At 39.3% G+C, this 71,485-nt stretch overlaps 3 protein-coding genes across 3 annotated transcripts in view; all 3 read left to right on the top strand.

Moving 5' to 3' along the window:
* The window catches only part of notch1b (notch receptor 1b), a 53,061-nt gene extending 25,107 nt beyond the window's left edge, over positions 1-27,954 (top strand). The window contains exons 7-34 of the mRNA XM_015043680.1: positions 45-200; positions 504-689; positions 1,468-1,581; positions 5,335-5,448; positions 6,121-6,354; positions 6,457-6,567; positions 8,733-8,925; positions 9,561-9,706; positions 9,784-9,897; positions 10,602-10,721; positions 11,605-11,757; positions 11,834-12,062; positions 12,378-12,579; positions 12,701-12,854; positions 12,931-13,115; positions 14,129-14,261; positions 15,400-15,657; positions 16,101-16,213; positions 17,071-17,642; positions 18,555-18,989; positions 19,804-19,952; positions 22,224-22,437; positions 22,638-22,728; positions 23,157-23,319; positions 24,350-24,648; positions 24,847-24,994; positions 25,577-25,674; positions 26,512-27,954. Coding sequence (XP_014899166.1) covers positions 45-200; positions 504-689; positions 1,468-1,581; positions 5,335-5,448; positions 6,121-6,354; positions 6,457-6,567; positions 8,733-8,925; positions 9,561-9,706; positions 9,784-9,897; positions 10,602-10,721; positions 11,605-11,757; positions 11,834-12,062; positions 12,378-12,579; positions 12,701-12,854; positions 12,931-13,115; positions 14,129-14,261; positions 15,400-15,657; positions 16,101-16,213; positions 17,071-17,642; positions 18,555-18,989; positions 19,804-19,952; positions 22,224-22,437; positions 22,638-22,728; positions 23,157-23,319; positions 24,350-24,648; positions 24,847-24,994; positions 25,577-25,674; positions 26,512-27,804 — 6,377 coding nt within the window. The 3' untranslated portion in view covers positions 27,805-27,954. The remainder of the gene's footprint in view (positions 1-44; positions 201-503; positions 690-1,467; positions 1,582-5,334; positions 5,449-6,120; positions 6,355-6,456; positions 6,568-8,732; positions 8,926-9,560; positions 9,707-9,783; positions 9,898-10,601; positions 10,722-11,604; positions 11,758-11,833; positions 12,063-12,377; positions 12,580-12,700; positions 12,855-12,930; positions 13,116-14,128; positions 14,262-15,399; positions 15,658-16,100; positions 16,214-17,070; positions 17,643-18,554; positions 18,990-19,803; positions 19,953-22,223; positions 22,438-22,637; positions 22,729-23,156; positions 23,320-24,349; positions 24,649-24,846; positions 24,995-25,576; positions 25,675-26,511) is intronic.
* Positions 27,955-30,802: 2,848 nt separating this feature from the next.
* ubac1 (UBA domain containing 1) lies at positions 30,803-39,362 on the top strand. The gene is made up of 10 exons (XM_015043679.1): positions 30,803-31,317; positions 34,735-34,855; positions 34,943-35,016; positions 35,093-35,200; positions 35,288-35,390; positions 36,081-36,189; positions 36,905-37,172; positions 37,359-37,445; positions 38,387-38,525; positions 38,809-39,362. The coding sequence occupies exons 1-10, from the start codon at positions 31,180-31,182 to the stop codon at positions 38,922-38,924; spliced, it is 1,263 nt and encodes a 420-aa protein (XP_014899165.1). The 5' UTR covers positions 30,803-31,179; the 3' UTR covers positions 38,925-39,362.
* A 4,233-nt stretch (positions 39,363-43,595) lies between these two features.
* camsap1b (calmodulin regulated spectrin-associated protein 1b) lies at positions 43,596-71,479 on the top strand (the record flags this gene model as incomplete). Its single annotated transcript, XM_015043695.1, is given in 18 exon segments — positions 43,596-44,046; positions 45,964-46,130; positions 52,510-52,772; positions 57,795-57,956; positions 58,372-58,452; positions 59,285-59,344; positions 63,708-63,849; positions 64,223-64,362; positions 64,491-64,587; positions 64,745-64,901; positions 65,686-65,771; positions 65,852-65,939; positions 66,416-67,029; positions 67,032-68,617; positions 70,051-70,187; positions 70,262-70,476; positions 71,148-71,250; positions 71,368-71,479. Coding segments are annotated over 17 exon segments (4,209 nt in total), but the record flags the coding sequence as incomplete, so codon positions are not given.
* Positions 71,480-71,485: the final 6 nt, after the last annotated feature.

Below are 71,485 nucleotides of genomic sequence, written 5' to 3'. Positions count from 1 at the left end.
GCTAATGGAAATCATTAAAATTCTTCTTTTTGATGCTGCTGCAGGTCTGCTGTGCCAGCTGAAGGACGCCTGTATTAGCAACCCATGTAAAAAGGACTCCAACTGCGACACCAACCCCGTCACAGGAAATCATATTTGTACCTGCCCTTCAGGATTCATCGGTCCTTCCTGTGATCAGGACGTAAACGAATGCTCACTGGGTAAAAACCAACTCCAGAGCCATTTATTTCCCAGTAACAAAACCAGAGTTACCAACAACATACGAGCTCAGGCTCTCCTGTTATTATGGGTGTAATGGTACCCCAAATTGCAGCAAATGACACCCTCCAGGGTATTATTCCTGTAATCACACTAATGATTTTAGCTTTTTTTTTTTTTTTTTTTACATTAAACCACCAAAATGATGTAATCTCAAAGACATTGCGCTGGCTTTACCATTAAATTGCTGCTTGTTAGCAATCACCTAAAGGAAGTGAAATGAAAACATGGATGTGTTTTAACAGGTTCCAACCCGTGTGAGCACGCTGGGAAGTGCATGAACACCAAGGGCTCGTTCCAGTGCAAGTGCCAGCGGGGCTACATGGGAACGCGCTGCGAGCTGGACATCAACGAGTGCAAGTCCAACCCGTGTAAGAACGAAGCCACCTGCTTGGACCAAATAGGAGACTTCCAGTGCATCTGCATGCCAGGTGAGAAGCTACATTAGAAATCTGATTGGCCAATCCAAACTTTATCAGAATGATAGCTGCTTTTTTTTTACATGCAAAGAAATAGAGTTTTTATTTTGTATCTGAAATTGGAAGTACAGTATTTTGATTGTAATGTAACATTTTAATGAATCAAATTAATCAAATGCAAAAAAGATATAAAATGACATAAAATATGTCTATTAATGATGAATAGAAGAACTAATTTGTCTTGTGGAAGGCAAAAATCTAATTTATTTGAGCTGAAGTAACCTCCGGATACTGCTTTAAGTGTTTTTGTAGATGTTTAATGTTTACATGAAATACATAGCTGCTAATACATGTTAAGACATGTCAGTAGTTCATAGAATAAAAGAACAGTGTTCATTTTCCTCAAACATATCCCTATAAAAAGTAAAATCAGAGAAACTGATCATTTTAAGTGGTCTCTCTCTTAATTTTTCCCAGATCTGTATATCTTCATTTTTGTTAATTGACTTAATATGATATAAATAAATCAGGAAAGACATTAAAGTGATCTAATGATAGACATTTCTGATGATTTTTGGTGCTTTTTGTGCAACATTTTTAATATTAAGTAACGCAAATAGCTCCATGTATTTATTATTATAAGCTTTTGTGTAAGTTAATCTCAGCTCTTTCCGTATTTCTACTAGGATTTTCATAATGAATGCTTATTTAGGTAGAAAATTGCTGCGTTTGGCGTCATGCTTCTCTCTTTGCATCTCCCCCTCCCGTTCCTCGCTTGCTAATTGGCCAGGCTACACGGGAGAGTTCTGCGAGATCGATACGAACGAGTGCGCCAGCAGCCCCTGCCTCAACAGCGGCATGTGCATCGACAAGATCAACGCTTTCGTCTGCCAGTGCCCCACAGGTGAGGCTGCCGTAGCGCCGCAGAGGGGGAGGAGACGGGAGAAAGGAGGGCGTAAGGCCAGGGGGCGCAGAGGTCGATCTTTCTCTTTCTCCGTGTGTTTCTCTCTCTCTTTGTGTTTCTTCCCTGCTCCCTCTTTTCCACTCTCAAACACAAACACACACAAACACCTCTCCGGACGGGCACTAATCCCAGCCCTGAGGCAGGCTTACGCAGGCCCGGGCAGCCGAGCAAGACGATGCAGTTGAGGAGGAGAGGTTAGAAAAATCTATAGGGAGAATCTCTAGGAAGTGTGAACTTTTTTAAGCAAGTTTCTTATTCCTTTCGTCAAGACTAATGATTGAGAAAAAAACTTAGGTCTGTGGTTCACTGGGTCTGCTGATGATTAATACGGCTGGTTTGGGCTCTTCTAAAGAGCCATAAGGACTGCAAAAACATAACATATTGCTAAGTTTTCTATAGAAAATGTCTCACCACACCTGAAATAAGACAAAACTAACCTACAAGTAACTTTTCTAAAGGATATCTGAGCTTGTTTTAAGTAAATAATTCCTTAATGTTGATGAAAAAGTGATAGTTAATAAAAACAGACATTTTTCAATGTTATAAGTGAAATAATCTGCTAGTGGAACTAGTGCTTTTTCATCAATATTGAATGATTATTTACTTAAAACTAGCTCTTATATCTTGCAGAAAAGTTATGTTTTAGTTAGTTTTGTCTTATTTTAGGAGTACTAAGATATTTGCACAAGAAACTAGAGGAAAAATACGTAGTAGGAGTTTGTGTTTTTGTACCGGAGCCTTTTTCATATAAACGCCATTTGAGATGCAAAGATTTCACAAAATCTTACCATAAGAAAAAACTAATTTACAAGTAAGTTTTCAGCAAGAAATAGGAGCTTTTTTTTAAAATCAAACTACTAGCTAAAAATGAAATAATCTGCCTTTAGAACAAGACATTTTCCCATATTGTAAGTTGAGATGTTTTGTTCCACTTATAACTAGAACTTTTTCATCAATATTAAGCAATTATTGACTTAAAACAAGCTCCTAATTCCTTCTGAAAAGTTAGTTTTGTCTTATTTCAGATGTTTGCACTAGAAACTAGGCCAAAATACTCTTGTTTTTGCGGAGTTTGTTCAGAAATGGAAGAATGCAGCAAGTTCATTCAAGGTAAAATAGAGCTAGAAAAAGGACGATATTTTTTCTTTAAATTCTTTTGTTGGGATCAGCGAGGTGGAAGTGATTTTTCTCTCTCCCTTTTTTCAAAGAGGAAAATTGTAAAATTGGGTGGATCAAAGGCAGAGAAGCAGGATTCCTCCTAGTGGTAGAAAAAGAAATGAAAAGGGAATGACAGAAAAAAACTCATCCCAACAAGAAAGCTTTTGATTTAAATGAAAAGAGCCAACAGAAGAGCTTAACACCTAAAAAAAACTGTTCAACACGGAGAGAGGGTTATGCAAGGAAGCAGGTCAAACATTGGTGGTGAAAGTGTTTTTCTATCTGTGTGTGTTGGGATGCACAGACCGTTATGCTGAAGCAGAAGGGGTGCAACAAGGGGAGGGATTTTAACCGCCCTGCTTGAGATGTAAATTTGTCCCTGTTGCGAGGCCCGAGGCGAGGTCCCCCTTTTCATTCCTGTACATAAAATAGCCATGGAAACCCCGCTGAGAGCCATTGAAATGTCTCGGGATAAATCCCTCTGCAGTGCTTGTGTGTTTCAGTGCACGGCTGCACCACCTTTTGTGTGTGTAAAAAAAAAACAGAGAGGAAGAAAAGTCCTGCAGCCGATTTTTCGTTCTTGAAGCCTTTATCATTTTAGACAGATCAGCATAGGGGGCGCTGTTGAAAAAACTTTACATTTGATTCTACATGCAAGGTATGTCTCAACTTAACTTTAATTAATGAAGTACTAATATTATCCTTTTTATTTGTCACATATTTACTGCTTTCAGTCTGCTGATATGAATTCAGTGATGCACTTATTTGTTGGTGAGATATTGAAATTGGCAAAAAAAAAAAAAAATCCTAAACTAGTTTCAGCTGGTGATCAAACCTAAAAAAAATCAGATATTATTGAGTGTCAGTGCATCTTTAAAAAGGCTTAAATTAATTTAGCTAAAATTAAGGCCTTAAAATATCTTACATTAATCAGAAAAAAGTAAGTTGCCCTTAAAGTATCTTAAATTTTGGGTTGGCAGGACAGTTTAATTTCATATTCTATGTAGTTTATTTTTCTTGTGGGGCTTTTCTGTCAGGCAAATGATTGAGCTGCACACAGACATCTTCATTGCTTCTCCTAACTAGTTGCTAGCATACCTTTGTTAGCTAGCTAGCTAGCTTTTAGTGTAAATTGATCACTGCATTCATTCTCTGCAACACATCTTGACATTACAACAATAAAAGATACGAAATTTACATTTCTGTCATGATACAGGTCTTAAATTTCAAGTCAGCGTTGCAACAGGAAGAGTACTTTGCTTTCTCTTATTTGTGCTGTAAATCTTCCTTGACGCTGCAGGGTAACCAGACCCACTATGCTGTTTGATTAAGTTTACAAACACGAACCACAGGTAACTAAAAATAATATGATTTAGCGCTTTGGCCAAATAAATTTTTATATCTCATGTTGTTTAGGTTTTTAAAAACATAATCAGAGAAGAGAAATGGTAGCTCTTGATGTAAATGCTTTGGAAAGTGATTTCTAATCAACATTTGTTCTTTACTTTGTCAAGACATGTATTTATTTATTTTTTTACTTCATTTATCACTTTTCACATCTTTAAACCTAAAAGAAGAAATAGAAACTAAAGTTTAAATTTATTATAATATATCTGTTTACAAATTAGATGAGAAAAATCTCTTGAGCTCTTTTTAAAGATTGATTAAATTTGCAATCAAATTTTAGATTTTATGTTGCAAAATTCCTCTGTATTTTAATGTTTGAAAAGTTTAATTCCACTTCATGGATGTAAGTTCACTGTCTGCTTGTAGCTTTAAAAAAAACAGCGCCTCCAGGGAGTAATCAGCTCGGTATCCGCCACACAAATACTTCCTCTCCGGATTATCTTATCGCACCTGTGGGTTTCTGTGATCTTGTGGTTCAGTGGGGGGAACTGAGCACAATATCTCTTCATCAGACAACATCCTCGGACCGGGACTGAGGGGAGACGGGAATATCTGAGACGACAATAACTCCAGGAAAAAAGGAGGAAGCCTGCTGCTAGATTTTGAATGAACGAGGAGTTTGAAAAGTTCGGTGTCAGAGGTCAAGCTGGCTCTTTTCGGAGGCGGGCGGGGAGCGGAGGGAGTGGCGACTAAGACAGGAGAGTTCACATTGTGATGGAAAAGTTTTGGGGGACAAAGAAGGCAACGCGCTCAGTTTGTCGCTGTGTTGAGCAGACAGGCCCTCCTTTGTCTCTCAGACTTTAGTCAGGAGGCCTTACAACTTTCATTCTTCCCTCCGATCTTCCCCTCCCTCCCGTCCTCCCCCACTTTTAACCAAACTTGTCCCCCAGCTCTTGCCTCTCCCTGTTTTTAGCTTTGCTGAAAGGAACAGCGAAGGATAAGGGAGTGGTTGTAGTGTTGCACAGTTGCTCATTAATATGCAGATTTTGTAATGAGTTGAGAGCTCTTTAGGATGAATCCAGGATTATTTGTCGATCTGGTTTTGAACAAATTAGCCATGTTTGCACACACACTTCTTCACAAGCACAATAACAGCCTCTTGTTTTGGTTTTTTTATTTTGTTTTCAGGCTTTACTGGGAATCTTTGCCAGATAGACATCGATGAATGTGCCAGCACACCATGCAAAAATGGCGCCAAGTGCACAGACGGGCCCAACAAGTACACTTGCGAGTGCACTGAAGGTAAACAAGCTTCAACCAAAAGTTTTTCAGGGTGACCATGCATCCTTATAAAGTCTTAAATCTGTGTGGCTAAAATTAAGGACTTAAAAGGTCTTAAATTAAAAATTTAAGTTTTCCTTAAGTACGTGTGTCACAGGTCTTACGTTTTGCCGTGGAATGAGTATTTAATCTTATATATGTAGTTTTTTTGTTCTTAAGGGACTTTTTATGTTAGACAAAAGTTTGAGTCAAACAGTTGAGGCTACCGCTAGCTAGCTGCTAATATACCCTTTTTAGCTAGATAGCTTTTTCCGTTTTCAGTGCAAATTTATTGCCAAACGGCCGAACAACCTTTGTTTTCTCCACCGGCTCACTTTTTTTGCCAGCCCATACGAGGCTAGATGTAAAAAAACGTATTAGTTTGGCGCTGTGTGTGAGAAACACAAATCCTCTGGCAAGAGTTGCAAACAAACCCCAGAAGCTTGATTGTAATTCAGCAAAATCCCCCAATCATTCTCTGTATTTAAAGAGTTTTTGATGTTAAATTTAATTCAAGGTGGCATTAAAAGGAGGTCTTAAAAAGTCTTAAATTTGACTTGCTGAAACCTGCAGATACCCTGATGTCAAAAATACATCTAAAATACATCATCAGTTGAATTCACCGGTTCAAAAGGCAACATGTGTCTCCTTCAGGTTACACTGGGAGGCACTGTGAGATGGACATCAACGAGTGTTACTCGAACCCATGCCACTACGGCTCCTGCATCGACGGCCTGGCTTCGTTCAGCTGCAGCTGCAACCCCGGGTTCACCGGCAGGCTGTGTGAGACCAACATTAACGAGTGTCTGAGCCAGCCGTGCCGGAACGGAGGCACCTGCCTGGACCGGGAGAACGCCTACATCTGCAGCTGCCCCAAGGGAACCACAGGTGGGCACTGGCCTGCACCATGAAATAAAAACAAAACAGAAAAGAACAAGTAAGTCAATCAATCAAAGCTTGAAAATGATTGAAAGTGAATCTTCTCCTCAGGAGTCAACTGTGAAGTCAACATTGACGACTGCAAGGGGAATCTCTGTGACTACGGGACCTGCATCGACAAAATCAATGGCTATGAGTGTGTTTGTGAACCTGGCTACACTGGTGAGTAAAATATAAATATATTAAAAGTTAGCTGTGGGCGAGATGTCTAAAAACTAAAATCTCGAATTTCTGATTTTGATTTTTTTCCTCAATTTCTTTTCTGAAAACAGAAAAGTATTTTCAAAAAGTGGCTTTTCATGTTATTCATATGACGGACTGTTGCTCAATTAGCAGTAAAAGATGCAATTTTACCAGAATTTTTTTTTAATTTCAAGAAAAAGGTTGATTTAATGAGGAAAAAAAGCTTCTAGAGTTATCAGTTTCTGACATGTCCAGCCCAACCTGTGGACTGAGTTTCCCTGCATGAGTTTGTCCTCAGAGGCAGAAATGCAACATGCAGAAAATTCAACCTTAAAATGTCTTAAGTTTGTGTGTCTAAAATCAAAGCCTTAAAATGTCAGTTGGCCTTAAATAAATTAATCACAGGTCTTAAATTTTGTCCTGGCAGGACTGTTTAATGTAGTGTTTTTTTCTCATGGGATTTTTTTGTCAGGAAAAACCTTCGATGGCACGCAAACGCCTTCATTGCATTCTGTGACTTGATGCGGTTGAGGATACCCTCGCTAGGTAGCGAGCTAGCTTTTTTGCCTGTATCATAGTAAAAAAAATCCAGATTCACAGATTTTCCTGTGCTTGATTGCTATGCATTAAGTTTCCCCAACTATCTCCTATGTTTATAGGTTTTTTTGGTCTTACGTTTCATTGAAGGTGGCATTAAAAAGGTCTTAAGTTTGAGTTACTGAAACCTGAAACCCTAAAGCCAGTCTTAGCTACACACAGAAGTTTATTTAAATGTTTACAGCCAGGTCTAGCCTTGAAAATTGTATTGCTGTTACTATAGCTGCAAACAGTGACAGATGCTAACGATTTATGTTTGCATGTTCTTAAAAGACAAAGTATTGTATATACTATGCTGTCATGGCTGCCGGCCAATGAATACCTTAAGATTTCTGTTGTTTTATGTCATTACGTCTGATTTGCAGTCAGTAGAAGAGATTCAGCATTGTTCAGTTACCTTTGCTCACCATACCTGTTTACAGTTGAGTTTCTTTTCCTCAAATCTTCTGTTTCTGTTACAGTTTCTGATTTTTGTTTTCTTTTTTCATGTGACAGTATAGGTATGTAAATAAAGCAGCGGTTTAAGATACAGGAATGGAGGGTTGAAGGAACGGGCAGAGGAGCTTGATTGTGGCAGAAAGTGGGGGTGACAGATGGCGAGCGAGTGAGCGCATGCTCCTCTGAGGTTTGCCCGGTGTCGCTTTGCAGCTCCACCCTGTCCCCAACCTGCTGCTGTTAGGACATGCTAGCTGCCCGCCCCACAAAGAAAAGACACACATACACACACACATACTGGCACACCGAGTCGCCGGGGATTTGTGCAGGAGAAAAGATTCCCTGAAAGATTCCTGAAAGTTGAGCTTTTAAAAGCTTGGAAGCTGCTCCGTGCTTTAAAGCTCAATGGGCTGCCTTTATGTTATGCGTGGCACCGGCCTGAATGGCGTCAACGCTTCAAGTGGCCGTCAAAGGCAGACGTCGGATCTCTTATGCTTCTGAAAATTGATACAATCATTGCAGTGCCGTATTAGCGGCATTGTGTGGAGGCCCTGTGTGCGACTTCACTGGCTGCTGCTGTGGATTCTCAGATATGTGACCACAAAGGTCACAGAAACTGCCATCTTCTTTATTTTCTGTCAGGGTTAAACACTTACTGAATATGAGTGGAAAAATATTTATAACAGTAAAGAACACATGATGGAAAAAATCACAACTATAAATGCATTAACTAAGAAAACATTGATGTTGCCTGAACTCCATAATGCTAGTTGTTCCAAACTCATTTGAAGTGCCACTCTTTCTCTCCTGGATCATGTTTTTAAGGTTTATTTTTATGCATTTCTGGTTGAAAAATGCATACCAACCAACTGACAAGGATGGTTCTGAATATTATTATCATTAATGATTATTACTTCTCCCAGAAATTATTGCAATAAATGATAATATTGTAATTTTGAGACAGTTTTCAACTAATATAATAATACTGTAAATCTTTAACTGTTATATGTTATTTTCTGTCCTTCTTTCACATAAAATCCCAAGAGGTGTAGGTAGGTACTTCTGTGAGTATGTAATGTTGTTTTGACTACAGTTTCTTTTTTTTACTTCAGGTATGATGTGTAACATCAACATCGACGAGTGTGCCATCAATCCCTGCCACAACGGTGGCACCTGCATCGACAAAGTCAACGGTTTCACCTGCGTTTGTCCGGACGGCTACCAGGATCCCACCTGCTTCTCCCAAGTCAACGAGTGCCTCAGCAACCCCTGCATCCACGGTCACTGCGAGGACAAAATTAACGGGTAGGACGCGCATCAACACTGCAAAACCACAAAATTTAGCCGAGGATTTTTGTCTAGTTTTTTTGTGCATGTATCTTTGTTTACTTGAAATAAGACAAAAGTAATTTAGAAGTAACCTTTCTGCAAAATGCTGCCATCAAGGTGACAGAGCAGGAGCATAGATTCAGACAAAGAGACATCTTTTTATTTATTTTCTAGTTTTATGTGTTTGTTTATAAATGCCCTAAGGAGATCTGTGCTATTAATTTAATTGTACAGCTTATAAAGCTAATCTAGTCTAAGATATAGGAGCTTATTTTAAGTCAATAACTCCTTAATAATGATGAAAAAGTACTTGTTCCTTTGGCAGATTGTTTCACTTATAACATGGGAAAAATGTCTTATCTGCTAATGGAACTAGTTCTTTGTCATCAATATTAAGGAGTTATTTACTTAAAACAAGCTCCTGTGTCTTGCTGAAAAATTACTTGTAAGTTTGTTTTCCTTTTTTCAAATGTACTAAGATGTTTGCACTACAAACCAGACCAAAAACACTTGGTAAGGTTTTGTGTTTTTGCAGTGAACAGTGTTAATATTCATGCTAATCAGAGTTTTTCAGCAGACTTTGACTGAGCCTTCTGCTGTTTTCTTGTTAGCTATAAATGCCTGTGTGACTCTGGCTGGAGCGGCAAAAACTGCGACATCAACAACAACGAGTGCGAGTCCAACCCTTGTATGAACGGAGGGACCTGCAAGGACATGACCAGCGGCTACGTTTGCACCTGTCGGATGGGTTTCACGGGTCGGTATCTCAGACCGGTGACCTTCGTCTGAACTTTAAAGAGTGTGGAGGTGATTTATTGTCTTCTCCGACCTCAGGACCAAACTGCCAGACAAACATCAACGAATGCGCCTCCAACCCCTGCCTGAACCAGGGGACCTGCATCGACGACGTCGCCGGGTACAAGTGCAACTGTGTCCTGCCGTACACCGGTATGATGTTATTATTGAAGTTATTTAATAATACATCAATCTGTTACCATGTTATCGTGGAATTTCCTTACTGAGGGGGCAGTTTCCACCCACCTGGGTACTTTAAGTTATTTGCCAAAGAGGAAAAATATGCTGGTGATGAAATAACTGTCGAGTAAAGTTCAGTCACAGGACTTCCTCCGAGCTCAAAGACGCCAAACTTTGGATTGCTCTGTGGGTCATGCTTCTCCCCAAACAGATCTGGGAAATGTTTTAATGTAATCTCTCTTATTTTTTGACCAAACAGATAATGCTGGAAAGGCTAAGGGGCCGGCTGTCTTGTATTTGCAGTGTATTTTTTGGATCCCTCCACAGGATTTTGAATAATAAAAGGCCTCTTGCTGGCGTTGGGGTGGGAACATGGTTCTTGACACACTTCCTGTTTGCCTGCTTCCTGTCTCACAGAAAAGCAAATGGCTTCACAATGGCCGGAAGCCGGAGTCGGCTTCCCGTACGAGCCGAGCGTTTGTGGAAACAGATAGAGGCGTGCGTCCCCAGGCCTCTGATACTGACAGAGCCTGGAGAAAATCCTGGGATAGCACTGATTGAAAGATGATTCTGTGTCCGTTTGGTTTGGGTTATCTCCAAGCCCTGGATGAGATCACGGAGTGAAGTTTAAAAGATCCGACGTAGTTCGCTCAAGAATGTGTTTCCATGTCTTACAGGAGAAAACTGTGAGATCTTGATGGCTCCCTGCAGCTCCAAGCCCTGTAAGCATGGAGGCCAATGTCAGGAGTCAGAGGACTACCTGAGCTTTTCCTGTGTCTGTCCTGAAGGATGGCAAGGTGAGCTCCCAGCATGCAACAGTGTCCTTAAGTTATCGGCAGAGAAGTTACACAGTCCTGGAAACCTTGAAAATGCTTGTTCATTGCTTTTTGAAAGCCTGAATTAACAAAATAAGATGAATCAGATCAGAACAATCTAATTTACAGGTATGGACAGACATTAAAACTAAGACAAAATCATAAAATTAGGAGATTAAAAGTTGTTTCTATATGTAAAAAGATTGTTCCTAATGTTTTCTGTATATTGCGATATATGGTCAAAATCGATAGATAATATGTTTAGTAAAATATCAATAATTTCATTGAACTCCGATTCAGAACCGCACAGCATTCTGGGAGATGTAGGCAGAGGAAAAGACTTTAGCTGCTTAACCTCTAGTTTATGCCACCAGGCAAAGTTGGTGGCATAAACTAACTCACTCTCTCTTTGGTTACCTAGCAACAACCTGTTGAGTAACTCATGGTTACCTAGCAACAGCCTGTTAAGTAACTGTGGAGTGAAAACTATGGATAAAACAGGAAAGGTTGATATTAGTTTGACAGTATTTTATTTAAAACAAAAAAAATCTAATCAATAATTATTGATATCAACTGATATGAAATGTATTTATCATGATAGGTTTTTCAGCCGTCCAGCTCTACGAATATCAAATATGTCAAATATAGCATTCAGAAACTGGTGTTTCTCTAAAACACTAAAATGACTTCACTTTTCCATATACGTTCTGTGATTTTGAAAGCTTAAAAAGAATTAATTCACTGCAAAAAGGCATTTTTTATGTAGTCTTATACATCTATTTGATTAATAATCAGGAGATATGACATTTTCAGTCTTATTTCTGACATTTTACATGTTTCTGTTTTTATTTTTTGCCCCTTTAAGGTCAAGCATGTGAAGTCGACATCAAGGAATGCGTGAAGAATCCTTGTCGTAACGGAGCAACATGCCAGAACACTTTGGGCAGCTACCGCTGCGCCTGCAAACCGGGCTTTTCCGGACGCAACTGTGAGACCGACATTGATGACTGCAATCCCAGTGAGTTAGTCTGAAGTTCTATTTACAGAGTCAAACCTGAAAGCCGCTCTTCTAAGTGGAGCGATTCCTCCCTCAGACCCCTGCAGCAACGGAGGCCTTTGTAAGGACGAGGTCAACAGCTTCCTGTGTTCCTGCCTGCCCGGATTCCGGGGACTGAAGTGCGAGGAAGACATCAACGAATGCGAGAGCAACCCGTGCAGGAATGGAGCCAACTGCACAGACTGCGTGAACAGCTACACCTGCACCTGCCCGCCTGGCTTCAGTGGGATCCACTGTGAAAATAACACACCTGACTGCACAGAGAGGTAGAGCGCTGCCCCAAACTGAAACCGCACAGCTTTGACTTTGATTGATCTGATCAACAGATTTGTTTTCTACATCAGCGTAATCCTGGTTTTCTTGTCCACTGCTGCCCCCTGTGGTGGAATTTTGTTTTGCTACAAAGCTGCACTTATTGCAGCTGCCCTGCTTGTAGAAGTCAGAAATGTTGTTTGTCAAAAAGCTTAAACATAAAGTAGGTCACTGCTGTAAGAACAAAAGTGCAGATTAGTTGTATTCAGACCTGGCAGCTCAGATTAATAAGTTATCGATTCACTTTGCTGGTCCTTTTTCCTTCTCAGCTCCTGTTTTAATGGAGGAACCTGTGTAGACGGCATCAACACCTTCACCTGTTTATGTCCGCCGGGCTTCACTGGCAGCTACTGCCAGCACGACATCAATGAGTGCGACTCCAAACCCTGTCTGAACGGCGGCACATGTCAAGACAGTTACGGCACATACAAGTGCACCTGTCCCCACGGTTACACGGGACACAACTGTCAGGTAGGATGAGGGGGAATTAATATCATTAAAACATGTTTAATATGCAAAAATGAGACAAAATGAAGGTTTTTATTCAGCTTAACGTCTTTCAGCTGAGTTTGTCTTTTTTGTGTGTTTTCAGAACTTGGTTCATTGGTGTGACACGTCTCCCTGTAAAAATGGAGGATCTTGCCGGCAGAGAGGAACCACCTACAGCTGCGATTGTGAGACCGGCTGGACGGGCCTATACTGCGACGTCCCGAGTGTTTCCTGTGAGGTTGCAGCCAAGCAAAGAGGTAAGAGGGAGATAAAACCTCAGCAGTTTCTGTGAAAGGAAGCTAAATTTAACTCCATCTCACCTTTTCTGCTCAGGAGTTGCTGTTTTCCAACTCTGTCAAAACTCGGGCCAGTGTCTGGATGTGGGAAACCGCCACTACTGTCACTGTCAGGTGGGATACACTGGGAGCTACTGCGAGGAGCAGGTGGACGAGTGTACGCCGAACCCCTGCCAGAATGGAGCCACCTGCACTGACTTTCTGGGTGGATACTCCTGCAAGGTGACGACCCTAAAAACAAACACGAACAGCCAGTGATCTGCTCAGATGTTGCCTCGTATGTTGCTTCTTCCTGATTTGGCTCAGCTTATGCATATGTGAATGCAAACTGAACTGGAGATCACTGAGAAAGACAAAAGAGAAATCTTAGAATCTCTAAGATCTGACGCTACTCCACATTTGTTTACATTTTGTGAAGAATTAAGTTGAGCTCAGCGTCTTCCTCTGAGTTTTTTGGGTTTTTCCTTCTGTAGTTCTTGGTGTAGCGCCACCACAGGCGAGCAGGGGAACTGGTTTTTGACTCAGTGTGAAAGTGAACCACAGCAGCTGAAAATCTAAGAACTTTTGTCCCCAATCAAACTGAGTCTACCGGACTGTCAGGTGTGAAAACACCCAACATGTAGGCGTGGATTATCATTTTGTAAAATGATGCCCAATTTTAACTAGGGGTGCACCGATTTTTAATTTTGGGAGATCTGTGATTTGTTGATTTCTACATGTGCAGCCGATCTGATCCCCTGATTTTATTTACCTCGGCAAAGGTCTAAAAATCAACTACTGTCCTCTTCTGCTCTGCAGTGAAAGATATTTGACTGATAGACTGGCCCACATTTACAGTTAACAATAAAAACTGTTGCCACTTTCTTGCTATATTGGGCAACATTTCATATTTAAAATAATTGGTATCGGCCAAAATCGGAATCGGAGGGTCAGGCTTTTTAAAGATCAGTAATCGTCGGCAATCATCCAGAAAACTGCAATCAGTGCAGCCTTAGTTTTAACTGTGTATAGTTTTGATGCCACTGCTAATTTTTGCTGCTTCCCAATAAAGTGTCCAGTTTAATTATAGCAAGTAAATGGCTGAGTTGTGATATTCTTCCCTCGAGAGGAGACTCTGTTGGCCTTGGCAGGAATGAATGAAAACAGAAAACAGCAAAGTAAACAAAACCCATCTTTGTTTCATGTAAGACATTGATCAAACTCGCCTCTCTCTTCTTCCTCTCTCTGTCCCCCAGTGCATGCCAGGATACTTGGGGCCCAACTGTTCTGAGGAGATCAATGAGTGTTTCTCCCAACCGTGCCAGAATGGGGGCACCTGCATTGACCTGATCAATACCTACAAATGCTCCTGTCCCCGAGGAACCCAAGGTCAGCAGACCCCACACACACACACTCCTCCCACATCCTTCTGCCTCCACCCGCCTCCCCTTCTGCCCCCTTCCTGTCTCCACGCTTCATTAATTAGGGCTTAACAGCACCCAGGGCATTAAAACTCCCTCCTTCAAGCCTGCCTCCAACTCTTCCTCCACTTGTCAAATTTGCCATTGATCTCTCTCTCCGACATGAAGGGGATTGTGTGTTGTAGGTCAGCTCAAATTGGCAGCCGAGTTGGGAGCGTCCCAAGGCGGCCAACAGGTTTTTAAAGCTGGCGGAGGGAGTTTGTGATTCAGCTCGGCCTTTTTGCAAACATGTTTCAGTCTGTGCTTTTGTAAGTGAGGGATCTTAGAAATTAGGACAACTTACTTTGTTGTGTCCAGTCCGTAATCAGATATGTTTTTTAAATAGGGCTGCAACTAACGATCGATTAGTCAGATAAAAGGATTGGCACTTTCTGCATATTTTTCATTTTTTGTACAATATTAGAGGTATATTAAAAGATTAAAATAAACAAATAATTACATTTCTTTTTTAAAGGAGAAATTGAATATTTTAGTGCCTAAAATCAAAACACATGGCATTCCTTTAGTGAACATTTGCTCATTTGTAGCAAAGGATGCATCTGCATGAAAAAACTAACATCAAGATGTGAAAAGCTTAGAGCTTCTGCTTGATTTATCATCAATACAGTGCAGGGCTGATCTGTCGTTTAGTTCAGGAATAATTGATTAATAATTGGATGGCAAAAGGAGATTTTTTCCACTGAATTTAAACCCGGTACCAAGGCTAAAGCTGTGTCACTTGACGGGTTTTGGGTAGAGCATATTTATAATCAAAGGTCTATTTTCATCATAAATGCAAAATGTATGGATATTTTGTACAATTTTGACTAAATTACTCCTCTTCTTTCAGCAAATGGCCTTTTATTTGAGTCTGTATACTCCAGTTAACAATTAATCGATTACTAAATTATTTAGACAGGATTAATCCAATTAATTGTTTCAATTTAAAGGTACATTTATGCATTTATCTGGATTCTAATAGTTAACTCTTACAGTAAACACAGAGCAAGAAACACGACAGAACACACACTGAATGGCTGAAACCTCTCCTACTTTCACACCCCTAGGTGTGCACTGCGAGATCAACGTGGACGACTGCAACCCGACCTCCGACCCCGTCACCAAAGAGCCCAAGTGCTTCAACAACGGCAGGTGTGTGGACGGCGTGGGCGGCTACCACTGTATCTGCCCCGCGGGGTACGTGGGCGAGCGATGCGAGGGGGACATCAACGAGTGTCTGTCCAACCCCTGCGACCCGCGGGGCACGCGCAGCTGCACCCAGCTGACCAACAACTACCGCTGCGAGTGTCGCACCGGATACACAGGTACTCACGTCTGGAGGTCAGACACCGCAAAAACACTGGATCTTACCACTTCAAATGAGACAAAACTAGTGACTTAAGTCAGCTGTTTGCTAATATTGATGAAAATGTACAAGTTTCACTGGCATTTTATAAAGGTTTTATATAATCTGCCAGTGGAACTAGTAATTTTTCATTAATTTTAAGGAATGATTGACTTAAAAGAAGCTCATATTTCTTGCTGAAAGTTACTAGTTTTGTCTTAATTCAAGATATTTGCACTACAAACAAGACCAAAATACTTGCAGTGAAAGATTAGTTATGCTTTGTTATACTTTCTTGTATTTTTTGTAGATTAAACACTTCCATCTAGTAGATTTGAACTATCTTGCCCTCATTTTTTCTGGATAAAACCTAACAGAAATTTTTTTTTTGTCTGACTGTGTGTGTGAATGATCTCTCTGCAGGTCAGCGCTGTGACCAAGTGTTTAATGGCTGTAAGGGTAAACCTTGCCGTAATGGAGGCAGCTGTGCTGTAGCCAGTAACACGCCGCATGGCTTCATCTGCAAATGTCCCCCAGTGAGTAAACATATATGTACCGTTAATCTCTAAGGATGTATCTTTGACTTGATATACATGTGTTTAGTTTAAACACTTTAAGTGTCTTCATAGCACAAGAACAAATGTTGATTTTTACCCTGAATTGTTGCTACAGTGTTACTATTTATGTGACTCTTCAAAGTGCAGATAAACCCTTCCTTTGGGTCCCGAAAGCCAGGTATACCTGCGCATCCTAACCACATCTGGGCTGGACGTGAGCGGCCGTGAATGAAATTTTATTCTCAGCCATAAAACCTTTAATGGACACAATGACACAAATTGATTCAATGCAGTGTGAAAGCAAACAGCATCAGCTGAAAATGTAACTAAAACAGTTTTAGTCCCCAAATGAACCAGACTGTCTGGTGTGAAAATGTCCTTAATTATGAACACACTAATGTTTATGCACTTAGTGTGTTCAGATATTGAAGTTCTGGTAAATGTTATACTATGTACACTGCTCAAAAAAATAAAGGGAACACTCAAATAACACATCCTAGATCTGAATGAATGAAATGTTCTCATTGAATACTTTGTTCTGTACAAAGTTGAATGTGCTGACAACAAAATCACACAAAAATCATCAATGGAAATCAAATTTATTAACCAATGGAGGCCTGGATTTGGAGCCACACACAAAATTAAAGTGAAATGTTCCCTTTATTTTTTTGAGCAGTATATTTACTTTTAATTAGTAATTAGGCTTAAAATATGCTTCCGTTGCAGCTTTTTTCCCCCCGAAAAGCTGCTGTACATTCATTACAGACGTTGTAATTTCTCATTTAAAAAATGTAACCTTTAACTCACAATATTAATTTCTGTGTTTTTCAATGAAGGGTTTCACTGGCTCCAGCTGTGAATACGACTCCCAGGCCTGCGGCAGCCTCCATTGTCGCAATGGGGGCACCTGCATCTCTGGCCACAACAGTCCGAAGTGTTTGTGTCTGCCGTCGTTCACCGGGCCCGAGTGTCAGTACCCCACCGACAGCCTTTGCAACTCCAGCCCCTGCTACAATGGCGGCACGTGCGAATACGCCGCCGAGGCTCCGTTCTACCGCTGCGTCTGCCCCTCCAACTTCAACGGCCTCCGCTGCCACATCCTGGACTACGGCTTCCACGGAGGCTTCGGCCAAACCATCCCGCCGCCGACAGACTACGAGATGCCCTGCAGCATCCCAGAGTGCGAGGAGCTCAAGCACAACAAGTTCTGCGACGCGCGCTGCAACAACCACGCGTGCGGCTGGGACAACGGCGACTGCTCGCTCAACTTTGACGACCCGTGGAAGAACTGCTCAGCCGCGCTGCAGTGCTGGCGATACTTCAACAACGGGAAATGTGACTCGCAGTGTGACAATGCCGGATGTCTCTACGACGGCTTTGACTGCCAGACGCTGGAGGGACAGTGCAAGTAAGCCGCTTTTGTAGCCGCTTTTATTATTATTTATTTATTTGTTGTTGTTTTTTTTTAAATAAATAAAATTGAAATGTATTTAACATCGAAGTAGAAAATACAAAGTGTGGTAGATTACACTAATTAAAGAAAAATAAATAAATAAAATCTGTGAAACGTCTCTATGAAACAGATTTTATGATTTTAGATTTTATGGTGAATTTTCTACAAGAAGGTGAAATTTAAGGAAAAACTAGTGTCTTTTAGCAGCTAAACCTACAGCTGCTGATAACGACTATTTTATTTATTTATTTTTATCCGATTAATCAATTATTCTGACAATTAATTGATTAATCAGAAAAAAACAATTTGTACGTTGTGTTGATTTTTTTCTTTTATTTAAGCTTGTTTTATACAATAGGAATGCATTAAAACATTAAAATGTAACTTTTTTTTAAATTAGAGAATAAATATTTATTGCCTAAGATACAATAACAGCATTTCTTGCTCGATCATTTGTAGCAAAGGATGCATCTGCAGCTAGAAAATACTTCTAACATCAACATGTAAAAAGCTCAGACCTTCCTGCTCGACTGACATAATGTGTTGATTATTTTTTAGATTAACTAATCAATAATTGGATAGCAAAATCTGCTTTATCAGAAATTTGAATAGGAGTTCTGAGTAGGACATATTTATAGTCAACGATGTTTTGTTTTCATCTTAAATGCAAAATATATATGTTTTTTGTACAGCTTTGACTTAATTTCTGCTCTGAGTAAGTTGTATTTTCAGAAAACAGCCTTTTTTAGAGTCATATACCAATGATTTAATTACGAAATTAGTTGACGATTACTTCAAAAATCGATTAATCACGATTAATCAACCCAAATGAAATCCTCAATGCTAATGCTGATGCTTGTCCTCCAGTCCTCTGTATGACCAGTACTGTAAGGACCACTACGCTGACGGCCACTGTGACCAGGGCTGCAACAACGCAGAGTGCGAGTGGGACGGCTTGGACTGCGCCAACAACATGCCTGAGAAGCTCGCCGTGGGCCAGCTGGTCGTGGTCGTCCACATCACCCCCGATCATCTCCTCAACAACTCCTTTGGCTTCCTGCGCGAGCTGAGCCGCGTCCTCCGAACCAACGTCATATTCAGGAAGGACACAAAGGGGGAGATGATGGTCTACCCGTACTACGGGAACGAACACGAGCTCAAGAAGTACAACGTCAAGCGTTCGGTGGACTCTTTGTCTGAGATTCCTGACAAGGTGCTGAGTGTGATGAGGAGGAGCCTGTATGACGTGGGAGGCGGCGGCATGAGAGCCAGGAGGGAGCTCGATCATGTGCAAGTCAAAGGGTAAGAAAACAGCTGTTTCTCATTTAGGAGGGCAACTTTTTTCACATTTTGTAACATTTTTGAGTATGAAAAATAATTTTTTATATACTTTAGCCTGTTATTCATCCATTCAATCCACTTTTTTAAAGGGGACCTATTATAAAAAATTCACATTGTGCATGTTTATATGTTACCATTTGGGTCTCTACTATTTCTAAAAACAATACAAGCACCTAGAAAAGCATCAAGCCATTTTTTGGCAATAAATTAATGTTTGTTAATTGTTCAGTCATATTGGACAAGCACTACACCATTACCTATCAAACTAAACCAGCCTGAGTTCCAGCATGTTTGGTCAGCTGGTTTTACCGCTGTACAATGGCTGCTGAAAAAAAAAAAGTATTTTGTTATTGACTTATCATTTGGAAACCACTTGCCGCATTCTTGTTGGTTGTGCAGGAGGCTCCACTTTTGCTTTTCAAAGATGTATGGTTGTACATTTGTGCATCTGTTTGCAGCTAATTTCATCCATGAGTGTAAATGTTGAGTTTGCACTTGTTTACATAGCCAAATAAGCTGCCAGCAGCAGCTTATTTGGATTTAAAGTGACAAGAGGCCTTAAAAAAGCTCATACTGAAAGGAGCTCAAAATAGGCAGAACTGAGCAGACTAAAATCTCATCATTTAAGAATAATTTTGTTCAAAAATTGTAATGAACATGTTGTGTAAAGCCCACTGACCCATCCTAAACTTTTCAAAGAATCATAATAGGTCAACTTTAAGTTAAATTTAGCCCACACAAATTTTATTTCTCTGTTTTCTGTTTTGTCCTGAAGATCAATCGTCCACTTGGAGATGGACAACCGTCAGTGCTTCCAGCAGTCCAACGAATGCTTCCAGAGCTCCGATGACGCCGCTGCGTTCCTCGGAGCTCTGGAGTCCAGCGGCAAACTGGATGTTCCCTTTACTATTGAAGCTGTTTACAGTGAGTATTATTCACTGAAATCTATGATCTATTGGTACAAGATCACACGAATTTTTGTTTAGTAGGTGAAATTTAGGCAAGAAATTGACAAAAATAACAAAAAAACACAACTCTACCCCATCTGCATCAAATCTTTGTCAATGTGCGCTTATGCTACAGCAATAAAGATTGGGCATATTTTAATTACTTTTACACTTTTTTATCAAATGTGCCAATAATGTAAGCAAATAATCAGAAAGACTTTTGCCAAGTATGTTTCCAACACAGTAAAAGAGTATATATATATATAGATATATATATATAATCCTCGTTTTTAATGTGCTGAGTAGAGGTTATAATTATACAGTTTTAGAAGACATATTTGAAATTACATTAAACCCCCCTAAAGTTGCAGAAAATGCTACAAAATATGGAAAGAAACTATAAATTGTACATTTCTCTCAATAATTATTACATTAATTTAGCACAAATACTGCCTCATATCTCCTGATTTTAGTTGGCAATACATTTTGCAGTGGAAAATTTTATCAGGTAATTTATTATAACTATATTAATCTGATGTTGAATATATTACCAGATAAAATTTTCTACTACCATCCCCTATTTTGATGAGGAAAATAAGCAATATTTTTCTATTAATCCCATCAAACTTTATTTAATCTTCACAGTTTAGGTTTGTTGCAGCAGCAGAGCTGCTGGATGGTTCCTTCCTTCAGTCTTTTTCTGGTCAGAAACTTGTCAATTTCTAGACTGAGTAGCAAAGCAACTTGATAAATTTAACTTGCAAATAATGTTTTCCTGAATTTCCTCTCTGTGGGAAAATAAAGGATATTTCTGTCTCCTATCTGTCATTTTAACTTATGTTTTACAATAATTATTGAAACTTCATTAGTAAAAGAAAATGTAGTCCACTGTTTTCACTTTGAAAAACACCAAAGATGTCCTGGATTGTAAGGAAAATAAACCATTTAGTACTATTTTTCTAATTTTTAGTGCAAATCTTAGTACACTTGAAATTAGAGAAAACGAACTTTGCAACAATATATAGAAGCTTGTTTTTAGTAAATAATTAGTTAATATTGATGAAGAAATATTAGTTCCATTGCCACATTACTTCACTTATAATATGGAAAAATAATCTGCCAATGGAACTAGAACTTTTTTATTTATTTTAAGAAATAATTGACTCAAAACAAGCTGCTGTATCTTGCTGAAAAGCTACTTCTGAGTTAGTTTTGTCTTATTTTAAGTGTACTAAGATATTTTCACTACAAACTAGAATAAAAATATTAGGTAAGATTTCGTGTTTTTGCAGCGTGGTGATAATATGATGTGTATTAAGTTAGAAAAAAACCATGAAAAGTGAGTACAATTGTGCATAAAGCAGAAATATATTTAGAAACACAGGCTTTATGCTAACAGGGTCGGCAGCGGCCTGCGGTCGGATCCACAGAACTCTTTGATTGTGTATTTGTTATGCAGTGGTGAACAAATGCAATAGTGAATCTCATGGTCGAATCAATCAATCTCTTCCTCTGTGTGCAAATCCAATGGCTTCAGGCTCCAAAATGGTTAATTGCAGCAAATCAACTCATCCACACCCCCTTCGCTCACTTCATCAGGGCGTCTCTGGCTTCCTCTTTCTCAGACATGTGCACCTATACGTCCTCTGACAGCGAACTCACACACACGCACACACACGCCTTATCCCACATGGCAAGGGGCTGCTGCAACCTTCACCTCGCTGAATGTAATACCAGGACTTAATGTATCTCTGAGGGTTTAGGTTGGGGGAGTTTATCATTTCAAAATCGTTAGTGAAAAAAAAAAGAAGAGGAAAAATTGATCGGGAGTGTGCTAGAAGTTGGGAGTCTTTGTTATCTCGAAAATCCTAATAAATCCTTCGTCTTTACAGCTTAAAGCGCGTGCAGTAATTTGAAGTTCATTAATCCCCTCCCTCTTTTTTTTTCTCTTAAAGAAGAAATGGTAAAGTTGTCTCTTGGTACCCTGAGTTGAAAAGGGAGAGAGGAGGTGGTGATGTTCTTTTCTTCCCTATTTTCTTTTTTATCCCGCCCCATCCCCTTTTTTTTTATTTTTTTTTTTTTGATGAAAAGTGGTTAGCTATTCTGATTATTACTGAATAGATAGAAGCTAGCTTTACAAGCAGCGAGGATCGTCAGTCGGTCCCTGGCTCCGGGTGCGATTTGGAGCGACGAAGAGCTGGACAGTCAGGACCTTCGCTCTTGACGATGTCACCCCGTTTCCTGACAGGCGGCGTTGACCTGCAGCCGTCCGACGGACTCTACACCATGTATTTGGTGCTGGGCGGCGTCGGGATACTGGCCTTCCTGGGAGTGGGGATGGTGGCAGCCCGAAAGCGGCGCCACGAACACGGGCGCCTCTGGCTTCCCGAGGGTTTCAAGACCACGGAGACCAGCAAGAAGAAGAGGCGGGAGCCCGTCGGAGAGGACTCAGTCGGACTGAAGTGAGTTTGTCCTGTTTTGGACGTTCGTATTTGGACAATTTTGAATTTCACAATGATCATAAGTGAGTCTGAGACAACTTAGATGATCATTAGCCTCATCTGATAGAGAGGTGGGGGAGGAATTTAATCAATGGTTTGTTTTTTTGTCTTAAAAGCAGCAGATTAAGTGGATTTAACCTGAATTTTCTGCGTTCACACAGGCCACTGAAAAACACCTCTGATATTTCTCTGATGGACGACAACCCGAACGAATGGGGAGAGGACGAGCCTGCGGATGTGAAACGCTTCAAAGTAAGAAAACATTCATAAACTCTTAAGTTGTTTAATATTTTTTTATTAGAAATAGAATAAAATAGAATAAAATAGAAATAATCAATTGTCCCACAATGGGGAAAATGATAGAATATGAAAACATTAGATCATTTAAAAAATGTACAAAATGTGCATGCCTTTTTGAGCATTAAAATGTTATTTACAGTTAATGAAAGCTAAATAAAGTTGGACAGAAACCACCATGGATGTAAGCAGTTACTGGGTTTGTTACTGGGTTTGTTGGGAGCAGTGGTGGTTATCGTATGCCACAATTTCCCAAAGAAATATCTGGAAATGTTGAAAATAAAATTAATATTATCAAATTTTATCATGTGCTTGTAGGAAAACTTCAACATTTTGCTTCTTTTCTTAATTTTAACTCCTGCTGCGTGATATTTTTTTTGCAGCTTGACGAGCAGGCGGTGCTCGACGCCGACGACCAGACGGACCACCGCCAGTGGACCCAGCAGCACCTGGACGCTGCTGATCTGCGCATCCCCTCCATCGCTCCCACTCCCCCTCAGGGGGAGATCGAAAACGACTGCATGGATGTCAACGTGCGAGGGCCAGGTAATCAACATAATCAGTCTGTCGTATTTGTGATCTGGGAGGAAAAACTTATCAAAACTAGTTAAATAACATCCTCACTACATATTTTTGTTTGGTTATCTTGTAAGATCCAGACATTAAATGTGTGAATTGTCTTTCCCTGAGTAACAAAAGAATGACATGTTTTCTAAATCCTGTGAAACTGTCAAAGTTTTGACTGATTTCATGGGTTCACAAGGTAAAAACTGAGCAGAAATTTCTGAGCAGATTTTCAGTGTGTGTGTGTGGGTGTGTGTGTGCGTTCATGTGGGTGTGTGTGTGTAATTGTGCGTGAAAGAGCTGCTGAAGCCCCGCCATGTCCTCAGGGTAAAGGATCTTCTTCAAAGCAGCCAGTTGGAAGCCGAGCGCCTCGGGGAAAACACTGATTCCTGATCAGATTAATCATTTGACCAGTAATGGGACTCAGTTTTTATCTGTATTCAACATTATAATAACCAACAAGAGCATCAAATGCAAAAAAAAAAAAAAAAAACTACAAAAATCCCTAAAGGAAACCTCAAAAAAAAAAAAAAGAAAAATCAAAGAAGTTCATTTAACAACTTGAGAGCTCACTTTTTCCCTCCGTCATGGATCGATGCACTCGAATCGACCAAATCTGTGAGATCTTTGGCTCGCTTTTCTTTTGAAGAGGAGAAAACCTTTCCAAGTCATCTGCCTGAGCTGCCTCTCTCGGTTAGATATTAATGCTTGGTTTTATTGGAGGAGTCTGGCTTCAGCAAACCCCCGATGCTCTGCTTTCCTTCTGAGGCTCCTCCTGTGCTGGCGCCTGCATCAGAATCCGCTCTTGAAAGAAAAAGCAATGATGATTCAACACAGGCATAAGTGTCAAATCCACATTCGATTTGTTTGTTGCTTTGTTTTGATCTGCTCAGGGCTTTGAAGTGGAGCACTTCTGTCTTTCTCCTGCACTCACTTGGCCCCTTTCAGAGTTGTGCTGACCGTGCAAATACAGGTTCAGCTTTTCATGCCTTTCTGCTTCTTCTCTCCTCAGATGGGTTCACCCCGCTGATGATTGCTTCCTGCAGTGGAGGCGGACTAGAAACGGGCAACAGCGAGGAAGAGGAGGACGCCTCTGCCAACGTCATCAACGACTTCATCTATCAGGGCGCTAACCTGCACAACCAGACTGACCGTACCGGCGAGACGGCTCTTCACTTGGCGGCTCGGTACGCCCGCTCTGACGCTGCCAAACGGCTGCTGGAGGCCAGCGCCGACGCCAACATCCAGGACAACATGGGCCGGACGCCGCTGCACGCCGCCGTGGCTGCTGATGCCCAGGGAGTCTTTCAGGTAGGCTGTTTGTCTCCATCAAGAGAGATTTAAGAGAGAAAATAATTCAGATTGTGTCATTGTCAGCATGTTTGGTCAACTGGCTTTACCGCTGTATGCTATACAATGGCTGCTGGAAAATAATGAACATGTTTTGTACAGGTCATTGAGCCATCCTAACCTGTTGAAGGAATCATAATCTGCTTTGTGTCTGCTTAGATTCTGATCAGGAACCGGGCCACAGATCTGGACGCCCGCATGCATGATGGCACCACACCCCTGATCTTGGCTGCCAGGCTGGCAGTGGAGGGCATGGTGGAGGAGCTCATCAACTGTCATGCAGATGTGAATGCCATCGACGACTTTGGTAAAAAAAAATCAATAAATCAATAACTATATGTATTGTGATAGATAGATGATCAAAATGTAAAATGTCTGATTGAAAATTCAGTATTCTATATGAAGAATATTTGCTGAACTCTGATCCAGAACCGCACAGCATTCTGGGAGATGTAGGCAGAGGGAAGACTTTAGCCGCTCAACCTCTCACATTGGTAGAACCAAGTGACTGACTCATTCTTTGGTTGCCTAGCAACTCACTCGTCCTTTGGTTACCTAGCAACAGCCTATTGAGCAACTGGTGCAGCAGCAGTTTAATATTTCACCACTGTGCCTCATCACTGTTTAATAAAAAAAACAACGCCGTTGAGTGAAAACTGTGGATATAACTGGAAAAGTCACCTCTCCAGTTTGGCAGTATTTCAGATTGAAAAAAACTAATCAATAATTATCAATATCGGCTGATATGAAATGCTTATATTGTGATAGGTTTTTCAGCCATACTGTCCAGCTCTGGTACCAGAGTAAAGGATTTTATCTGGAAAGGTCAGAGTGTTTAGATCCGTTTGCTCTCAACGGTTGAATAACTCTTGTTTTTTTTTCTTTTCAGGTAAATCAGCTCTGCACTGGGCCGCAGCAGTAAATAATGTAGAGGCTGCTATTGTTCTACTCAAGAATGGAGCCAACAAGGACATGCAGAACAACAAGGTTAAAAAATATTTAAACTCCTTCTCTTGATGTTTGCTATTGACCCTTTGCAGCTACGTCACCATATCACTCGAGGCGCCATGAGGGATGTAGGAGGTGAAAGACAGATTGAACAGAGCGACTGAGATTTACCCAAGATGTTTTTTCTTGTTCGAGTCGAGTTAATCTGTGAACGTAACACACCTGGTTGGGGCTCATAGACGGTGGTATTTACAAAAGTTGGAAATATCTAGCTTAGAAACCGACCCGTACCTCCTCCCTCCTGACCTTTTGATGAAATTACCGACTTTGCCTGAATTCAAACCACATGATTTATATCACTATATCACTGCGTTTCCCCTTAAACCGGACCAGGATTAAAAATGTACTAAAGTCTAGATGCTTACCAGTCTTTTCTGTACATGCTAGGCTATATGATGGTGGGGTAATTTCTCCATGGTTACTAATGATTCAACGCTTACCTTCTCCATAAAGCAATATCATACTTACTTGTAAAGTATATGAACATTTGTTTCTTACCTTGAAAAAAAAATGTTAGCTGCAAATCCATGTAAATCCATTCTGGCTGACAGCCATTATGATTGACAGCTAGTATATTTCCTCATTAAACGTTTTACAATAAAATGACAAGTTTGGTTTGCATCCTTGTCTGTTTGTGTAGCTGAACGCACATTTTTAAAGAGAAATCAGCTAAATAGAAGCAATATTAGGGACCGCACAGGTTTTTTTGATGACCGTCATGGCATAGTGGGCCATGTTCTTGCTAAAGGCTGAATAGAAAAGTGTTCTTTCAGCGGCTACTGTCTCATTTAAGACTCTGTCTCCTTCATGCTTCAGGAGGAAACTCCTCTGTTCCTGGCTGCCAGAGAAGGAAGCTATGAAACTGCCAAGGTCTTATTGGATCACTTTGGGAATAGAGAAATAACGGACCACATGGACCGGCTCCCCAGGGACATCGCGCAGGAGCGGATGCACCACGATATCGTGAGGCTGCTGGACGAGTACAACCTGGTACGAAGCCCCCCCATGCACGGCGGCTCCCTGAGTAGCGCTCTCTCCTCCCCGCTCTGCTCACCCAGCGGGTTTCTAGGCGGCATGAAGCAGCCGCAGCCTCAAAGTCAAGGCCAAGGGAAGAAAACCCGCAAGCCCAGTCACAAGGGGATTGGCTGCAAAGACGGCAAAGACATGAAGGTGAAGAAGAAGAACTCTCAGGACGGGAAGTCCGGGACGCTCCTGGACAGCTCGGCTGTCCTGTCGCCCGTAGATTCACTGGAGTCTCCTCACGGTTACGTTTCTGATGTGGCGTCGCCGCCGATGATGACCTCCCCGTTCCAGCAGTCGCCGTCCGTGTCTCTGAACCACCTGCAGGGCATGGCGGACCCCCACCTGGCTGTGAACCACATGGTGATGCCCAACAAGCAGGAGCTGGCCCGGATGCAGTTCGACCCGCTGCCTCCCCGCCTCACCCACCTGCCGGTGTCCGGCCCGGCCGCACAGGGCGCCATGGGCGGCCAGTGCGACTGGCTGGCCAGGATGCACAGCGGCATGGGCCAGGCGGGGCAGTTCAACCCGCTGAGAGCGCCCCCCGGAGGTCAAAGCAGCCTGCACCAGGGGATGATCGCAGCGCCGCTCCACAACGGCCACCCCAACTCCAGCCTGTCACAGATGATGACTTACCAGGGCCTGCAGAACACCCGACTGGGCCCGCAGACCCACATGATGCAGCAGATGCAGAACCTGCAGCAGCTGCATCAGCAACACCAGAACTCTAACCCAACCAGCAGTCAGAACTTCATCAGCGGGGACCTCAGTTCCCCCGAGCTCCAGCAGGGGGCGGCCAACTCCAGCATGCCCATACACACCATCCTCCCTCAGGAGAGCCAGATCATGCCCAGCACCCAGTTCCTAACTCCTCCCTCCCAGCATAGCTACTCCGGCCCGATGGACAACACCCCCAACCATCAGGTCCAGGTGCCGGACCACCCGTTCCTGACCCCGTCCCCCGGATCCCCCGACCAGTGGTCCAGCTCGTCCCCCCACTCCAACATGTCCGACTGGTCAGAGGGCATTTCCAGCCCACCGACGAGCATGCAGTCCCAGATCGGCCACATATCAGAACAGTTCAAGTAGGAAGCTGAGAGTCTCTGCACCCCACAGGATGAGCTGCTGTATATAATTTTTATTTTGTATAAAAAAAATAAAAAAAAGCACTCAAAAAGGAAATCAAGCAAAGCTGTAATCGAGATGTAGGACTTTTATAAATTTTTCTACTAACAGCAACATATGTGCTTCATTTACTGTTATTTGTTTTTTTTTATTTATTAAGGTTGTATTTATGCTTGTTTGACTGCAAAAACACAGAAACTCTTACCAAGTATTTTCGGTTTAGATTTTAGTTAAAATATCTTATTACACTTGAAATAAGACAAAACTAACTTTCAAATAACTTTTCAACAAAAATGAACTTATTTTAAGTTAATATTTTGTATTATTGCTGAAAAATGACTAGTTCCACTGCCATATTATTTAACTTGTAATATGGAAAAAATGTCTAATAATCGGCCAGTGGAACTAGTCATTTTTCTTAAATATTGTTTATTGTTTAGGATCTGAATTAACTAAGCAGCTACTCTTCCTGAGATCCATCATATACATTAATTAAAAAAAACTGTATATTTTAAGGAAGATATGTTCTCTTTATTGCTGTAAAATTACTTCTAGGTTAGTTTTTTTCTCCTTTCAAATGTACTTAGATATTTGCACTAGAATTAAATTAAAAATAGCTGGTAATATTTTGTGTTTTCGCAGTGTTCCTGTCGTTCTGGGTCATACGCAGGACAGAGAAAGTCCTTTAGAGACACTTCTTTCTTTTATAGTTTGTTTTCTGCAGCATACACACTGGGTATTTATTTCCCTAAACATTCTTAGTCTTTGTCCTTTTTCTTCTGTTTATATTTTGTATAATCATGTTTATAATAAAAATTGTGATTAAGCTAGAGCACATTTTAAGTTTCAGTGTTATTTCAGTTTGAAAGTGTGAAGAGATTCCTGTGAAGGCATCCAAACATCCAGTAAATCGTAGTGACGCTCTCTAGAGTTTTGTACATTTTGTTAAATCGACGAGGCAGCGATACGCTGTTCCTTTAAAATTTGCATTATTATGTTTTCTTGTGGTGGGGAGGTGACATGTTGTACGGCCATCTTGGAGATTGGCGGTTAACTGACGCAGGCCTGAGTTGTTGTGAGTCCTGTGGTTTTTGGAGAACTGGCCTGTTGGCCACGATGTTTGTTGTTGTCCAGAGGGAACTGGAAAATGTATTTCCTTCTCCCTCCGATTAGTTTGAGCCTATGGCTGTGTTCTTTCTTCTGTAAATATGCTTTGCATTTCCCTCATAAGCAAGATTTTGTTTAAGAAATCTTAAGTCTTCAGCATGCATCGAATTGATCCTGCACTGGTCAAAACTCTCTAAAATGTAAAACAGATCAGATTATATATTTTCTATTTTTCTGGCCCAAAGGCACAAATCAATTTGAAGTATACACAAATGAATGAAATATATTGTTAGGTATTGTTTTCACAAAAATGAAGAAAAAATACATAAACATTGAGGTTTTATAAATTTATATTTATTTACTGTTCTGTGACACAAAACCTCACTGAGATAACCTTTTATGTACGTGCGGAAATGTTTTTTTAAGCACTGCCAACTAAGTTCTCAGTTGAATCCACTTAAATATTATGTGAGATGCATTCTGTTTTGATTTTTGAAATATTATTAGGAAAAAGGAATATGTTAGGTTGTGGTAGCATTTTTATATTTGTTTGCTTCCTTTGTAAAGTTATCATGCGCATTAAATGTATTTCTGCTGTTTATTTTCATTCTGTATAAAGGTTACCTGCTATAATAAAGGACACGTTGGTGTCTTAATCTCATGAGAACGGCTCTTTTGTTCACTAAACGCTATATTATCGAATATTTGAGATTAATTTTGTCTTTAAGTAACAGCAAAATAATTTAAACATCTTTTAGCCTGTCTCCATCTAGTGGTGTAGTTGAGTAACGTTCCTATTTATGCATCACAACAGGCTAAAACGCTGTAGTACTCTGAAGTTTATGCCAGCTACAATTAACTAATCAAAGGAAAGATTTAGCAATGTTGCAACCCATCTTTATTCACAAATATTGTGTAATGTTAAGATCCTAAAGAGAACTAACTTTAGTGCTATTTGCTACATTTTTAAAGTTTTATTTTGCTCTAAGTACATGGCAGATAACAAGCCTGCTTTTTTAAATATTATTTTATTTTGTTCATTTCTTAGAGACAGACACGACAGATCAAGACAATCTAATATCTGCATCAACAGTCAGAAATTTGCTAGAAAAATCAAGGAAATTTTCAGATTAATTTAAGAAATTCTTGAGAAAAAACTTGCATATTTCTGAGTTTTGAAAGTAGAAAATGTTTGACTTTTAATTATTCCAAAAGATTTTCGACCTCTGAAACTCTGAAATTTTCATCTTTTTTTCTAGAAAATTACTGAGATTAATCTAAAATTTGCAGAGTTTTTAGTGGAAATTTACACCTATATGGCCATTTTCTGCATTGCAGCACAAGTTTCATATAAAACGTGTATATTCTGGAAAATATGAGGGGGGTTTTTAAGCAGATTTTTGACTTTTGGAACTCAAAAAATCCCAAGTTTTTTCCAGAATAGGCCTGAAATTAATCTAAATATCTTGGAATTTTTCTGTCACATTTTTGACTATTCAAACTCTGAATTTTCCAGTTTTTACCTAGAAAATCTTTTAAATTTATCTAAAAATTTTCATTTCTCACTTTCCTGTCTAAAATTTAAAATAAAGAGCCAATAAAACCTGGGGGAAAAGAAGAAAAAACCCCCAACATATTTTCGGAGATTCTATCATTTTTTTCAAGCTCAGAAATTTTCTTGTCTTTTCTAGATTTTTGGGGAGTAAAAATTCACTTTTTTCAATCTACAATGGCCCTATTACGACGTCGTATTTTGCAATACATAACATCTTAATAACTAAAATGTTTGCGTAGTGAACTAGTTTGGCCCGTTTTTCTGCTCCGTTGACATGGGACAAGCGAAACCAACTCCAATTCCCAGAATGCCCCGCCGCGAGTACAGTTGCAGTTCACAGTTCACAACATTACAGTAAAAATAGGATATTCGCTGCCAGCCGCTTATGTGCTAAACGGCAAAAACCGGCAACTTGGCGACCGGAGAACGCGTCACTCGGTTCCCACCACACCGACAACCGGGCCAGAACCCCGAAAAATGGGTCTGAGCTGAGCGGTGCACCCTTCCTTTCTTTCCTGTGTTGTCGTCGGATTTACAAGCGACGGCTGGCTGGCTGGGTGCTAACGCTAGCACGCTAGCTCTCCGAGAAGAGCAGACACGGCAACAACGGCTGTCCGCCTGCCACCGTCCCCGGGCTGGTTCTCTCCGCCGCCGCCTCGGCCGCAGCAGCAGCAGCTATGTTCGTGCAGGAGGAGAAGATATTCGCCGGCAAAGTGTTGAAAATACACATCTGCACGATGGACGGCACGGAGTGGCTAGAGGAGGTCACGGAAGACACCACTGTTGAAAAACTGAAGGAGAGGTGCTTGAAACATGTAGGTTTTTTTAAAAGTAGGGGTGTTTGTGTCTTCTTCGACATTTTTTTGTCCTGTCACTCCTCTGCCTGAGGTGTTATATACCTGCCATTCCCTCTCTTTAAACTGTCAGTGTCAGTGTCACTGGCTTTGTATTTATAGTAACTGGGTAGACTCTGCTATTTATAATTTAGCAGGTTGGCTGCCCCTCTTCAGCTAACTAACACTGTGGCCCTTTTTTCTGTCCCCAGTCAGAGAGGCATGCTGCTTCTTAGCCTTTCTATTATTATACAGCTCACCCCCTCTCTCCTTTTTTGGCCTTTTAACGTGAAACCTCATTAATATAATGGTCAACTTAAACACTTCTGTCTTAACTTTACTACAGTTGTTTATGTGTCGTTTTCTTGTCTTGTAGTTGCTAAAATTATATTATTTATGCTATAACCAAACTTCATTCATTCATTTACTGAAACTACTCAAAAGCAGTCAATTATTTCTAGTCTTACTCTGTTTTCTTGTTTTTGTGAATCATATGAGTCAAATTATGATTTGTGTAGCTATATATGTTTTTTACATTAGATTGAGCAAAACTGCCAGTTTTACTGTTTTAAACAATACAATTAAAACAAAAAATTTGAATTATTATTTAGTTGATTTTTATCAAAACAAATAGGCAGCAATTATTTGTTTAATCACAATATTTTGTGGTACTATTATGATCGCAATAAAAGTGATAAGAAATATTTATTCTTTTTTTAAAGTAACTGTGTGGTTTTGCTTGTAATCACAGATAATTCTCTTGAAATATTCACTTAAAGAAGCATAATTTTTATATCTGACCTGCACAAATATTTTCAAATTTATTGATATTTATTGATACTTTTATTGAACAAACTGTGGAGAAGCTAGTAACACTTTAATCCCAACAACACAGTTTTGAACATGATTAGTTGTAATTTATCATAACAGCGATAAATCAAAATACCTATCAGGATAAGAAATTTATCACAATAAATGATGAACAATATATTAAATGCCCACCCGAATTAATACTGCTGCTAAATAAAATAATAAAAAAATATTTATAAGCATTGTAATAATCTGCACAATATGGTAAAAAAGTATTTATTCTGATTTTGTGTTTTTTCACACTTGAATCAATGCTTCAGATCATCGAATATCCGACAAAGCAGTTTTTAAAGGATTATTTAATTAACTGAGGGAAAATGTATCCACACCAACCTTGCCTTAACTAATTAGAAATTTGAATAAATAGTTTTAAAATGATTATTTTACTTCTCAATGTTTGAATTTCACCTCGCTCTTTGAAAATTGTAGATTAGCTTAGGCTACATGGTGTGAGGTGGTGTAATCTTATGAACTTATTACGAAACATTTTCTTTGAGGATTTTCTGTTAGTTTAATTAAATTAGATTTAATTGAACAAGTTTATTTTTTTCCTAAGGGGAAGTTGAAAGTCACAGTGAAGCAGCATAAACGTAATGCCGTCACTATAAACGCAACAGTTAACATGCATTGAAGTCCCATCATAAAAGTCATGGTTCCAACAATTACAGCAAAGCAACCCCAGATCACCACACTACCACCACCATACTCGGCTTTTGCATTATGTTTTATTTTTTAATGAGAAGCTACGTGTAATAAAACACGTTGAGTCATGAACACTGACCTTAACTGAGGCAGTTAGGAAAACATAATTTTGCGATTATATTTGTTTAATATTGCAAAGACATCATTCTATTTAATTTAAGTCAAGATAGTGCATTAAACAACGTTACAACTGATGGTTTGTACATTAGTTTTCTAGCCCAGACTTTATAAAAGGCATCAAAACTAAAATGAAAGATTCCTGTCACAATTTCTGTGACTAATAATGAGGAAAAACATCAAAATTCATATTAGAGAAAACAAATTCTGCACAATAAAGTTGGTATATACATATGCGAACACGATATTTGTTTCTGTTTTAGCTGTTGTTTCACCTAGAAATTGACTGTAATTAACCCACACCTCCCTCACTCTTCCTCTCTCTTTGACATCATCATGATGCTCCCATCACTCTCTCCGTAAGCTTAACATACCGCTAATGGTCACTGAAGTCTATATTAAGTGAGGGCATGACTGAAAGTTTTCTCAAATGGCAGGATACATTATTGGTTTGATGAGTCTAAATACATTGAACTTACTATATAATAATAGCACAACCAATCTTGTATCCAAGCAATCCTTTGAAATTATGCACTGATATTGCAGTTTAGATGTTGTGCTATGTTCTTTTTACTTCTTGGATGAGTTGCTGATGCTCTCTGTATTTCAGGGGTGTCTAAAAATGTGGCCCAGGGGCCATTTATGGCTCTTGAACTGATTTTGTGCGGCCCACCAGCTGCAATTTAAGAGTGATGCAAATTTGGCCCATTCAGTACAGGTGTTTGATGCAGATGGAGACTTTTTATAAGGGTTAAATTATTACAAACATAATTTTCTTACAATAAAAAATGTTAAGTACAACACAAAATACTAGTTTTTTTATAACCAGGCTTTATTCTCCTTAGACAGTCGTTAACGGCTTAATGAAAAAGCATTGTTGTGATGACATGCTGAAGGTGGAGAGTTGGAAAGAGTAGGATCTTCTTAAAGAGACGGAGGCACTAAAATGCAAAGTCAGATTTTTTTAAAGTTATGTTTGATATATGCACATTTTTTTTAATAACTGAAGATAACGTAGTTACTTTTTTATACTATAAAATGGCACTCTGTGCCAGGAAAATGCATACTACTGTTCATTTAGCTTAGTAGTTTGGACAGGAATGCTCTAAACTTTTTAGATTTGAAATCAATACCTCATGTGCCGTTTCATGGGTGTAGTTTAATGTTTTTCAGTAAAATAAAACTGGAACATTGAAGGTTACTTTAAAAAAATATTTGGTGTTTTTTAAAGTAATCAGAATCAGAAGGTCAGGGTTTTTAAAGATCAGTGTGGGGTTGCTGTGGTGGTGCAGGGGCAAAGCACCACCCACATATTGAGGCCTTAGTGCTCATGGTGGTGGTCACAGGTTCGATTCCTGGCCTGACAACATTTGCTGCATGTCTTCCCCCTCTCTCATTACCCTGTTTCCTGTTGAACTACTTTCAAATAAAGGCCACAAAAACCATTAAAAAAAAAAAAGGTCTTGTAGCAAGTTTGCCTGATTTGCAGCTTCCATATTTAAATCCTTACCACTGTAAAAAAATAATCAAATAAATCTTGCATAAACACATTAATATATTTTAAGCACTGAAATTGATCAAAAGATCTGTAAAATGGAGTCTGAAGAAGCATGAAGTTTTAAATCTATATGAGTTATCTCCATATTTAGTAGCTGCAATCCCAGATTTGTCTTTTGTCTAACATATAATTTTTTTCTCTATTTTTTGCAGCATGTTCATGGAACTCTAGAAGACCCCAAAACACTTACCCATCATAAACTTATACACGCTGCTACAGAAAGAGTCCTCACCGACACCAAAACTATCGCTGATGAAAACCTTAAAGACAAAGGTATGCATTGCTATTCGAGCAAACATGTCTTTATTATTTTAAAATATATTTAAAATATATGGGTTTGTGTGTCATTTATGTTGGCAGATGTTTTGCTGCTCATAAAGAAAAGACCGCCGCCAACCCCTCCCAAGATGGCAGATGTTAGTTCAGATGAAAAGGTAAGCTTGATCATGTTTCTGTGGGAAATAACCCGGACGTTTTAATGTTACATATTTTTTTTGCTGTTTGTTACAGAAGAAACAAGATACCAAAGCTCCAGATAAAGATACTATCCTGAAGGCTACTGCCAGCCTGTCCACACGGCACACTGAGCGCACTGTTACGCAGCACAACATCAGAGATGTAAGACGAGCTAGCTTCCCTGCAGTTATACTAAAAACAATGGATGTCTGTGAACATGTTTGTGTCTTGGTGTTTGTGTTGTTCCAGTTTCAAACGGAGCTTAGAAAAATCCTGGTTTCTCTTATTGAAGTTGCACAGAAGCTTCTTGCCTTGAACCCCGATGCTGTTGAACTCTTCAAAAAGGCCAACGGTAAGCAGGAATATCTAGTTATGATGAGGATGCACCGATCCACTTTTTTCACTTCCGATACCAATACAGATATCTGAGGTTTAGAATCAGCTAATACCGATCTGATACAGAAAAACAGTGCTGAATGGACTAAAACCTTTTACTTTAAACACTCAATTACAAATTTATTTGATAACTCTGCTTAAAGACAACGTCAAAAAAATGCAACATTTAAAAACAATAAATAAAATGGGAGTAAAAACTGGATTATAAAGTCTCTGTAAACAAAATTGCTCTTCAATAAATATTAATGATCAGAATGGAAATGATCAAGCTCATTGTAATTTATCGTGTGATTAATTGATTAATTTCTTATTTCGACAGGCTTAGATTTTAGTTTATGTTTCTGTCTTAAAATGGACACATTTTGAGAAATCCTTACAGAAGAAAACTAAACACTCACACATTGACCATATTGATGTACGGAAGAGGATTACAGCCACTGAAAAATAAAATGATTATGTTGACTTTTCTGCCTTTGATTGAAAACGTCCCAAAGGCTCCAGTCGGCTTCTTTAATAACAAGTGACTATAAACTGTAGTTCTTCTTCATCTTTTCTAAACTGTGTGTGTGCTGTTGCTTCAGAAGTCTTTATTTTTGTGTTCTGAGATATTCTGCCTTTCTGTAATTGTTTGTTTTTTGTATCAAAGCAATGTTAGATGAAGATGAGGAGGATCATGTGGATGAAACGGCCCTCCAGCAGCTCACTGAGATGGGTTTCCCTGAGAGCAGAGCCATCAAAGCACTTAGACTCTGCCAGTAAGGCTGATGTGTAATTGGTCTTTATCTATTCATTTGTTAAACGGGCAGTGTTTTGTAAAACCAAGGTTTTTTTTTGTTATACATCATGATGTTATAATGTTATTCCTTCATCAACAATAAGTGTTACTTTGATTCTTTGATGTATGTTTGAGAAATCCTTTAATCTCCTTGGCAACCATACAGATGTGCGAAATGACTGATTGGACCTAACTCCACCTTTGAGGTGCAGCTCCACACCAAGCATCTGAACTTTGGCCTCACAGATCTTGACTCCCCCACTAAGCTCCTTCAGACTAGCCAGCGTTGATTGGCAAACACCTGGTAGAACCGCGGATCAGCTGAGCTCAATATGCGACCTACTTCTCAGTGAAGCGCTGCTAAAAACGTTGTTAAAGGGTTAATAGAGGAGCGACGTTGTGATGACTTCCTGAAGTTCCAGAAAGGAGCTTTTAAAAAGACAGAGGCCCAATTTCAAAGCGTTAAATTACAAAGTCAAATTTCTTTTAACTCATATTTGATTTATTACAGCATTTTTCTAACAACTGAAGGCAATATAGTTACTTGATTCTGCTATAAAATAGCGCTTTGTGCCTGGAAAAAGTCATAATACTGCCCCTTTAAATAAAGTTTGGGTTCAGAACAGCATTATTTTTCAGCACGCACCCTGTATTTATTTATTTACTTATTTACTTTTTCCTTTATTTCCCTGCAGCATGTCGGTAACCCAGGCCATGGAGTGGCTGATCGAACACATAGATGACCCCACTGTGGATGCACCACTACCGGGACAGGACTCCTCCGGGGCATCAGGGGCCGCAGCAGCGACGATAACGGGCCCCTCGGCTTCAGCCTCCGCTTCAGCTAACATTCTTTCCAACCTCTCAAGGCAATCGAGCTCCGACGAGAGCAGCCGGCAGGACGAACTCACAGAGATCTTCAAGAGAATACGCAGGAAAAGGGAGTTCAGGCCAGACTCCAGGGTCAGTGCTTTTATGTAACATTTACATTTAAAAATATAAGCTTGTGGCTTTTCTTTTCTTTTCTTTTCTTTTCTTTTCTTTTCTTTTCTTTTCTTTTCTTTTCTTTCCTTTTCTTTTCTTTAAGGCTCTGTTAATGTTTCTAAAAATTGTTTGTCCAATAATTACACCAAGTCTTTGATTCTCCAGGCTGTGATTGCATTGATGGAGATGGGCTTTGATGAAAAGGAGGTGATTGATGCTCTCAGAGTGAATAATAACCAACAAGATGCAGCGGTAGGTGATTACATAAACCGTGGTGTTATCTCAATCAGTGTCTGCTGTTTCGCTGGAGTACCAACAATGTTATTATGCAAAGTTCCCATACGAGACGAAACCTGTGCTGTTATTTTTTGTTCATATTTACATGATTATCCCTCAGTGAGAAACTAAAGAAGACAAAAAAATCAACAAATGAGAACCACACTGTTCATGAAGCTTCTCATTCCTCTCTTTATTTGAATAAGTTGATAGTTTTATAGCTAGAGCTTTACAGTTGTTTTTAATGAAAAACAAAACATTTAAAGTTAACTGTTTCAAATTAAGTTAAACCCCCAATTATTTATCCTCCTTTTCATAGGCACATTAATTTTAAGTTTGCTTCTGATAGGAAATGACATCTGCATGAAACACTGTAAAAGCAGTTTCATTTTTATGCACCTTCTCATAATCGGTGTGAAAATCCCTTATACTTACTGACCAGGTTTTTGGCTTGTTTCCACTGGTATTTGACAATTTATTTTTGTTAATGAGGATGGAAAGCCTCTTTGCCATCACCCTAATTTTTAGCTGACCCCACAGATTCTCTGTCAGATTGAATTTGGTGAACAGATAAAAGTAAGAAATAATTTCAAATCTAAATCTACCTTAAGAAGGAGTAATATTGGAGTTAATTTTATTCCACAGATTACAAATTAAGACTGCAAAAAATAACATGTTTCCCTACTAGTTTAAAAATGGTTTGCATTTTACAAGTGTGTGTGGTTTTATTTCAATATTTACTTTTTTTGTCATAAAATGGTTTTTATTACCTTTTATATATTACATTACGATTGTTTTATACTCAAAATTAGTGATCAAACTTAGTGTTTGTGGAAACTTTATCGATTTATTAATTTTGGGTTATCTTGTAAAATGTAATTTTTACACATCTGTGTTTCTGTTTTTTCATTCTGCAGTGCGAGTGGCTGCTGGGAGACAGGAAACCATCTCCAGAAGATCTAGATAAAGGCATCGACACCAACAGCCCTCTGTTTCAAGCGATTCTGGAAAACCCTGTGGTCCAGTTGGGTCTAACGAATCCCAAGACTCTGCTAGGTATATTCCAGTATGACACTGATGAAAATCCGTTTTTCAGAAGATCTTTGTCTTATGTTAAATTGTGTGTGACTATCTGAACCATTTAAGTGTGACCAAAATATAAAATATAAAGGGAATTTCTAGATGACAGTTAGATTTGAGGAAATGTACAGGAAGTTGCCCGCTAAGCACCAGCTCATAATGTGGCATCTCAGTATTTGTCATAAACCATCGTGACATTTTAAACTCTAGGGGAGTTCGATAACCATGTCATGTGTTTTTCTTGTTTGTTTTTGTGCAGCGTTTGAAGACATGCTGGAGAATCCTCTGAACAGCACCCAGTGGATGAACGACCCTGAGACCGGCCCGGTCATGCTCCAAATATCCAGAATCTTCCAGACCCTCAATCGCACATAGAGCCTCCTGATTACCCTCGTGTGATTGTTGCAGCTTGTGTGTATGTATGATCATACCAGGAAATGTGTGTATGGATGTGACACAAATAGAGTTTACTGGGGTTTTTTTTTCTTTTTTTCTGCCTTGTAAAGAAAAAGCCAGAGGAGTTAAAAGTTTGAATTAAAATGTTACACTATTTATAACAATACAGTAAAACGCCTATACAAAACAAATGTTATTATTCTTATTATTATTATTACAGTGGTAATATAAATTGAGATTTAATATGTTGTTTTTACATAAGAACAATTTACAGATATGACAGACATGATTTATTTTATATCATTTCTCCATGTAAAGAAATTACATCAGGCATCAATTTAATGTTTACACTTTAAAGAACAGTTTTTGTATGATTTGCAATATTTAAATATAACAGTCTTCTCTGTTTCTTTAAAATGTTACATTTCATTATTAATGAATGTGTGGAGGAGTTCAGGTTGTTGTTGGAGTTGAGCGTTCACGAAGCTCTTTGAAAACGAGCTTTCAGACGCGGTTCTGCTCAGGCGCTTACACACTCATCACTGGCATGAATGTCGGAATAATCTTGTGCTTTTCATAATTTTTCCTCAATAGTTTTAACATAAAAATGCAGTTATTAAAAAACTATTTGAATTATTTGTGGATTTTCTCTCGTCTAAAGAAGATCCAAATAAAAATACATATTTGTGTATTCACCACATGTTTCCTGCAGCTATAAAAGAAGCTTCTCTTTTCTTGTCATAACTGATTGATTTTTTTAGTGTTAATTTGGTTAAATTGGTTTGGTTTGAGGGCTGCACAGTGGTGCAGTTGGTAGAGCTGTTGCCTTGCAGCAAGAAAGTTCTGGGTTTGATTCCCGGCCCCGGTCTTTCTGCATGGAGTTTGCATGTTCTCCTTGTGCATGCGTAGGTTTTCTCTGGGTACTCTGGTTTTCTCCCACAGTCCAAAAACATGACTGTCAGGTTAATTGGTCTGTCTAAATTGTCCCTAGGTGTGAATGTGTGTGTGCATGGTTGTCTGTCTCTGTGTTGCCCTGCGACAGACTGGCGACCTGTCCAGGTTGTACCCCGCCTCTCGCCCCGAACGTTAGCTGGAGAAAGGCACCAGCAACCCTCCCAACCCCACTAGGGACAAGGGTGTAAAGAAAATGGATGGTTTGGTTTGAAGGCACAGCTCAGCTTTTTAAGTTTAATTCACACATTTTCCAAAAGGGTTGTAGGACGTCCAATATATAATTTTGCGTTACCTGTTCCAAAACCAATTTTAAAGTGTGTTTCAACTATCTAGCTGTTGAATTTAGAGTAATTTAGTTATTAGACAGTGAGACAGTCCCACAGCATAATGTGGCCACCACTATTTTTGACAGTTGTTAATGTGCTTTGGTTTGAATTCCTTTAAGCATCTTTTTTGTGGCCAAACAGCTCAGTCTTTGTATTGTTTTACTTCACAGTGTTGAATCAGGAGACAATGTGCAGGCAGCTACAATTGTGTTGAATTTGGAGAAGGGATTTCTTTCTTATTCCACACCAAAACTTCATTTACTGAAGTCCATAAACTGGTTTTTCAGCTGTTTCTGGTGTCTGTTTTGCTCCCGAAGATCCTAATGGATTCCTTTATTTTAATGGTAACATTTTGGGTCACATGGATGAAACTTAGGTTTCCTAACAGGATAATGATCCCAAACATTTTAAAAAAGGTCTTAAGAATATAGTTAGCTGGCTAAAATGAAGATTATTTCTAAAACCCAGCCCCCAACTATGAATACAATATTTATAGTTTCCTGGCTTTGTTTAAAAGCCAGTAAACAAACAAATTTTTAACGATTCAGAAGCTTGTTAATGACAACATATTTACTGTTAGGTGAGATTTATTTATATGTTTCAAACAGTTTAGATTACATAAAATAAACAATAAATTAAAACGGTTGTTGGTTTTATCTTCATCCCACTGTGGAAAAGGAATGACAATCTTTAAAAGTCCAATATTACGAATGACATTCAGGCCAGTGATGAGTGCATGTAAACTTCTGAGCGGTTCTGTGTTATACATTACCTCTCCGTTCACACCCGTAAATCACTGTAAGTCGTACACCTCTCACTTATTAAGAGGAAAACTTCTGTCGTCTGCGAACATAAAACTTTTTTTTGCCTTTTCAGAGACCTCGTACTCTAAGTTGTGTCGGTCCTGATTTTCCAACAGTATGCTACAGTCGGCCTGTGTGTTTGTTGTCAATGTGGACTTGAATGTCACTATATCTGCGCTTCTTTAGCACTTGTTCACCTCTTCGAACACTGCTCACTGCGGCACAGACGAAGTCAAATCATGGATTGTCTGGAGTGGGACAGTAAATGAAGCTGAGCCTGATCAAAACGTGGGGCTGGGGTTTGCCTTTTAAACCTTTAATTTGAATCTTTGAATGACAATGCGTTTGAATCACGCTGCTGGGGCACAAGCGTCTTTATAAACACAGTTTTGGTCTCCAGTTTCCTTCAGAGAGCAAGGAACACTTCATGCTGTCAACCAAACCAAAATGTTCCTGTATTTCATGCCTTGTCCCTAGTTCTACCCAATGAAGAGGGGAGAAAATCTGTATTTCTGTGCAATAGTAAAGACTTAAAGATATGTATCTGATATGAGTATTAGTGATGTTTAAACTGAAAGGGTTAGAGTGTTTTACAATGTTAGCCTTTGCATTGAGTACTCAAAATCTCCAGCTAAAAGTTGGAACTCTTTGCCTCTTGTAGTTCTACTAAAAAAAAAAACAATATGGAGGGCGGTGTTGGTTGTTTTATTTTTATTTTTTGCCAAGCTTTTGAGTGTTTTTATTCTATATTTAAAATGTAGTACTGATGTGACTTTCTGCTCAGGGAGGCTTAGATTGTTGTCATGGCAAACCCCTGCTCAACCGATGTTAGTTTGGCTTTAGCAAATCTCTTCAGACTGCAACATCAAGACATGCAATATTTAACAAAAAATGGGAAAAAAAGAAGATATTTAAATGTTTTTGGAGAGAAGTGTCTGTTTGAACTGTGTTTTATTACATTATTTATATCAAAGCCAAACTCGTAACTTGGTCTTATTTCTAACAGTTTTAGCAAACCTCGAAGCTGCGCTCCAAATGTAAAAAGAGAAATGCTTCAAAGGTTGTTTTTACGTCGTTTTAGAGATGTTCTTATGAAAATTGTGGGTCAAGGTGTGATTTCAAGTGGTGTTTGAACAGGGCGGGTTGATGTGTAGAGCTGCTGAGAACTGTACATTGAGAGATTCTGCTCATAAAGAAAACAAACCAAAACTAAGAGAGAGAGAACATTTCCAAACATTCATCTGGAATTTAAATGAACAAAGCAAAACATCTTTGAGGTTACCAGCTATTTCTGCTCTGCTATGTCATGCAAGACTGTCCCACATCAACAACCTATGCAATCTATTGAGTGTCTGTTCATTCAAGCAGCCACAAGGCTACTGACATCTAAATCACTCTCACATTAAAGTTAATTTGTTCTGTGGCTTTGCTCGTTGGATTCTGTTTGGAGTCGGTTTATGTGGCGGCTTTGTTTTGGGGAACAATAAAGATCAGTGTTGCAAACATAATAAAGTACAAACTTAAAGTGCTGTGCCTTTCAAAATAATATGTAGCCCTTAAAAGACCTACGCAATGGAATGCATAATTACAAAGTTAAAAAAAGATACATTGTTTTTGCATTTTTTTACATTAAAAGTGTGGCCTGTGTGTGTATTTAGTTTGTAGCACCAAATTTATCTGCTTTTACAGACAAATTTAAGTTTCTAGAAACCTCTAATTGATCTCTGACTTTTGTTTCATTGAGCAATAAATGTGACGTAGTTTGTTTTGGTCCGTATGGTATTTGGAAGCTGGACACGAGGAGAAGATAATCTCCAAAACTCACTATTGTAGAAAAAACATAAACATGCTAAGCTCTACTGGGAATATATGTGGAACTTTTTGCTTGCAGAGGAAACTAAGATTGCGCTTCTCAACAACAAATCCTCAAGGTGAGTTTAGCAAGAAACAAAGTGTTATACAAATATTTATTGATTGGATTATTTTCTTAGTGTGAAATTACGCTACTGGAATAAAGAAATGTTTTTTAAAAGGGTTTTGAGCATGGCAAGCCAACAAATATCTCTACGCCTGAAGAAATTTAGCATAGCACGGGTTTAAACTTTATCAAGTAAAAATTTCTTACTAATACCCAGTTTTATCCTTTTCAGTGCAGAGTTTAAATTGTATTTATTAAACAATGTCCTTAACTAACAGCCGAAGGATTAAATGATACTGTCATTATGTACATGTCATTATGGTATAAAACAACGAAAATGCAGTTTTTCAAAAATCATAAACAGCAATCAGTGCTGCTTACTAAATCATCTCACCGACTGAAGTGTATATACCACATTTCTCCACTAGATGTCAGCATTGATTAAAGTCAATTTTGACATCTACTTGGAAAAGTGATCCCCCCCCCCCCCAAAGTGAATACAATTTTAAGATAAAGGTTGACAGAACGTTTGTCCCCCCAAATTTTAATACATTTACAAACATACATATTTTTGGAGAATATAAACCGAAAATGTTCGTTGTCACCGTTTTACTGTTGACAGTTTGGAAGGTAATCACGCATGCGCAGCATTCTCATTTAGAAAGGCAGGGATGAAAATTATTTCCATGGGCAGAGCGCGAACACACCGCGGGATGCGTGTGTCTCCTCTCTACCATGAAGCGTTTAATACAGAGATAGGTTTATAATCAGGAGATTACCTGCTCTTGTTATTTTATTTTTATTTCAACCAGAGTCTCGTCGCATTTTTACTGCTTCTGTCTGGCGTCTGCTTCGCCTGTGAGTCTGCCGCGGAGCGGTTGTCACACAGGCCGAGAATCGGATTCTGTTGCTGGGAGGAGACCACACAGACTCACCTCCCTCCTTGCTAGCATTATTATTAGCTGGCTACGATGCGTGTCTGCGGCTGCTGTATTTTCTACACAGCAGACCACGTTACAACGAGACAGGTCTTTGGCTAATTGGTTGTGTAACCCTGCTGTACCTAAAGGGTGATTTGGAAATACGCAGCACCTTTCAAGGTAATGTTCTCTCCTGCTAACGTCATTCATGGCTCCAGTGAATGCTGGGGGGGCTGTTGTATTAGCAAGCTAACAGTTAGCTGGGATTTGTTAGCCGCTATTTATTTGCATGCTCAGCCGCTTTGCTAACCCAGTTTACAGCCAATATTCATTTTCAGCTAATGACTGTTGCTTGTAAATTAGGTCTTTGTAACATGAACATATTATCATTATGTTGTAATTTACATAGCAGCTACCCTGCTGTTTCAGCCAACCATTATTAGGCCGTTAATAGTTTCATTGTGATAAAGCAGTACCGCAAGGATAACGCTACAGGTTATAAAACAAGGTAAGCTAATATTAGTTTACCTTGTCCTTTTGTTGTTTTTCTTTAGGAAAAACATTTACCTTCAGCAATGAAATAATGTCTCTTAGTTACAGGTAAAGGTAGCCACTTTGTTTTGCGTTCACCTGTTAGTATTTTTACATTTTCAACTATTTGAAGCCACAATTTCCAAAAAAAAAAAAAAAAACCGACAAGGATATCAAACTGGCTTAGAAATTAAAACTGACATCTCTGTATTGTTGTAAACCAGAAACACAAGCATGGTGAATAACTGAATTCGCAGGTGCATCTCAGCTATGCAGAAAAAGACTGCACCCTACACTGTCTGCTCAGAGTGCTGTATTTGAGCATATTAATGGAAAGTGGAGTGGAAGGACAAAATTGGTTAAAAAAATGTGCACAAGCAGTTTTGACTAGGCAAAAAGAAAATATATTTAAGTTTAGGATAGATTCACAAATTGGGCTGAGGTTGAATTAATTGATGCTAAAGAGGACAAGGCTTTTGCTCAATTGTCCTTAAGTTCTCTTTTTTTGGTGAGATTTTCCTAGAAACTGAATTTGGGGTATTTAACAACATCTGTAAAATTTACAAGAAATATTAACTTGAGGCACTACTCTATGTAATGTGTGTACCGTAATTAACTTTTTATAATTTTTGAGGATTATCTGTACAGATTTTACATTTGAAAGCAAATTATTTAAATGGAAAAAAATGAATAGTTCAAGCTTTTAGTTTAAACTAAAATTTTTTGCTTTGCCACCTGTCAGAAGGATTTCTTTGATTTACTTTGGTCCACACTTAAAACACAATCTAGCTATTGTCTCAAATTCAATACAGTTATCAGATATTGTGTGGGTTGATTTGTATTATGATCCACAGATGCCTTCCATGGTAGACATGATTATATGCTACATTTAGAACTGTTTTTGGTATTTAGTGCTTTTACTAACACCTGACTTAAATGCCATGTGTGTCATAGACAGGCGTTTACTGTATAATCAAAGTTTTGCCATGTGTCACTGTGGAAACAAAAAACTTTAAAGGGGAAAAAAGTTATTTGGATACATTGTCACTTAATCACACTTTTACTATTAGAAAATAGCATTTTGCTCTGCTTCAGTTTGTCCCTCTGCCAACTTTTACCTGCATTTCATTTATGCACTTTGTCATTTAATTATGTATTAGTTTATTTCTCCTGGCAGTTGGATATTGTCAGAGAACTAGAAAGATAAATAATTAGAACAATACTTGGATCTCACATCTTTTTTACACCCATTTGATATCAATTCACTCTTACAAAATGACAAGTTAAACCAAAAATAATTCCTTTAGACCTCCTGCTGGTACTTGGTTTTACCTTTTAGTAAGATAACCACATTCTCTTAAGAATAATGTACGCAGACAAAAGAATATAACTTTTAATCATCAGTTGTCAAAACGAGTACAAAATGTTCAAGTGGCAAGTACAAAGTTGCCCAGTACAGATAAACCTAAACTGCAAAAGCACCAAATAACGGAGTAGGAAAATGACCAACCCCTCTTTTTTTCCCAACATATTCAGCTTCATTTTGTTGCTATATTTATTTTTAAGGATGGATGTTGACTTGTGCGCCGGCGGGGACGGTACCAGGAAGAAACCGGAGTTACCGGTGGCTGCAGACGGCACAATGGATGTAGTACCTTTGGAGATGTATGACTCTGCCAGAGCAAAAATAGCTGCAAACCTGCGGTGGCTTTTTGCCAAAGCCTACGGCATTGGTAAGTTGATTTCCAATAATTTCCTCACAAACGCTCATAGTTTTTGTATTTGGAAATTACTGGCAACTGCGTTGGTCACCTGAAATCTGTATTTTCAGTCTTACAGTCTTATCAAGTGACATATTTTACACCAGAGAGTATGAAACAAAACTGTAGTAAGCACTAAATCAGTAAATTACATGAGAAATTAAAACAGGCTTGATCATTCCCATTTCTTTTGCTAAAGACTGGATGACAAAAGTCTTCAGTTTGGTACATTGGTCTCAAATAACCTCTTTTTTTGATGGGTAATTTTGCTTCCAGAGGCTTCAGTATTCATTATATTTGTTTTATTTATTTTGGGTATTTAAAAGATCATCCAGTTCCAATGTAAACAGTTTGTTCAAAATGAAAGTCTACTGATGTTTGAGAATATGTACGTGCATTATATTACTTGCATTCAGTTTCTGGAACAGAAGAAACAGCCAAAACAACGCTTTGAACTTCCTTGTAGCTGAAATATGCTACACAAATAAAATTTGATTGATCGATTGTCTTGTAAAAATGGTTCCAAAACAACAATAAATATTATAATTTATCTCAATAACTTTTAGGATATTTTATGATACAGCTAAATTTGTTATTGTGACGAACCTTTTTGCAATTTATTTTTCTCATCTTAACAGTAAGTATTTTGCTGTTGAAACTTAACATTCTCAACACACTCAGTCAGCAGTTTGTTTGGTGCTTCAGCAGAAAAACACAATTAAAGGAAAAGCCAGAAAGAAAGCTAAAACACACACATGTAATCCTAACACCAACTCCCCAATGGCAGCTGAAACCTCGCTCACTGACTCACCAGATCTGTGCGTTCTTGTCGGATGGCCAATGAGATTGAACTTAAATCAGACGGAGGGACAGTCACTGATGCTTAATCTATATTTGTTACACTGTGCTCAGTGGATGGAAAATACTCATCTGCACATCACGTCGCTCACACTCCCTGTTGAAGCTGCCTGTGTTAGTAAGAGGACCTTTATGTTAGATGATGCTAGTTTCACCTCAAACACACTTGAGTGGAAATCCAAGAATGTTACCAGTTTTAAGGGAAGGAAAAATTTAAAGCTAAGAGACTATAAGTCATAATTTGCTTGATCAGGGGACTTGGCATTCAGAAAACGTCAGATTTAATTTAAAAGTAATTCAGGATAAGCTTTGTGACGTTTCTTTAATCTCACAAGAATAGGCCTTTTGCAATAAAAAATTTGCTGGTTACTATATTGTTCCGGTAATTATTGAGATAAACAATAATGTTGTTGTTTATACCATTTTTAAATAATATATTAATAAGTTCGCCCCTCAAATATCAACAAACTTTATAGAGAACGCTTAACTCTACAACTTGAAGATATTTTAAATATCCAAAATAAACCACAACTAAAGACGACAAATAAAACGGAAGTAAAAACAACCAAGACCATAAATAAAATGAATTATGATGTCTCTGTAAGCAGAATTGCTATTCAAAAAATGTTAATGGTCAGAATGGAAATTATTGAGATAATTTTAACTTATAATGTGATTAATCATTGCTTATTGTGACAAGTTTGTACAGGATATCCAGTCCATAGTGTTGCCCATAGTTAATTATCGATGTCAGCCTTAATACTTTCCTTTCAAACCTAGTTTTTTGCTCAGGTTTCATCCTCTTCTCTTTTTGCTTTCTTATTTATGTTCGTCGCTCTGCACCGCCTCATTAGTTTTATTGTTGTATTGATGGCTCATATTGGTGCTGTTTGGGACTGGGCCTTCACTCCCTCCCTCTTCTCTTTGACAGACACTTTATATTTGATAGATGTGGATTTCATAACCTGCAGACGTTCTGTCAAAAAGTGTTTTGTGTCTTTGACTACAATATAAAGATGTGAAGCAACTAGTAGAGTAAGAAAAAACAGTAAGTTTATTTTGGGATTAGATTTTAATGAGTATTCAAAGAGGTTGTTTTTTTTTTTTTTTTCAAAATCTGATGTGTAGTGTAGCTTTATCCTCATGAATCATTATGTGGAGAAAAGTGAGGCTTACACAAGCCCTGCACAGCTCACTAATATAATTTTAGACTGTTATGGTGATGAGAGAAATGGGAGTGCTGGTGTGATGGAAACTGGAGCAAATGTTTTGATGACTACCTGAATTATGACAAAATGTTAGGGTGTGAGTTACAGTTGTCATTAGCCTTTCACTACTGGGAAAAATGAACAAAGTCCAGACGTATCTTTCAGTGCTTTTAAGTATCTCCTTACATTGCCGGTTTGTTAGATGTCCAAGGAACATCTCTTTCTGCTTCTCCTGTCCTCACTGGAGAAAATGCCATCTTACTCTAAATATTAACTTTCTTGCATCAACACAAGAAATGACAGAATTTCTGGGCATTCTTTGACATTTTTGACTATGTACGGTGAATTTGTTGTTGCACATAAATGTATTGTAAAGTATATGTTGTCAAAGTAGTCGGGCTACAAGCGAACAATTATTTTAGCAATTGATTTATTCAATTGCTAAAAGAAATTGCCAAAAGAAATTCATCACATTCTGCATTTTTCATTTAACCACTTCAACCTTTTTAATACAGTGTTAGAAATGGATTAAAATGCAAAAAACCAGAATCAATTAATTTTTAAATAAGAAAATAAACATTTTGTTGGCTAATATGCAGTGACGTAGCATTCCTTTAGTGTGTGCTTTATCATTTGTAGCAGGTGATGCATCTGCAGCCAGAAAAAGAAAAAATACTTCCAACATGTGAAAAGCTCAGCTCTTTCTGCTTGTCTTAACATCGATGTAAGGATAATCTGTTTATTTTTTGGATTAACTGATTAATGATTGGAAAGCAAAACATGCACAATATGAGATTTCTTTTCCTTTTTTAAGAATCTGAACCGAGTGGAGCTAAAACTAAACCGCTTGTACAGTTTTGGTAAATTACTGATCTTTCATCAAATGGCCTTTTTTTACTCTGTATTCTCCAGTTAACAATGAATTGATTCCTAAATTAGTTGAGGATTATTTCAAGTCGATTAATCACTGTTAATCTGATTAATCGTTTCAGCCCTACAGAGTAGTGCAGCTTTGTTTGCTGCCTGATGCATCAGTTCCTGAGTTCAGGCTTTGCATGTCTGTTACATCAGCATCATCTCTGGTCAGATCGTACGCCATTAAGCTCTCCTTCATACTCTGTGGTTTGTTATGATCATTATACAGATTTCCAAATGTCACTGAAGCATTCACTTAAAAAATGGCAGTAGAATTGGAGTTTTTAAGGTAAACAGGATTGGGATAGAAAACTTTTTTGTTTTTCCTTCAGGGTTCATTAAGGCTTTACTTGGTTCTGTTGTTGTCAGCCATCATGAGCTTTTGGTAATGATATAGATGGATAATGGCAGCATCTTCCTGCAGACAAAAATGATACGCTGCAGCATAGTCGTGCTTCGGACGCCCAGAGGGAAACGACTCTCAGGTGTACCTGCAATTGCCTTCCTCCCATGGGAACTTAATAAATTAGTCCTGTTTTCTAGTCCCCAGACGGCTCATATGGGGTCTGCTACGATGCAAATACTGCACGGTTGTTTGTTTGGCTTGTGCCGTTTCCGGCAGATGTGAATCCTCTGGCTGTGTCGCAGCTGATCCCAGCCTTGGAAGCTGACTATGCCTGACGGTGAGGACCAGTCGCGCTCGCAGGCAGGTCATTAGCCCTCCGTCTGCTTCTGCTGGTGCAGATTATGGTGTGGCACCGGTCACGGTTGGCTGTGTGTGATCTACAGCATCCTGGCTGTTGTTGCCAGGCTCCATCATGATGCTCCACCCCACCCCAGTTGGTGTGTTTTTTAGCCTGCCCTGGGTTGCAGGAAGGCGGGGTCAGCTGCCACATGACATCAGTGTCTGGAGAATAAACTCCAACGGCAAGACCTCTTTGTTTTCTGCCACAATAAGTCCCACTGTCATGATGTTCATTCACTCCAGGAATGGCAGAAACTGTTGGGTTAAATGTTTAATCATGTGTTGCAAAACTGTTGTCGATTTTTGTATATGGGGACAGAAAAATGACCCGAGCTTAAAGGTACTATAACAGTTGCTGCTCGGCTAATTATGATGAGATTTCCCTTTAAATTAATACCATTTGTTCTCGCAACAAATCTTCTGTGCACTAGAGAATTGCTTCATTAAACCAAAAGCCTTTAAGAGCTTTTTAAGTTGCGTTTCCTAAGACAGTACACTGAGAAGAACAGAAAGAAAAACAAGTCAGAAGAACTTTAAAACCCTGAAACCTTTTACGTTAAAATACCTTTTTAGGCATTTGTTAGTAGCATCTTTCTTATGATATAGTTTTTTGATATAAGAAATCATTATGACTAATATCATACGGCTATATTTTTAAATAAACTCCTATTTTTCTGCTGAGATTCTTTGCATAGGGTTTGAGCAAGTTAAAATTTGGAGCAGTCGAGCACTGGTTCTCGTTTTATTTGCATTTAAGTTTTCAGTTCATCATATGTGGACAAAATGTACAGAGAGTAATTCTCATGCTTTATTTACCATTTTACGTTGAGTGTGCTGCATGAACGTTGTAACCGAGTGTTGTAAGCGGTGTATCACGCAGCGTTTTGGTCATTTCCACTCGGGTATTGGTTTAAGAAGTGAGCTGTAAAAATTTCTGGTTTGTTTTGCTGCTCTGTTGGTGAACATTTTTTATATAAAATGTAAAAAACACTTGGATTGTCAGAGATTTCTGATTATGGGATAAATAAATAAAAATTTCTTCCATAAATCAGTCTTTTTTGGGGGTTTCTTTTTTTATTTTAATTTTTTTTTAAATCTATAGATGCATGCACCTATATTATGCAATTGTTGCTTCTTTTAGCTTCCTTTAATGGATAAATGTGGAGAATCTTGCAGATCCTTCATTGTTTTCTGTTTGATTCAAAAGTATTACCTGTGTAAAGTAACCCGCAGCACATCTTTTCCAATCAGATTTAAAAATGGATCAAAATCAAGTCGGTATCATCCAGAAAAATCCTGATTGGTGCATCTGTTTTGAAAATCCAAACTCTTTAGGTCACATCTGCAAATGCTAAAAGCTGTGTGTACACACATATTTACCTCCAAGTTACCATTTGATAGCTTTTGGGATTTAATTATACTTAATTTTTTCCCTTTTTTCTCTTTACCCTTCCTGCTTGCTCTCTAGTATTTGACCTGCAGGTTGCTGATGAGAAGGTTTCTCGTTGCCTTCACAGTGTGAAAACCAGGAACTCGTCATACACACACATGCAGCTTTCGCTGTGTTATCACATCTCTGGCAGAAATCTAAACAGGTTTAACAGAAACAGGGTTATTTCTGCTGCCACACCATTTTATGCTGGAAGTTGGAAGGATTTTTTATTTTAAACATGTGGCTTACCTTCAGGATAAATCTGGTTTGCGCTGCTGCTTTGCTCTGTGCCCTTGTAAGGCAGTGGCGTCTGGTTTTGAGAATGACCTCACATTTGGAGTAACAGAACTAGTCACAGTTTTCCTCCTTGTGGCTCCAACTTTAAGTAAGCATTGGCAAAGTGTGCCGTCACCTGAGCAGCCTTGGATTAGCAGGATCTGCGGCCCAAGCTACTCTTAAAGCAACACACTCACTTATAGTTACAAAGAGCTCCGTTTACTCGCAGTAAACAAACCTAGAACAAATATTACACGTATCATGATTTGGAGATAGAGATGCTTTTGTGTTGCCTGGCACCAATAATACACATTTTCCTACTTCCTTCAGGGTTCACACAGGTGCTTCAAATCTTTGAAAATGCTTGCGGGTGTTTTCAAAGTTTGAAAAGTGTTTGATATTCAAACTGCGCAGTTTTGTAATAAATGCAATCCAATGTTTGGTTAAAAGCCTAAATTTAAAAAAAAAAAAAAAAAAACTTTTACAGTTGAAACCAGATTTTTTTTTTTTCCAACTAAGAAAGAAACAGACACTTTTTTTTCTCAGTCTAAAGTTAAATTAGTTTAAACTTCTCTTATTTTAGGTTAGTTAGAATTCCAAAAAGGATTTCTATTTGCTGTAAGTGTCCCTGCTACAGAAGCAGAATATTGTCACTAAAAAATAACTCGTATATTACATAATAGTGAATTGAAACTCTTTTTTTCCTTTGTTTTATTTTTATCTCAATTATGCTGGAAAAGTTTGAAAAGTTCTTGAATTTCATTGTGGGTAAAGTGTACATACCCCATTGCTTACAAACTGTTATCATATTAAACTATGTGAGTAGTTGAGTTTTAAAATGGGGCACTTCACATTCCTCTTTTAGAGCTTCATTAAGAGCCACCTCCGTCACCTAAACCCAGATTCTTTCCCTTGCAGGCCATATTCCAGAGGACCTGCGGGACCCGTTCTACACAGACCAGTACGACCAGGAGCACATCAAGCCCCCCGTCATCCGTCTTCTTCTGTCCTGCGAGCTTTACTGCCGTGTGTGCGCTCTCATCCTGAAGACCGAGCAGGCCGCGTCGCTTCAGTCCCACCTGTCGGTCATCCAGGCTCTGTCCAGAAAGGGCATTTATGTCATGGAGAGCGACGACACGCCCGTCACAGATGGAGACCTGGCCTGCATTCCTATCAAAATGGTAAGGAAGTGTCTCAAAAATTGAGCTTAACGTGCAGTGCTGTGGTGGAAGTATTTGCTCCAACCTATGGATTTATTCTGTTCTTGCTTTTTTAACAAATAGAAGATGGTTTTTAAATCAGAATCTCATTCATTAAAGAAGAAGGTGGCCAAACCAAACTGATGATATGTGAAAATTAGCTGCTTCATAAGCCGAACGGCTGCTTGTTCTACAAATGTAGAACAATAAATGTTGATTTTCAAATGGTTATTAATTTCCTGTTAATGAACATTTAATTTTTGGAAAAGCTGGATTTCTGCCCAGAATCTGCAATCTTGTTTTACAGCTTCTGTTTATTTGGACAGAAGCTGTCCAAATGAATTCAGGTTCACTTCCCGACAGGGTAGAGTAATTTGCAATTTCTTATAAAGTAAAGAAAGAGAGGAATTAAAGTCAGATTTGGATCAGAATTTATTTCTAAGCCATGTTGCCCAGTCCTAATTTTAAACCCACGTTGTTTCTTTTCATTTCTAACCTAACTCTGCAAAACAAGAACTGGCTGTATGAAATGCATGTAACTTATGGGTGTTGCCATGTTAACTGATGAGATGCAACACGCAAAGCAAAATCCTAATCACAGCTCTAACTTTGAATGGGAGTCTTTGTGCAGCTGGTATGGCAGTCAAATCCCAGATCCTTTGAATAGAAAAGATAAGATTGCAGCCAAATCATCTGGAGCTTGTTCCAACAAGTCAAGCAGCAAACTGTGTCCACAACTCTGTCATGCAAAGTGCAGCTTGTTGGTTTTATGAGCAATCGTGACCAATGGATTTCATGCCCACACAAAGTTCTTCACAAAAGCGTTATTAACTAAAGCCTGGCTAAGATTGATCAAGCGTCTGATTAAGGAAACCAGCATTATTTCTACTGGTTTTACTGTTTAATGACATCAACGTAGCACAGTTTCTTTTTTACCAAAAACATGCAGTCTGTACCAAAACTAACATTCCTTGACTAAATCAACACCTGCCGACTTTTACTGCGTTTTGGTTCCGTTTCATGTTTTAGATTAAAAAAGATAAACAAAAAGCGCATATTCAAACAATTCTAGCTAATTTACTTTCTAATACTCTTTAGAGAAGGTGTGTTCAAACTTTTTGTCATGTGGGCCAAAATTATAGTAATAAAAATGTAAAAAAAATAAAATAAAATTGTAATACATTAAAATAAAATCAAGCAGTTATAGTTATAGAAACAATCCAAAACTTTAAAAGGATTTTGCACATTTTCCCTTGTAAAGGAAATTTAATTTAGTTTTCAAATTCTTTTGGGCTTGTTTGAACAAATTTATTCTGCTTATAAGAAAAAGATCTGAGCCACTTTCTTTCAAAAACACTTGCAATATTTAGCCAAGTTAAGTAAATTAGATAAAAGTTGGTTAACTTTTTGCATTGTGCTTAATATTTTCTACTGTAGGAAAATTACAATATAAAATATTATTTTTAATTATTATAATTATTTTTAATCGGCTGGTGTAAACTTTTTAAAAATAAAAATTTTGCACCAGCACCTGTGATGGACTGGCAAAATTTGTGTCTTTCTTGAATTGCAGTTCCTCATCCAAACTGTTTCGTAGTTTTTCTCCATTTTCTGAAATTCACACAAAAAACAGTAACTTACTGTGTTGTTTAGTTTCCTAAGCAAGTCGGGTTTTACAAACTAGAGCTGTGAATGAGCAACAGGACCTGATGAAACTCTGAGGTCACCATAACATCTGTAAAACTTATTTGCTACTGACATTTTTAAAACGTGTCTTCAGTTTTTCTTTCTTTATTTCTTTTGCTCTCTTCACTTTAAAATAATAATAATTAAAAAAAAAAAAACCCTCCCTGAGAGCCAAAATGTCCCACATCATCACCACTTTCGGCTGTTGCCTTTCAGTGCACCTCATCACAGTGTGTGTGGTGTTCACTGACCTCGTGTAACCGCGACATTCTGGCTTTCAAACTCAATAATCCACATGGGCCTGTGTGTAAGCAGCCAGACACAAAGCCTAGCTAGGAGATGGAAAAATTATGAGCTTATCTCTGATGGACTGCTGTAACCCTCCTCCCGGTTTGCTGACTTGACAGGAGGTTTCCATGGCAACCGTTTTCCCTACTATTTCAAAGCGTGTGTGTGTGTGAATGAAGGCGCCGCTGCACATGCAGACGGCCTCTCTGCGCCTCGTCTACGTTGTTTTTACGTTGCCAGCGCCTCTGAAGCCTTGGAGGGAGCCGCCCTCCTGGGTCAGCTTAGGTTAGGCGAATGTGTGCACAAAGTCCGCCAGGATGGACGCAGGGCTTGGGGCAACATGCTCCCAGTAGGGCTGCTCCCTGCACCAATGAAGGAAGCACGGTGGAAAACAAAAGACTGGAAGCACAGTCAGTTTTTGTGCTCTTATTTTGTTGTTCTTGTTGACATACAGGTGTTACATTTGGATGTTTTTATACCAAACTACATTGAACTTATTACATGTTTATTTCCTGTGCATCCATATGAAATTTTAAAATATGCAATTTAAAAAATCAAATTTTTACAACTCCAATTAGGTGAGTTACAAAGGACTAATTTTGATTCCCATCAACCTTTGTTGGGAATTTAAAATGTCACCAAATATTTAGGTTTTTCCCCATTTCTTAAACTAAAACAAATGTGATTTATCAAAACATTTACAGCAAAAGACTAAACCAAAAAGAGGACAGATTCTAGTCTTTTAAAATAATGTTATTCATATTAAAAACACAGACATTTGCACCAGTCTAATCTGGACAATAATAAAATAAAGATTTTATTACAGAAACTAAAAAGAATATCAAAACGTATGTACAAAATATTCCTGTTGCTGACTCGTTTGGCAAGATTTACTGCATTAATGCTGTGCAGCATGGAGCTACACAGCTGAGAGGATTATGAAGCCTACGTTGCTTTAATAGCAGTTCTCAGATGGTCTGAATTTAGTCATCAATTATTCTGACGACTAATCGGATTAAAAAATTTGACATTCTGCTGATTTTTTTATTTTTTTTATTTAAGAGTTTTTGTACAAAATTAGAAATACATTAAATGATGCAAAGAACCAAATAATTCAGCTTTTTAAATAAGACAACAAACATTACCCTAAACCCAACATGCATCTTTTAATGCTAATTTATTTTTGGACAATTTGGCTTAGTTACTATTCTGAACAAGTTGTTTGTTCTGCAATTTGCCTCTTTTTTTTGAGTCTGGACAATCCAGTAATCAATGACTGAATTGGTTGACGATTATTTCAATAATCGATTAATCACGATTAATCAGATCACTTCAGCCCTGGTCTGAATTGTTGGCTGTGATGTCTCTTGTCTTCCTCATAATATAATATAATATATATTCCATAGGCTTCCGCTCCAACTCGTTTTCTGGATAATGAAGCTCAGTGACGTTCTGGTCATTAAAGTTGATACCTTTGGCGATGTGAGCAGGTGCCAAGTCCTGCTGGAAAATTAAACCAGCATCTCCATAAAGTTTGTCAGCAAAAGGAAGCATAAAGTGCTTAAAAATTTCCTGTTGGGCAGCTGCACTCACGTTACACTCAACAAAACACAATAGACCAACACCCAGCAGATGACTTCGCTCCACAAATCATGGAAACTTCACTCTGGATGCATAAAAGAAAACGTCAGAACTTATGCAATGCATTTTAACTTTTATCTGTCCCTAACTTTGTCTGTTTGAAAGTATATTTTCTGTTAGTCTCCATGTAGGTTGTGCTGTAGGAAAAGCTCTGAATAACTCTCATTTTCTGTTAACAAGCTTAGTCTCTGTGCACTTCCATCAGCAATTGGATTACGCCGGGAGCGAGTTTCATTACGCGCTGACAGAAACAATGCTGTATGTTTTTATGGATTTGTTGTGTAATGGCTTTGAGTGACATGGCCTTCTGGAGTACTGTGCAATAAGCATGAATTAATATCTTTTTGTCACAAGTTAATGTCCAAAACATTACAAGGAAAAGGATCAGGTTTGCGTGTGTAATGTCACATTCAATTAATAGCAGCAGTGTTTTTGGGGGTATTTGTATTTTAAGGGTCCTGCTTGTACATCCTGCTAACCTGTAATATTTTTATGATAAGTACTTTTAACTGCCCTGGATATCCACACCTGATTCATATTTTTAGGTGCTGTGATGCTAAATCTCAGAGTGATCTGTGTTGGAGGAAGAATCAGAAAAATGTCAGGAATTGTATCCGAATGACATGTTCCTGATAGTGTGGCTCTAATTAAGGCCGTTGTAACAATTAGTTTAGTAATTGAGTAATCTGTTGGTTATTCTGACTAGTAATCAAATAAAACATTGTTCCATTCTAGATTCGCTACTTTGGCTAGTAAAAGAAATTTATGAAATAAAAAATGCTAGTGGTCAGTTCCTTATCTTTTAAGTGCAATAAGATTCAAACATCACGCTTGGTCTCAAATTTGAAGAACAGAGAGAAACAGAGAGAGTCTTAAGTGCAAAAAAATCAATCAAGGTTATTTGTATAGAACATTTTAGTTACATGGCACTTCAAAGTGGTTCACATCATGAAAGCATAAACGCTTTTGTATAGGCAACAGCTGTGAAAACCAATAAGATTATTCATTTTGTCAAGTGTCATTGTTAAAATCATCAGTACTCATGAAATGTGTTGGTCACTGTTGCATTTAAAAACCAGAAAAACAAATGAGAATTGAAACATATCACATTAGCTTTTAAAAATTAAAAAGCAAACTTAAATTGAAGTGTTAATTCTACATTTTATTCTCAAGTTTGAAGTATGAAAAAGCTTTATATATATATGATCTATTTTTTCACATCATCACTTTTCTTGATTAGCAAGTACCTGTCATGCCTGCTGAATTGTTTCCTTGTACGTGTTAAACCAGCCAGATTCTACGTTCTGATCTCTTCTTGCAGTGTTAGGTTAAGTTAGTGGAGGAAAAAAATCTAACATAATTGAATTATCCTGTTTCTCTTGCTAACAGAGTGCACACATTTCAATGATCGATGCTCTCATGATGGCCTACACAGTTGAGATGATCAGCATCGAGAAAGTGGTGGCTTCTGTCAAGCGCTTTTCTACCTTCAGTGCCTCAAAGGAGCTGCCCTTTGACCTTGAGGATGCCATGGTCTTCTGGATCAACAAGGTTCTGACAAACTTTTGAGATATTAGAAACGCAGCAGGACCTATTTTACTAGCTGTCAACTCTCTGAAACATTCAGCTTCTGTTGCATAAATAAACTTCTACAGTTTATTTTTTCAGTATTTGGGTTTTTTCTTACTGACCTAAAGTTTAAAAAAGATGCACCAATCAGATTAAAATCTGTAAACTTTTAGCTGTAATTCAAAGTTTGAACAATCTGGTTGTCTTTTAGGATCATCTAAGTTTTTTTTTTTTGACAATTTCTGTTTGGGATCAATAAAGTATTTTTTGATTGCTTTGCAGCAGCTGTTTGAATATAAATACAGATTTAAAGTCACTTAATGCCACATGGGAAATTAAAATTTGATATGTTTTCTTTCTGGGTATAAACATCAACATGTTTTGATTTCTGTTGCAGGTGAACATGAAAATGAGGGAGATGATGGAAAGGGAACACAAAGTGAAGCATCACCCTCTGGAGTCGCCCAGCCACCAAAAGGTAACGCCATTCAGTGTGACTGTACAGAAAGTTATTAACTTTAAGATGAAATTCTTCTCATTTCCAGATCAAGCTGGGAAAAATTGAGGGTTGATTCAAGAAAGCAGCAACTTCCTTTGTTGGCTTTGGGAATGTCTCTTTGTAATGCTATTTCTGCAGCTCCTTTTTCTCTACTCTGGAAGCAGATCTGATCCTTTTGCTTGTAACCTCTGACTTTTTATTCTCTCTGCTCCTGTTCCTCATACCTCCCTCCTCCTCTTCCTCCTTCTCTTGTCCCTGCAAACTGGATAGTCTCCCTCCAAATGGTATTGGAAGCTAGTCCCTGTAAGTTGGATGCCAGCCCCTGCCCATACACCCGTTCTTGCCTATAATCCCCCCTTTTTGCACGCATAGTTTTGTGTTGATGTGCGCGCACACTCCACCATGGCTCATTCAAGCTCATTCAGTGGTGCCGTTTGTCACCTGCGCCTCATCAATGGGGGAGAAAGGAGACTTCTTTTCCATTGTGGCTAACATGCCAGACAGGTGTATGGCATTCCAGCCTTTTAAGCGCTCTAAAGATGCTTCCTTTGCTACGCATTGTCAGGCCATGTGGATTCTCTGTGCGTAAGTGTATGTGGTTATTTGCTTGTACAGTGAGAGTAAAGAGCCATGCCCACACGTCTCCTTTGCTTTGCAGACCCATCCTTGGCTACCACCTCTCACTGATCTGCTTAGTCATTCTCCCACCAGTCTCTCTCTCTCTTTCTCTCTCGTTCTTTCCTGCTTTCTCACACCAAGTAAAATGTGCCCACGACTTCCTCTGACAGTGACTCTGCTTTGTGTATGTCAGCCTGATGCCATGCCCGAGCTGGCCCACAGCATGCTGGAGCCGCCGGATCTCTACGAAGTGGTACAGTGTGCTGTCCTAGTCGGGAGAAGAATTATCTGTAGTGCTGTAAAAAATGCTTTCTCCCTCAGATTTATTCTGCTTTGTACGTTTCTTTGTCTAAGTTTCTCTGACCTTAAAACCGATTTTAAGACAAGATAGAAATATTGATTATTCTTTGAATCATTTGAATGATTAATTGGATAAATAAATTTGGCATATTCTGTGGAAAAGATGAAAATGAACGAATAGTTAATTTCCATTTTAAAATGGGAAAATGTATATATTTTTTTTGCCTAAAATGCAATAACATAACATTCCTCTTTGATCGCTTATAGATTCATTGATTAACTTTTGCATGGCCTATTAATAATTAGATGGCAAAAGGTGCGTAATGGAAGATTTAGTTGGCAGAATTTGAACTGGAAGAAGCTAAAACTATGTGCCACTCAAATATTTACAAAGGTTTTTTTTATCTTAAATGCAAATTTATATTTTTTGTACAGTTTTGTCTTAATTACTGCTGTGAATACATCATTCTTTCAGCAATTGGCCTTCTTTGACTCTATTTTCCATTTAGTAATCTGCCGATTATTAAATTAGTTGGTGTTTATTTCAATAATCCATTAATCACAATTAATCCAATTAATCGTTTTAGCCCTAGACAGAAGAAATACAAAATGCGGTTTTAAAATGGGGGGGGGAGGGAAGAGTCTATCCAAACCAGCTTTGATTGTTTGTTGTGTTTCAGAAATGAGGTTAGTTTTACACCAGATGTAACGGGATTCGCACCTTCCAAAGAGTTTCACTTTTTCCCATAGTCTTGTGGGAACCATCCGCATCGGGTTTTCTCAGATGTGAAACAGACCTTTGGGTTCTTTTTGGTCTTCTAGTGGATTCAGTTTTTGCCTAATTACGTCACAAACACTGACTTTAAGCAAACAAGGCCTTCGGTGCTTTAGATGTTCTGGGTTATTTTGTCACTTCCTGGATGAATTCATGATCAGGCCTTGAATAGTTTTGGTAGAGGAACTCCTCAGATCGTTCACCACTTCCACTTTTATTCTATTTTTGCGCTACAGCTAGGCCTGTCACGATAACAAATTTTGCTGAGCGATTAATTGTCTAAAAAAATTATTGCGATAAACGATAATATTGTTTCAAGACCTTTTGACACTGATTTAATGGAAATGACTAATAATGTACGCTATTTCCTGGCATAGATAGATACACTTTATTTTCAAAAGAACATGACACTGGAACTGATAAACTAAATAAACAAAACAACCAAAAACAAAAATAAAATGGATTCTCAGTCTCCATTAACAAAAAACGTACTTGAATAAAAAGTAAACATAAAGCCAAAGTGAAAATAAATACTGTCTTCAACCAAAAGAATGCAGATTATGAAGTCTGTATACTATATCGCCCTACAGTAATTACTAGATTTAAATGGAGAAGATGGGCACATCCGACTACCTAATGCAATAGTTCACACTACACGATTTTTTGCCCCTATTTTCCCATTATGACAATCTTGGATCGTTGGCCGATCTAAGATTGTCGCTGGTGATTTCGTAACCGATCATCCTGCAGTATGTGGTGGGTTATGGTAGATTGTCGTGGCCGCTCCGATCTAAATCAGGGTTTTCCCTGACTGGGAGCATTAACGCTGAATGTGACAGGCAGCCAATCAGAAAGCGAAGGATTCTCCTCTGTGCTTTCTGAGGGGAAATTACGGAGGGGAATCCCAAACAGCTGACACGGCGCAACCCGAAGTCCAGCGGACTTTGGAGATGATATGTGGAAACAGCATTAATGTTTATTCAAGATTTAGTGCAAAGAAAATAGAAATGACCATTAGAGGAGTAGGAGCCAAATTGCTACCGCAGCTGATAAACCCGATAAGTTTTCAGCTTTTCTTCGTTAACGTGACATAAATAGGTTATAATGATTTTCATTCAGTCAGAAGAGACTATAATGCCGATAATTAAAATGAGGTCGATAGATTTAATTTATCGTGTGATTAATTGATTTATCGTTTATCGCAACAGGCCTAGCTACAGTTTCATATGTGTATTTTTAGTTGGCTTGGATTACCTTCCCCTCCATTAATAAGTTAAATCATCATTAAACTGCATTTTGTATTTTCTTGGTTTGCTTTCTCTAATCTTTCAAAATCTGCTCAGTGTGAAACATGTTGCAAAGCGTTTTTTACAGCACTGCATTTAGAGCCTTTAGTTTGGTTGTTAGCCTCTCTTATGACCTTAAATGCTTCCTTTAGTTTCATGAAATGGCCTCAAAAAGACCCAGACTTAGACGTTGGTTAATGCTTTAGTCGTGTGTGTGTTTAGGTAGAGATTTTTCTTGTTTGGTTATGTTGTACTGAATGTGAGATGTGTTTAGAATAAACCTGTTTTTCTTTAGTCTTTGTGAGATTTGTATTCTCATAGCACTGTCTTTAAATGCGTATATTATTTGCATTTAAAGGTTTGATATAGTGGTGCACTTTTTTCAGTTTTCTTTAAAAGGCATTATTCAGATTTTAGCCAATACTGATTTTAACTTTTATTTTTAATCATTTAAGAAGTTACTAAATAAAATGACGATCATTAAATGGTGTGACTTGTTAACATGAATTAATATGAATAAATGTGTCAGCTTTGACTTATCAGTGCTGTGGAACAACTCTGAAATCAGGAATGCGTTCATTATCCATTTTATATACAAGCCGCAGTGTTTAGTGTGTAAATATGTTGTTGTCGTGGTAACAATGTCTGCAGTGCTAACAAACGACAGTATTTGTTTACAACAATATTAAGTGTCAAAAGATATTCAGCCTGATTGATTAAACCTGACACACACGGTGTTTCCTGACATGAGGTTCTTTGTAATGGCAGATGAGAATGAGGTGTAATTCAGAGTGCCACCACAATATTCATCAAAAATATCGCCATTGATTAATTTCGCTGAGGTATTTACATTTTTAATTTTAGTGGATTCTGCAGAGTTTTTATGGGTGCTGCTTGAATTTCAATGAGGTGTTTTCAAGGTTTGGAAAGTGCTTGATTTCTGTGTAAAGTCCTTCAAAGTCCTTGATATTCTTTCTGCATAGTTTTGTAAGAAAGGCCAAACTAACTTTTGATTAAAATCCTTAATTTGTAAAGCGTGATTAATAGTTGAAACCAGATATTGAAAGATAATAAATATCAAACTTTTTTTTTGTTTTATGTCAGTTGGAATTACAAATATTATTTCTATTTGCTAATGCTAGAAAGTCTTTGAAAATGCTTTAATTTTACTATGGAAAAAGTGTACGAACCCCAGAATCTATAAGTTTCATTATCTAAGCTTAGGTTTCCAATTTTTTTTTTTTTTAATCCCACAAATTGAAAACTGAACCGACTCACAACAATTTGATCAACTTTCAGTGCTGAATGTTCTTGCTTCCTCTAAGTGGGCCACTGATTAGCCCAGTTTCCAAGCCAGTCAGCTGATTTGTGCAGCGTAGTTTAACTGGGTTTCATCTCTGGCCATCTGCTTCTAAACACCAGAGAGAGGTTGATTCCTCTGCTCTGCTGTTCATGCTACAACTCTAACACCGTCACCTCCATCTCCTCACAGTAAACCATCTTCAGGGTTCTCCCCACTGGAACTGATTTATTGTACGATTTGATATTTTCAGTCAGCAGCAGGCCTGTCACGATAACACATTTTGCTGGACGACAAATTGTCCCAGAAGTTATTAGGATAAACGATAATATTGTTGTTTTCTATATCATTTTCAAGTGATGTAATGCAAGAACACATTCTCAAAGATCAATAGACTTTCAATTCAAATTAACATTTGATGCTGGAACTGGAAGACATTTTAAATATCCAAAATAAGTAAACAGAACAAACAAAATAAAAATTATTTTGAAATCTCTGTAAACAAAATTGACCTTCAGATTAATTGAGACCAAAGTACCAGACTGAAGACTTTTGTCATCCAGTAGAAAGAGAGAAAAAAGAAAAACGATAATTCATGCAAATGGAAATAATTGAGCTTGTTTTATCATGTAATTAATTGATCTACTGCTTATTGCGACAGACCTAGTCAGCAGTGTAATGTTTTCAAAATACATCATTAAACTGATCAGCTGAAGGGTAATAAAGTAAATCCCCCACTCGGTCAAAGTCCTGGGGGGAACCTTGACCTGCTGCCTTCATTAGTTTGAGCATTAACTGAAGGAGAACCTTCAAGGTTAATGTGCTTTGAAGAACGCATTTCAGTATTAATTGGAAAATTGATTTATAGCTGGGGAACCGTGTTGTTGCTTGAGGGATGTTTCATGATGACATTCTTATCCTCATGAAACCCCGATGGTCTCCCCCTGCTGGTTAGGTCCGGTATCGTCGAGAGCACGCATCAGGTCGCCAGCTGCCCTTCTTCCCGCTGCTGGAAGACCTCATGAGGGACGTTTGTGACGGCGGCGCGCTGCTCACCGTGGTCCACTACTACTGCCCTGATATCATGAAGCTGGAGGGTGAGATGTAGTTCATTCACACTTTTACACTCTCAAAATCTCTAGCAACATCTTACTAATTATCAGTTGCCTTCAAATAAACGACAATAAACTTCCTCTGAATAAAATCTTTTTTTTTTTTTTTTTTTTTTTTTTTTTTCTTCAATGTGGTGGTGCTGGAAAAATGTGAAAACTTACCTGGAAAATGCTTGAAAAGTGATTTATTTTTACAGTGGGAAAATGTACAAACCCCTGTGAATGTAGCATGAATGTGTGTAAGACTATTTTTGTTTTTCGCACACGGCTCACAGTTCCTCTCAGCGTGACATTTGTAGTCGTCCGGTCACTGAGCTGCATCCCGATCTGACCCGTTCTCTGCCGCCTGTCTGATCAGATATTTGCCTGAAGGAAGTCCCTTCCATCGCTGATAGTCTGTACAACATCCAGCTGCTGAGAGAATTTGCCAGTGAATATCTGAATAAAAGCTGCTATCTGACAATGGAGGACATGCTCTACTCACCGCTTGTTCTCAAGGTAATCACATCCGACAGATTTCAGTTTCTTTCATGGAAGTCAAAGTACTCAACTTGTACTGCTGCTTTTAAATGTCACCACTTCTCTCCATTCAAGCATTTCTGATGTGCTTCAAACTCTGTCTGCAGCACAACGTTATGGTGTTCATTGCTGAGCTGTTCTGGTGGTTTGAGACGGTCAAGCCAGAGTTCGTCCAACCCAGAGACCTTCAAGAGTTTAAAGATGGTAAGCATCACAACAAACAAAACCCAAAGTGCATTGTTAGTTGGTTCTTTACTTTTTTCCAAAGTTATTAAGAGCCACTCTGGAAGATCCAACGAGCCACTTGTGGTCCCGCAGGTTGCAGATGGCTGTAATTTCTCCCTTTTTTTTCCCCATTTAGCTCGAGCCATAGCTCATCCCAAGAGTGCCCGGCCATCAGTGCCCATCTCCAACGCCACCAAGCGCAGCTTTCTGACTAGTCCTGGCGTGGCAGATAACCAGAGCAACCCCGAAGTCTGTAACAGGTACTTCCTGCACCCCGAAGGCTCTGACCCTCTGTAAGTCTCTTCTCGTCTTTTTTACTTTCCCTTCACCTCCTTTTTTAGCAGCTGCAGTAAATTCAAACATGGGTACATGTAGTGGTGTCTGGTGTTCCTTCTCACATGATTCTGTGTCATGGTTGTCTAAACCCATTCCAACTGTGTGTTTTCTGTGCTGTCTTGAAATATAATGTGAGGCATTTAGGGCTGCAACTGACAATTATTCTGACTATTATTCAGATTTTTTTTAAAAAGCACATTCTGCGCATTTTTCATTTTATTCTGTATATAAAACAAATACAGTTCATTCTTTGAATGAGAAAATGAACATTTTATTGAATAAAATGCAATAAAATTGAATTCCTTCAGTGTATGCTTGATCATTTTTAGCAAAGGATGCATCTGCAGCTAAAACATTTCTAACGTGTGAAAAGCTCGGCCCTTTCTGCTTGATTTAACATCGGTACAGTGCAGAGCTAAATTTTGTTACAGAATTTGTACTAAGTGAAGTTAAACTAAGTAATTTGAGAAGTTCTGGCAAAATGTATATATTATTTGTACAGTTTTGGTTTTACGACTCTGAATATGATGCTTTTCATCAAATTACCTTTTTTATGTATGTGTACTCCAGTTAACAATTAATCTATTCCTAAATTGCTAATAATTTCAATCACTATTACAGTTTCAACCCTAGAAGCATTAGATTCTATTGAAATGTACTGTTTTTATTGTTTCTTTGTCTATTTTTTACAGTAAGGGTTTCTTAGGAACTTCTAATTGCATTTGTTATGCTTGCTCTTAGTAAGGGCGGTCCGGCCTTCAGTCCCTCTCATCCACTGCTTCCTCTTAGACAGAGGCAACAAAAACAGCAAGGGGACGACGGCGGAGGTAAATATAAGTCTTCACATCTCTTGGGAATGAAGGTTCATTTTCTTGTCCTACTTCATTTTTATTTTTTCCCTCCGTAGGCTTGAGAAACCGTTCGAACTCTCTCAGTCAGATGGATGGACAACAACTCAGAGGCTCTGCTGCAGCGTGGCCCGACAAAAGGCAAAGGTACATGGGAAAAAAAACACACTTTTATTCAATCGATGTCATATTTACAGTTGCTGTTAGTACTCCCAGCCTTTGAACTTGAACACATTTTGTCAGTACAACCACTAACGTCTTTTTTATTGGGATTTTATTTGATAGATCACTACAAAGTAGTGCATGGCTTTAAAGTGGAAAGAAACTTGTTGCTATGATACCCCTAAATAAAACTGCAACCACGATGTGTTGTGTGGAAGCCTATCATTCGAACCAAACCAAACTCCTGAATTACTGGAGTCCGAAGTTCAACCTAGGGGTATGAAATGATTGAATGTCAAACACAATTTAAGAATGGTGCAAATTTGACCTCCTGCCAACTTCCTTTCCGTCCTAATCTGACCACAAAAGTGGAAAAATTGTAAACTGTACATCATTCAAATTCAAAAATACTTAATTGATCCAAAGGGAAATTAATCATAAAAAAACTTTTTGTTTTTTAGACCCCTGTCCACGCTGAGCCCCTTCATGCTGCATTCTGCCACCGACAGCGACGCTGACATTGCCTCTGGCGACAGCGTGAGTCTGGCTCGCTCCATTAGCAAGGACAGCCTGGCGTCCAACGTCACCAACGTCACTCCTAAACATCAGACCGCCGTCCACCAGTCGTCTGCCATGCGAAGAGTCAACGGCCACAATCTACTGAGTCATGTCAACATGGAGGACGGGGAAGAAACTCCCGCCGACGCTACTGTCATCCCAAAACGATCCGACGGGCCTGCTGCGTCAGCCACAGCCATACCTAGACCTTCCTCCGACTCCACTCCTGACGCCGACGGCTTTTACCTTGAACCACTGATGCCTGCTGTTCTGAAAACGGCTAAAGAGAAATCTGTATGTCTGAACAAAGAGGAGGAGAGCGGGGAGGGGCCCCGCTCGGCAGGTAGGGGTTCCTTACGCCGTGGAGATGGGTCTTCAGCTGCCGTTCGCAGAAAAGCGCCTTCTGATCTCAACCAGACGTTTCCCGCTCCAGGCGAAGAGGAACGCTTGACGGACGAGCGGCAGCAGGCGGATTTCAGAGCGGTCATAACCAGGGAGCCAGCTGAAGGTTTCTACCTTACTCGGACTCTGCCCAGCCAAAGTGCGTCCACGGTCCGGAGGCAGAGCTGGAGGACCTGGATGAGGAAGAGGAGGATCTGGACGAAGCTCTGACCACTAAAGACTCGAGGAAAGGTTACGGCGAAGCAGACGAAGAGGAGTCAGCCAAGCTCCAGGAGGACATGAATGTCAAAGAGCACGAAGACAAAGACTTTAATGGCGCCAGCGGCCGCTCCAGCCCCTGCCTCAGCACACACTCCCAAGCTAGCAGCATGGCCAGCGGCAGCGTGCGCATGACCTCCTTCGCTGAGCGAAAAGCGCAGCAGCAGCGCTTCGGCAGCAACCACGACCTGCGCTCCAGCGCCTCCAGCTCCCAGAGGACGACCCCGGACGGGTCGGAGAGCAGCGGACCCCTGTCGTCGTCTTGGAGACTGAAGAGAGATCAGAGCACTTCCTCCCCCTTGGGAGGGTGCAATCGTCCAGGTGACGGTGGCACCAACGTGCTGGCGTCTGAAATCGTTCAGCTCCGGATGCAGCTGGAGGAGAAGCGGCGAGCCATTGAGCACCAGAAGAAGAAGATGGAGGTGCTGGCGGCGAGGCAGAGACAGAAGCTGGGCAAAGCGGCGTTTCTGCACATCGTTAAGAAAGGAGGCGGACGGAGCGACACGCTGCCCAGCTCACTCAAAGCAGACATCTCTAAAGACGATCTCAACGGGGAGAAGGGACCCTTAAGCAAAGACGATATGTGTGTCGACACCCTACGGGGGCAGAAGGAGGCAGAGGGGATGGGTGCCTTGGAAGCAGACAAGAAGGGGAACGGCGGGAGCTTTTATCTCGACGAGGAACTGGACCTGAACGAGTGCAGCCGCTCCATCGAGCTGCTGAACGAAGCCATCGGCAGCATCCAGCAGCAGATGATGCAACTGTCGCTGCAGCAGGAGATGCTGATGAAACAGAATGTGCAATCCCCACCCTGCGCGACGCCGCCTCCTCCACACGCAGGAGACAAAAACGGTGACTCGAAGACGGGAGGCTTTCACTTCGTGGAGCACCTCTCTGGGTCGGGCAGCGCCCCCACCAGGAAGCCGCCCAAGCTGAGCTCAGGCCGGAGCTCCAGGTCCAAGCCGTCCGAGCTGAAACTGGCGAAGGAGCAGAGCCGACCGGCCTCCAGGGCTCTCACCCCGACCCAGGGCGGGTCAGAAACCTTAGCAAGCCCACGGCAGTTATCTGGAGGCAGGTCCCCCAGATGCGATCGAAACCCCACCGCCGCGGAGATGATGGACCGACCGGGATCTGGGCATGTCAGAAGTGCCACCTTCCGCCTTCAGGACGAGGCTAACATGCGCCTGCCAACCCGCGTGGACCTAGCATGCGTGCCTGCACCAGAACCGCTTGGCGAGTCTGGGTCCAGCACGCAGGTAGAGGGTGACGTCAGTTCCTCAGAGAAGGAAGGACTCCTGTCAGAAGAGGCACAGCGAAGCAAAACCCACCTGATTGAGGTGGATCTGTCCGAGCTGAAGGCCCCAGAGGAAGAGGAGGGCACCGAGGACGCCGCGGCAGAGAAAGGCGATGGAGAGCAGAAGTCAGTGATGGGCTTCTTCTTCAAGGTAATCCTTTTCTCATTTCATGTTTGTTTTGTTTTTTTTGTTTGTTTTTTTTTGTTTCTTTTCGTATAACGATTTTATGAGCTGAAGTAAGGCTGGACAAAATGACTGAAAAAGCCATCATAAGTGTGTGTGCTGTGGTGGTGCAGGGGTTAAACACAACCCACATATGGAGGCCTTAGTCCTCCATGCAGCTGTCGCAGGTTCGATTCCCGGCCTTGGCGACCTTTGCTGCATGTCTTCCCCCTTCTCTCATTACCCACTTTCCTGTCAATTAACTATCAAATAAAGGCCACTAGAGCCAAAAAGATCTTTAAAAAAAAAGCCATCGTAATATAAAGTTTCATATCAGTTGATATTAATAATTGTCTATTGATAATTATTGATTAGGTTTTATTTATTTATTTTTTTTAAATATCTGTAGTACTGCCAAACAGGTGAGGTGATCTTTATCATTTTTAACATTTTTAGGATTCACGGTGGTGAAACCTTAAACTGCTGCTGTACCAGTTTGTTGCTCGGCAACCAAAAAGTGAGTGAGTTGCTAGGGAACCAAAGACTGAGTGAGTTGGTTGATGCCATCAAATTTGCTTTGCTAGCATTGAGAGTTTCAGCGGCTAAAGCCTTTTCTCTGCCTACATCCCCCAGAATGCTGTGCGGTTCTGGATTGGCGTTCAGTAAATATTCTATTCTAAAATATAGATTATCTATTGATATTGATCGCTTGTCTACCGCAATATATATTGTTACAGATTTATTCCCCAGTCCCAAGCTTAAGTGATCTTTACTTGTCTACTCATCCACTGTATTATATTATTAATGCAGCTTATTACAAAAATTTTGCACAAACATTTTCCAAAGTACAGATGCCTAACAGCACATCTACGTTAAGCATTTAACTTTCCTACTACCAGATATGAATAGACTTGCTCTATTTTTCTGAACTGTAATTCAGTTTTTTTCATCGTTTGGCTGGTAGTGTGTCTTACAGTCATTGTTTTTTTCCCTCTTCATGTCATATTTTTGGACTAATGCAACTTATACTCTGGAGCGACAGAAAGTTAGTACATTTAGGACTGTACTTCTCTCTTGCTTTGTTACAAGAACACCAGTCTCATTTTTGACCTAAGAGAATCTTGGGAAAGTATGAGCTGCGAATGATGAATTTGGAGGAGTCTTGGTCACATCACTGTGACGTAATCGGTCTACTAATGCAGCCTTTGAATATGGACACACACAACATTGATCTTAAACCACTTTGTAAAGGGTTTGACTTTTCTGTTGAGGGTGGATTGGAAAATTAGAGTTGAGTATTTGAAAAGGAAAATGTGCGTTACCTCTCCAAGTAGTCATAAAGTATTGATTTTATCTCTACAGTGAAATTTGGTCTAGTTGTTTTGTAATTAAATGATGTTTAACATTTTACCATATCCTAGGATGAGCAGAAAGCTGAGGATGAACTTGCGAAGAAGAGGGCAGCATTCCTGCTGAAACAACAGAAGAAAGCCGAGGAGGCTCGTATTCGCAAACAACAGCTAGAAGCTGAATCCGAACTGAAACGAGATGAAGCCAGGTAGATCAACCAGTAATGGCAAACGGATCTTACCGTCCCATAAAATGCTAAAATTGGTATTTGGTTTGAACAAGGCGAAAAGCGGAGGAGGACCGCTTGCGTAAAGAGGAGGAGAAGACGCGGCGGGAGCTGATAAAGCAGGAGTATCTTCGGCGGAAGCAGCAGGAGATGTTTGAGGAGCAAGGCCTGGTGAAGCCCAAAACGCCCAAACCCAAGCAGAAACACAAACACAAGGCGGTTATCAGAGAGGAATCTGCCACTGATGATTTCTCCAAGTGCTCTTCCACACGTGAGACTCTTAAATCAGAACTTCCCTTCACATTAAAGCTGCACTGTGTAACTTTTATTAAATATATTTGGTGAAACTGTCACTATGTTAAGACTGTATGTTAAGAGACAGAAAATCTGAAAAAAAAAATTGAGCTCATCTGCCTTCTCCCAGTGATAACTAGAATCAACCAATCAGGGTCTCAGCGCTGTAAATCAGTCTCCTGTAGCGCTGCTCATTCCCTTTTCATTCCCCTCCTTTAGCTATGCTGCAGCTAGCAAAGCCTGCAGCGAATGCTAAGGCTAGTTAGCATGTACACCGAACATGGTGGATAATCGGTTTTTCTGTAAAGGCAAGTTGTTTCTCCAACATTTGCTCATTTAGCAGCAAGTACATGATGTTGATTGACAGCGCTGAGGCTCTCCTCTTGGTTCTGATTGGTTAATTTTGACAGGGAGCATTGCATTTTTTTATACGACAATAGTTGTTCAAGGAGGAGGTGAAGGAAACTGATCTTTTCACAGAATATCTGTCCCATAAGATTACATCATGTCAAAAAACATACTTCTTATATATTTTATCTTTTCCAGTTCTTTGCTTTACTTTTGTTACATCTACAGATATATTACCAAGATTTTCTTTCCAAACCCCAAATTGCGTTGCATTAAACATTGAATTTCTCTTCTTTGCAGCAGACAACCTGAGCAACGCCCAGTCAGGCTCCAATCTGTCTCTGGCCTCTGCAGCGACAAACGAGGCCGACAGCGTCAACTCCGGAGGGGCCGGCTCCCAGCGGTAAATTACACCACAGCTGCATTTGTAATTGTAACCTTGTTAATTGTGAATCTGTTCTGTAATGAATTACGACATCCCCTAATTTCTCTCGCTCTCTGTTTTTGTTGCCGTGTCCAGCTGTGACTCTGTGGAGTCGTTTCCAGGCAGTCGCAACAACAGCCGAGCCGCAGAGAGAGACTGGGACAACGGCTCCACCGCGTCCTCCATCACTTCCATGGCTGAATACACTGGTGAG

Source organism: Poecilia latipinna, unplaced genomic scaffold (genome assembly GCF_001443285.1).
Source record: "Poecilia latipinna isolate Pla-1442-1.1 unplaced genomic scaffold, P_latipinna-1.0 Scaffold645, whole genome shotgun sequence".
Lineage (NCBI taxonomy): Eukaryota > Metazoa > Chordata > Actinopteri > Cyprinodontiformes > Poeciliidae > Poecilia > Poecilia latipinna.
This window is presented reverse-complemented; position numbering and strand designations above follow the sequence as displayed.

Coding starts and splice junctions, on each gene's coding strand:
- ubac1 (XM_015043679.1), top strand. CDS start 31,180: ATGTTCGTGCAGGAGGAGAAGATATTCGCCGGCAAAGTGTTGAAAATA. Junction 35,201..35,287: donor CGCAGCACAACATCAGAGAT/GTAAGACGAGCT, acceptor GTGTTGTTCCAG/TTTCAAACGGAGCTTAGAAA. Junction 35,391..36,080: donor ACTCTTCAAAAAGGCCAACG/GTAAGCAGGAAT, acceptor TTTGTATCAAAG/CAATGTTAGATGAAGATGAG.